This window comes from Mus caroli, unplaced genomic scaffold (assembly GCF_978045245.1).
Source record: "Mus caroli unplaced genomic scaffold, Mus_caroli_1 scaffold_8, whole genome shotgun sequence".
NCBI classification, from domain to species: Eukaryota; Metazoa; Chordata; class Mammalia; order Rodentia; family Muridae; genus Mus; species Mus caroli.
The window spans coordinates 133,811,362-133,882,773 of NW_028227263.1; the positions used below are offsets into that span (position 1 = coordinate 133,811,362).

At 43.3% G+C, this 71,412-nt stretch overlaps 2 protein-coding genes, 1 long non-coding RNA gene and 1 pseudogene across 3 annotated transcripts; 3 read left to right on the forward strand and 1 right to left on the reverse strand.

Annotated features, from left to right (window-relative positions):
* Nucleotides 1-5,203: 5,203 nt before the first annotated feature.
* On the reverse strand, nt 5,204-7,264 carry LOC147003616 (uncharacterized). The gene is made up of 3 exons (XR_015048020.1): nt 7,070-7,264; nt 6,234-6,596; nt 5,204-5,265 (listed from the first exon to the last, which is right to left on the reverse strand). It is a non-coding gene; the product is annotated as an uncharacterized LOC147003616 (long non-coding RNA).
* Nucleotides 7,158-20,660, forward strand: LOC147003617 (uncharacterized; annotated as a pseudogene).
* A 2,817-nt stretch (nt 20,661-23,477) lies between these two features.
* On the forward strand, nt 23,478-30,362 carry LOC147003618 (aurora kinase C). Its single transcript, XM_085841048.1, has 6 exons — nt 23,478-23,511; nt 23,729-23,920; nt 24,873-25,011; nt 27,321-27,469; nt 29,820-29,994; nt 30,191-30,362. Exons 1-6 carry the CDS (start codon nt 23,489-23,491, stop codon nt 30,359-30,361), a joined length of 849 nt encoding a protein of 282 aa, XP_085697174.1. The 5' UTR covers nt 23,478-23,488; the 3' UTR covers nt 30,362.
* A 27,488-nt stretch (nt 30,363-57,850) lies between these two features.
* LOC147003619 (vomeronasal type-2 receptor 116-like) lies at nt 57,851-63,774 on the forward strand. The gene is given in 4 exon segments (XM_085842481.1): nt 57,851-58,047; nt 60,882-61,089; nt 61,091-61,178; nt 62,918-63,774. Coding segments are annotated over 4 exon segments (1,350 nt in total).
* The last annotated feature ends 7,638 nt before the right edge of the window (nt 63,775-71,412 follow it).

Below are 71,412 nucleotides of genomic sequence, written 5' to 3' on the forward strand. Positions count from 1 at the left end.
TATACATAAATAAATTTTAAAAACCAAAACAACAACAACAACAAAAAACCAGAAAAACAAAATCTGGAAACCAATTGGTTTTGGATACATTTGGTTTACTGGCATCTCTTCAGTCACGTTTGTCAAAAGGCACTGTATAAATATTTGCTGAATGGCAGGCATAGTGTCGTGTATTTGAAGCCCCAGATACTAAGGAGGCTGAGACAAGAGGATCACCTGAGCCCAGAAGTTCAAATCCAGACTAGGTAATATAAGATTCCATTTCAAAAACATCAAACCAGGGGCTGAAGAGATGGCATAAGAGCTAAGAGCATTGTCTGCTCTTCCAGAGGACTTAGGTTCAATTCCCAGCATCCACGTGGCCATCCACAGGTGGAGATCTGATACCTTCTGCTGGCTTCCATGTGTACCAGACACACATGTGGCACAGACATACATACATGCAAGCAAAACACAAACACACACACACATATAAAATACATACATAAATTTAAAAAAAATAGCAAACCAGGGGCTGAAAAGATGGCTTAGCATTTAGGAGCACTTGCTGCTCTTCCAGAAGAATAAAGTCAAGTCACACCACCCAATTTAGGCCACTCACAATCACTTGTAACTTACTGGCACCTGATGTCATCTGGCTTCCCCAGGCACCTGCACACACATGGCACACATATATACACATACACTTAAAAAAGACAAAACAAGCATTTATGAATAAATGGGTTAAACCTATCCTTAAAAAGATAGTCACTGTGAGCTTAAGCACTCTGTGTTCTCTGTGATAGACTCCGTGATGGACAAAATGCTAGAACATTTTGCAGTCAATGTTCGGGAGGAGTATTCCATGCTATCCTATAACGGGACAGTTTCCTGTATTTTTTTGAAGTGCTCAAAGTCCCTATGGGTGTGAATTCTTTTTTTGGTGTCCGCCAAGATATGACTTGTCAGCAAAGGCCTTTCCATACATAGAGCGTTTATAAGGTTTTCTGCCCAGTACGGAGCTTTTTATGGAGATCCAGCTGAAGAATTTCCCATATTCATTACACTCGTAGGCTCTCTCCACTGTGAATTTTCTGATGCAAGTGGAGGTTTGACTTCAGAGTGAAGGCTTTCCCACATATACTACAGTCATAGGATTTTTTTCCCCAGTGTGGAGTTTTTCATGTTGAGTAATTTTTTTCTTCTGCACAAAAGCCCTGTCACAGAGGTGATACTTGTAAGCCTTCACCCCAGCATGCATTCTCTCATGAACATTTGCTTTCTGGGCAAAAGCCTTCTCACACAGCCCACATTGTAAGGTTTCTCTCCTGTGTGTGTTCTCTGGTGTTTCATAAGAGCAGACTTGCAAATGAACGACTTTGTACAGTCTTTGCACTGGTACGACTTCTGCTTCTTGTGAGTGATTTTATGTGGGCTGAAGGTTGAGTTCTGTTTGAAGGACTTGCCACACACTCACTCATAGGCTTTCTCCTCCTGTGGATCTTCTTATGCTTACTGTAAGATGACACCCGGGAGGAGGCTTTCCCACAAGCTTCACACTTACAGGCTTTCTCTTTAGTACGGGTTTTCCGAGGCTGAACAAGACTGGTCCTCTGCCTGTAGGTGACTTTCCTCTTTGAATGAGTTTTCTGATGTTCAGTCAGGTCCCACAGTGTTTTGAACGTTTGTACACATTCAGTGCATTTAAAGGATCTCTCCCCAATATGGATCTTCATATGCCTCTGAAGGCGTGGCTTTGAGTTGAGTAACTTTCCACAGGCATCACATTCAAATTGTATTTCCAGAGATTTGCATGAATTAGGGCCAAGTGATTTTCTATATTCCTGAGAATTGCTTTTTACACAGCACTTACTATCAAAAATGATGTCTAAAATGACTTCCAAGTATACTGTACACTGAGATCCTGATTCCGTGTACAGTATGATGGTTGAAGGAACATCATCGTTGCTTGGGAGAAACATTTTCTCATGTGTGGTACCTTTTTTGTTTAGTAAACATTGTCTTGTGGCCTGATACAACTCCTCTTTTTAGACTCGCCCCATACTCATGGACATTCCAACCTGCCTTCAACATCGTGGTCTTTTGGATTACAGAGAATGTTCCGTGAGAAACTCTCCACTCTTGTTATTTGAAATACATATGTTACAAATCACTGAGTGGGGCCATTCTGGTCTTAGGGAATTAGACCAGTGAGAGAGTGGCTGATCAGCTATGTGCCACCAAGCAGGTGGGCACTCAGGGACAACTGCCACTAGTACTAGTCAAGAGATTTTGACAGAAGCTAAACAGATATCCTTTTCTGTACTCACATGAATAATTAAAAATAAAATAAATCAAGACTAGAGAGATGGTTCAGCAGTTAATAACACTTGTTGGTCTTCCAGAGGATCCCAGGTTAGCTCCAAGTACTCACCTCAGGTGGCTTACAATGCCTATAAGCCCAGATCCAGGGGATCTGATGCCCCTCTTATAGCTTTCACATGCAACTGGATACACATGGCATACACACACACACACACACACACACACACACACACACACATTTCAGAAAAATTATCTTTAAATAAAAAACAATAGCAATGGGCTGGAGAGATGGCTCAGCGGTTAAGAGCACTGACTGCTCTTCCAAAGGTCCTAAGTTCAAATCCCAGTAACCATATGGTGACTCACAACCATCCGTCATGAGATCTGACGCCCCCTTCTGGTATGTCTGAAGACAACTATAGTGTACTTAGATATAATAATAATAAATAAATCTAAAAGAAAAAAAAATAGCAAAAGGGCTGTGGAGATGGCTGTACAAGGGTTAGGACCTGAGTCTGGGTCTGTAGAACTCAGGTAAAAATAGACATGGTAGGGACACGTCTGTAATGTCAGCAGAGCAGAGACAGGAGAAACCTGGAAGGCTCTGCTGTACTTGGTAGTGAACAAGAGACACTGTCTTAAGTAAGGTGGAAGGATAAAATGAGGCTTGACTTCCAAGGTTGTCAAGCTCTGACTTCCACCTGGTATATACCATGATGTGAACAAGCCCCCAGGCACACACACATGGATATACAAGTCAGGCTGACAGACAGACAGACAGACAGACACACACACACACACACATGAAAATACGGGAAAAACAATAAAACAACAACAAAACCTGGTACCACACTCCTTTCCTGCTTCATCCTAATCCTGGCTCACGTAGGATACCCCAAAAGTTAAAAGCGGTCTGGAAGCTAATCTGCTCACCCTCAAGCAGGTGCTTGTGTATTTCAGACTTCAGGCAGTCATCTCTGTCACTCACAGAGGCCAGAGTGCTGAAGTTCTCCAACATCACATCCTTATACACGTTTCTCTGCTCAGTGTTCAGCCCCTGCCACTCCTCTGGGGTGAAGCTCACAGTGACGTCCTCTAAGGTCACTCTCCCCTGTAATAGCAAATTCCCCTTCTGTAGAAACTTGCCACTGTACCATAAGAAAACCCAGAGAATCAACCAACCTGGGCTCACTGAGACTGAACCGACAACCATGGAGCCTACACGAATCTGACCTAGGCCCTCTGCATAGATATTATGGTTGTGTAGCTTGGTGTTCTTATGGGAAGCCTAACAATGGGAATGGGGCTGTCCCTGACTCTTTTGCTTGCTTTTGGGACCCTTTTCCTCCTCTGGGTTGCCTTGACCACCCTTGATATGAGGGAGGACGTGGGGCATTGGGCTATGCACAGACAGGCTGGTCTCCAGTTAACTGAGGTCTGAACCCCGGAAATGGTGATAATTCACCTACATGACACGGTAGGCATCCCCTTATGCTCCTGGAACTCTGGCCCCTGCCTAAGTTACCGCCCCACCCCCAGCCCCCACAAGAGAAGTGCGGCTAAAAGTCACGTAGACAATAGCCCAAGCTTCTGACCTTCAGGCTAAACTCCTCCTCAGTTACCTAGCAACAGTAAAGACCATAAAAAAAGGGCTGTTCAGCCCCTGCTTGCTCTCTTGCTCTCTTACTTCTTTCTCTTGCCTCTTACCCCTCACTCTCACCCTCTCTCTCCCCTCTCTTTGTCTCCTCTCCTCTCCTCTCCTCTCCTCTCCTCTCCTCTCCTCTCCTCTCCTCTCCTCTCCTCTCCTCTCCTCTCCTCTCCTCTCCTCTCCTCCCCTCCCCTCCCCTCCCCTCCCCTCCCCTCCCCTTCCCTCCCCTCCCCTCTCCTCTCCCCTCCCCTCCCCCCTCTCTCTTTTCTCCCTGCTTTTCTATAATAAAGCTCTAAAACCATAGAATGTCTGCTCATCAAGGGCCACTGCGCTTGGAGGATGGGACAGGCTTTCTCCTAATGAGCCGTTTCTAATCTCCTGTTAGAAGGCGTTCCTGTGCTCCAGTCAAGATCCGTTGAGAACCTCTTCCCTCATCCCTCTCTCCTATAACCCTGGTGGCTTTAACAAAGTAGCTCCAGGATTCCCAGGTAGGGCTGCCCCTTGGCCACCTCCTGAAGAGTGGGTCAGAGGCTTGAATGCCCACCCAGGGCTGAGTGGAAAGTGTATGGCAGCCCTCCCACACCTGACAGACCAGAGAATAGGTAAAACTCTGGCAGGGTGTGGGTTTCTCCTCCCCCTCTTCCCCTGGTGAAACCAGGGTGAGACTAAATGGCAAGTAACGCAGGACCTGTGCCTGGGAATTGGCATACTAGCAAAGTCGGATTAGAATAGATGACTATCTGCCCAGTCATTGTGCTTAAAGAATGTTAATAAATTTAATATGTCTCTGTGTCAATTACTTGGGAGCTAGAACAGGAATAGAATAAAGCTACTACCATTAAAATTATTTCCTATACAGGGTCTCACATAGCCCAGAATGGCATTGAACTTACTACATAGTCAAAGATGGTCTTCACTATCTGTCTCTACCCAACAAGTACCTGAAATACAAAGTGTGTATCACCACTCCAGCTGATTTCCAAGGGTTTCTTTTGTTTATTTGTTTCTCAGATTTATTTCATTTTATGTGTGTGAATACTTTGGCTAAATATATGCCTGTGCCCCACATGCTTACCTGGTGTCTGCAGAGGTTACAGGCAGATACTGAACTCCCTAGAACTGCAGTTATGGATGGTTGTGAATCACCAGGTGAATGCTGGGAATTGACCGCAGGTCCTCTGCAACAAGTGCTCTTAATCTCTGAGCCGTCTCTCCAGCCCCACCCGATTTCAAGATTTAGTAAAACTTACTGGTGGGGCTGGGGATATAACTTGGCAGTAAAATGCTATTTGCCAGATACTAAATTCAAGGTCCTGTACAAAAAATAAAGTAAAATAAAATAAAAATTCTCACCTGGAAAGCATCCATTTCTTGTTTTTTTTTTTTTTTTTCAAGCCAAGATAACCCTGGGGAGGAAGATTTGCTTGGAACTGAAAAAAAAAAAAAAAAAACAAAAAAACAAAACCAAAAAACCAAAACCAAAACCAAAACCAAAAAAACCCCCACAAAGATCAGAATTTCTTACATAGTTTCCCAAATTACTGCCCTGTATTTGTTTCCATGGTGGTTTAAATAGAGTGGGCCACCCATAGATGTATGTGTTTGGATGCTTGGCCATAGGGAATGCCACTATTTGGAGTGTTGCCTTACTGGTGTGGGTGTGACCTTGTTAGAGGAAGTGTGTCACTGTGGAGGTGGGGCTTTGAGTTCAAGCTCTGCTCAAAGGGAAGAAAAATAAAACCCAGCATTCCCACTTCTGGTTGTATATCCAGGGGAAATAGCTGAATGGTGCAATCCTGTAATCCAAGCACAGAAGATGAGATGTGTTTGAGGCCCAGCTGAGCCATGTAACAAAACACTGACTCCAACAAACAAAATAAACAAACAGAAAACTCATTGCTACCACCACCAGCAGCACCAAAAATACCTTAGGAAATAAAATCAAGATGGTGAAGAAGTATCTGCCCTTGTAGGTTTGTTGCAGCACTGTTCAGAATGGCCAAGAAATTGAATCAACCTATATGTTCATGCCTAAAGAAAATGTGGTATGCATGTATAATGGAACACTAGTCAGCCATATAAAATAATTAAATCTTGCCAATTGTAACAGCATGGAAAGAGACAGAGGCCATTATGTTAAGTGACTTAGACCAGGCACCCAAACTAGGCATCACATTCATATGCAGAACTAAAGAAAGTCATTTCAGGGAAGTTTTTTATTGTTGGTTTTGGTCTTTTTTGAGACAAGGTCACATGTAATTCAGGCTGGCCTCATACTTACTATAGGGCTGGGATGACCTCAAACTCCTGATCTTTCGATCTCCACTTCACAAGTACTGAAATCATAGGCAAGTACCGCCATGCCTGGCTGGAAGTTGAGAATATAGAGTTTATATATCTCAGAAAGAAGAGGGAAGCTAGGGAGAGGATAAACTGGGAAGGCCTCTATACCACCTTCCCTTTACCACCTAGCCTTCGCAGATCAGGAGTCGTGCATCTGTCGAGGCTGTTCTTGTCACACAAGCCCTAGGTCAGTAAGGGTGATGGAACAAATATGTTGAGATGAGGCTTCCGACGTCTTCCTCATGAAGAATATTAAGCTACATTTTCTGTTGTCTTAGAAGACGATCTTCGTAGGAATTGTCTAAAAGGGACAAATCATGAGATCCGCTGAGTGCTGGGATCCACACCTTTGCACTGACCCTAAGACGGGCAAAAATCCCTTTGCTTCCCAAGCTTTATTTCACTGGCTGAAGAATGAGTCTCACCCCTATCTGCGAGTCCCTTCCCACAAACTGCATCTTCTAGATGCCCCCGCATTTGAAAGAAACTGGGACTTTTAACGTCTTCCACACTGGGCGAGACTTAAGCACTGTTAGTCTTGTCGGACACCGTGAGAAAAACCTATGAAAACCACATTACCCAGACTACGCTGTGCGTGAGCCCAATAATCTAACAAGCCGTGGTTCAGTTCCGGGTTACTCGCACGCCATGGCCGCAGCACTTTGGTGCCAGGGGACTGGAGTGCGGGGGGGAGCCAAGGGACACTTTCCAAGATTGTAGCAGGATTTGAAAAGGACCGGAAGATAAAAATTCTCTCCGGAAGTCCATGCACACCTGTGTGGTGTGTTCCTCCTGCGGGCCGCGATCTCTAAGCCCTCTTCCTTTAGTCTGCAGCAGCCAAGGGTAGTGGTTTACCATCTCCATGGAAAGTCCCGCGGTCTCGAGTCCAGCCAGTTTCCATGTCACCAAGCCAAGGCCGGACGGGCGTGGGGAGGTTTTCCTGAGGTCTGCCAGGCGCTCCATCCATCTCACCCCGCCCACGGAAAGTCCGACTATGGTGGCCGGGAAGGACCACACACAGGTGAGTGGACTCTTTTAAATCCCTGCTTGTCGAAAGGTCTAGGGAGCCGATACAGCCCCTTGGATTGAGCTCTACCGTTGTCATTGGGGTGGGGGTGGGGGCACAGTGAGGCCACCAAATTTGTCAGTGGTCCTACCAAATTTGTCAGTGTTCCTAGATGTTTCCTAAAGATGCTCAGTTTGAACTATAGTTTCTGGAAAGATGCTGCACCTGACAGCAGATTTATTAGAATGCCAGTAACTGTGGAGTGATTGGAATGTTGCAGGTCAGAACCTGGTTATTAATTATCTTGGGCTATTTTTAGCCCCCTTATAGCTGACTATTCCTTGCCCATCACAGCGTCTAACTTAAAGTCATTGTGAAACACAGATGAAACATTTTGGATGTGTCAAAGTAGCCATAGCCGACTGCTAGCTTCCACCAACCTGAAAGCTAAAAGAATATCTTCAGATAGCATCTGAGGCCTGTAGCAGAAGCTTCTCCACTGGCCTCTAACCTGCCTGCCCGATGTTAGGTAGATACACGCAGTTAGTATAACAAACGTTACATTTCATTATGCTGAGGGTTGTCACACAAGGTTCACACTGTAAATTCTTAATTATGGTCCCACTTGCACAACAGAGGTCTGATTACTAAGTGTCAGGATCCTAGGAGAGGCTCTTGAGCTGCATAGCAGATCAAGAGGGCATATCTCAAGAGCTCAGAGCATAAGAGCACAGTGGGCACCATGGGGTTCTAGGACTGTGTCTGGCTATCCTGAGTGAGTGATGTCACTGGGTTCTGGTTATAAGGTGCAGTTTTGGCTGTAGTGGGGTTCCTGGTTTCATCTTTACATACCTAAAGGCATTTTTTTTTTTTTTTACTATGCTCATTACATGAGTGTGTTTGAAAAGTATCTTGATATGTGGTCCTTTTTTGTTCTGTATCTTAAAACTTTTGGAACATGGCATTTGGGTTAACCTAAATCTGAGTTCCAGGGTCATGTTCCTGCCTTGAGCTGCGAGCTGTGTTTTTTACATTGTCATTGGTAAGCTGTTGCAAGGGTAAATGGTGCTTCCTCTGAGGCCCATCATCCTAATACACGCTACTGTGCTTGCAAGGGTCCACCCAGACTGACCAGGCCTCTAGGAACAGTGCTGAATTGAGAAAGGCAGGGGAGGCTAAGGCATTCCAGGCAGAAAGAAATACTGGGAGGAGTATAAGGTATATTGGCCATCTAAAGAGGCCTATATGAGGCTAATGTAGCATTCTCCAGATACCATCAGCCTCTGATCACCTATAGCCAGTGAAGGGACCTGATTCTGAGAGCCACACAGCTGCTGTGATTGATCCTTGGCCACATGTGTTCCCTGGTTTTATTTTTGTTTCTGTTTTTCTTCTTCTTCTTCTTCTGTTTTTTTTTTTTTATTTTTAGTATTGTAGCATCAGAGACAAGGGCTGTCAGAATCCAGCAGGGGAAAGGCAATTGTCTCATTGTGGAATTGCTCTGGCAGCACTTGGGAGGCAGAGGCAGGCGAATTTCTGAGTTTGAGGCAACCTGGTCTACAGAGTGAGTTCCAGGACAGACAGGTCTACACAGAGAAACCCTGTCTCGGAAAACCAAAGGGGGGGGGGAAACAACCAAAAAAACAAAAAAAGAGAGGTCTAGGCCACTTGTGAAGCTGGTCAGGACCTTGTCTCAAGTAAATTCTAGTAACTTAATTATTGTTCTTTTATTCAGACAAGTTTTTACTCTGTAACCCAGGCTGGCTTCAAATTCCCTAATTCAAATTCCCTAATGCTGGGATTACCGGTGTGAGCCAGCACCATGAACACATTTCTTGTGAAGCCAGCTATAAACTCTGTCTAGCTGTATCAGAAAGGTATTTTTTAGAGTGGATTTGGCAACAAAAAGGAGTGGAAATGCTACACAAATTCACTAATTTTTTTTTTTTTTCCAGACAGGGTTTCTCTGTGTAGCCCTGGCTGTCCTGGAACTCACTTTGTAGACCAGGCTGGCCTGGAACTCAGAAATCCGCCTGCCTCTGCCTCCCAAGTGCTGGGATTAAAGGCGTGTGCTAATTTTTTTAAAAAGATTTATTTATTTTATGTACATGAGTACACTGTCGCTGTCTTCAGACACACCAGAAGAAGACATCAGACCCATTACAGCTGGTTGTGAGCCACCATGTGGTTGATGGGAATTGAACTCAGCACCTCTGGAAGAAAAACCAGTGTTCTTAACCTCTGAGCCATCTCTCCAGCCCACTAATGTTTTTAAGAACTAGAAATTAAAATCTTTTTTGTTCCTGGAGTTTCTGTTTTTGTTTTCTGTTTGTTGGTTTTTGAGACAGGGTTTCCTCTGTGTAAAGGCCCTAGCTGTCTTGAAACTTGATTTGTAGACCATGCTGGCCTCACACTCACAGAGATCTGCCTCTCAAGTACTGAGACTAAAGGTGTGCATCACCATGCTCAGCTCAAAAATAGCTTTCTTAAAAGATATGTTTGCATAAGGGCGGGTGCACGTGAGTACAAGTGCCCTCACAGGCCAGAAGAGGGTGCACTATACCTGGAGCTGGAGATCATTCATGTTGTGGGTGCTGGGAGCTGAGGCAGAGCCACTGTTCTGAGCCAGCGCTCCAACTATGTAGCTCCTTTTTGGAATAAGCTTGTTACTTTAGACTCTCCTTGCTGTTAGTGTCAGGAATACTATGACAGCTTCAAACCCGTGCAAATCCTGCCAGCAGTAATAAGATGTGTGACTCCAGGTGAGTCGGTGAAGCTCTTTAGCCTCCAGTTACTCACTGCTACGTGAAGACCTGATGATGGTGACCTCAGAGACTGTGGGAAATTAAGAAAATCTTCATAGTGAGTGTTGGAGAATGTCTCTGTTTAAGATCCCTACTGTCGGATAGAACGACCGTTTGTACATTTGTTTAGTGTGCATGCGTCAGGGGAACCAGAGGCCTCTCTAAGGGAGTTGCCTTTCACCTTTTACTATGTGGGTTTCAGGGATCATTTATCCGGAGACTTCTTGACAGCCCTAGGCAACTATTGTAAACCATCCTGAAGAGGCTCTGCTTGGTATCTGTATTGGTACCACCTTCTGATTTCCTAGAATTCTTACTGTCTGCATCTCACAGCCACATGTTTTTTGTTGTTGTTGTCTGTCCTTCTGGTTTTGTTTGGGGTGGTTATCTTTTTCTCATTCATTCATTCATTCATTCATTCATTTATTGTGGATTTTTTTTTTTACTTTATTTATTTATGTGTTATGTGTTTGTATGCATGTAGCAGCCTGATGGTAGAGGTCAGAGGACAACTGGAGGGAATCAGTTCTCCTTCCATCTTATGAGGGTTCCAGGTATTGAACTTGGGTGGTCAGGATTAGTGACTTTAGCCATCTTGCCAGCCCAGTTGTTTTGTTTCTTTTTCTTTCTTTCTTTCTTTCTTTCTTTCTTTCTTTCTTTCTTTCTTTCTTTTTTTTTTTGTTTGTTTTAGAGACAGACTCTCACATAGCTCACTTTGGCTTTGAAATGACAGCAGTCTTCCAGCCATTACCAGTGAAGTTCCGTGACTATAGGCATGAGCTGCCAGACTCTGGTGACTCTTGCACACCTTTGTGTACCCCAAGTGTCATCCCCCTTACCCTGAATCCCAGAATGAAACCTGGGCCTGAAGACACACTATGTAGTTTGGACCTTCATTTCTCTTAACCTCCTTCAGTAAGGCATGGGCCAGCTGTTCTCATTGAACCCCAAGGCTAACACTGATGCCGCTGTTTGACTTTGCAAGGTATCTCTGACCTTTGAAGATGTGGCCGTGGCTTTCACCCAAGAGGAGTGGGGACAGCTGGACCCTGCTCAAAAAACTCTGTACCAGGAGATGATGCTGGAAATCTATGGGCTTCTGGTCTCTCTGGGTAAGGCTTTCTATTCTACTTTTAAGAGTATTTTAGAAATATATTTTATTTAGTTTGTATACATGTGTTGGTACACACGTGTTGTGTATGGAGGTTAAAAGGCAACTTGTAGTAACTCGGTTCTCTTCTTCCACCACATGAGTCCTAGGAATAAACTCTGGTTGTCAGGCTTGGTGGCAAGCGACTTTATAAACTGTACCATCTTGACATCCACCACCCCATTTTTTTCAATTTTTTATTAGATATGTTCTTCATTTACATTTCAAATGCTATCCCAAAAGTCCCCTATACCCTCCCCGGTCCCTGCTCCCCTACCCACCCACTCCCACTTCTTGGCTCTGGCGTTCCCCTGTACTGGGGCATATAAAATTTGCAAGACCAAGGGGCCTCTCTTCCCAATGATGGCTGACTAAGCCATCTCCTGCTACATATGCAGCTAGAGACACGAACTCCGGGGTACTGGTTAGTTCATATTGTTGTTCCTGTTGCAGACCCCTTTAGCTCCTTGGGTACTTTCTCTAGCTCCTCCATTGGGGGCCCTGTGATCCATCTAATAGCTGACTGTGAGCATCCACTTCTGTATTTTCCAGGCACTGGCATAGCCTCACACGAGACAGCTATATCAGGGTCCTTTCAGCAAACTCTTGCTAACATGTGCAATAGTGTCTGTGTTTGGTGGCTAATTATGGGATGGATCCCTGGGCCCCACCCCCATTTTTTAAAAGCAGGTCTCTCATTCTGCAACTCAGGGTGACCTGTGTGGTGGTTTGACTATGCTTGGCCCAGGGAGTAGCACTATTAAGAGGTGTGGCCTTGTTGGAGTATGTTTGGCATTGTTGGAGGAAGTGTGTCACTTTGTGTGTGGGCTTTGAGACCCTTCCTCTAACTCCCTGGAAGTCAGTCTGTTCCTGGCTTCCTTTGGATTAAGATGTAGAATTCTCACCTCTTCCAGCACCATGACTGCCTGGACACTGCCATGCTTCCTGCCTTGATGATAATGGACTGAATCTCAGAATCTGTAAGCCAGCCCCATCTAAATGTCCTTTATAAGAGTTGTGTCTGTTCACAGCAATGGAAACCCTAAGACAAACCTGGAATCACATGTAGCCCAGGTTGGCCTCAAATGCATAGGGAGTCCTTTTGGGGTTGCATACACATTTGCACATATGCTTGCTCATGCACGTGCGCGCGCGTGCACACACACACACACACACACACACACAGTGGTTTAAATGAGAAATGTTCCCATAGACTCAGGCATTTGGACACTTGGTCTTTTGTTGGTGATGCTGTTCAGAGAGGTTATGGGGAGGTGTAGTCTTGCTAGAGGTAGCACATCACTGGGTGTGAGCTTTGAGTGTTACAGCCTCACCCTATTTCCAGTTCCCTCTGCTTCCTGCTTGTGATTAGTGATACTGTTTTCCACCTTCCTGTTCCTACTGCCATGCCTGCCTGCTACCATGACTTTCCTACTACTGTGAACTCCTATCCCGCTTAGACCCAAGTGAACTCTGCCGTCTCTAAATTACGTCATTGTATTTTATGACAGCAAAAGAAAAGTGTGTGTGTGTGTGTGTGTGTGTGTGTGTGTGTGTGTGTGAGGGTGTGAGAGAGAGAGAGAGACCCTTCTGATCTTGCTTCACATGCTCCTTTCAGCCCGAGACGAACACTGCCACAGTCTCTCTGCAGGCTGCCTGCCCTGTTCTCTATCTGGAAGGTGGTTGGTCTTTCCCTTTGCTTGAGTGTTCTCAACAAAATGTGGTGCTTCATGTGGCTGCTGCTTCCCAGCACGACCCACCTCCTCTCACAAGGTCTTTCCCCACTGTTAACATCCACTCATGACGTGGCTCCATGCTAAAGGTGCTTGCCACCAAGCCTGATGACCTGATTTTGATTCCCAGGCCCCACATGGTGGAAAGAGACAACTGAACCTCACAAATTGTCTTCTAATCTCCATCCATGCATACACCATGGCAACCATGATATACCACCCTGATAGACACACAGTATTTTTTTTTTTTGATGTATATATTTTTTTTTCTTAGAGAGGTGTTGCAGTATAATCCCTGAGTGTGCCCTTGCGTGACCTCTGCTCTCTGAAGATAATTGATCTTCCTGCACAAGGCCCTGCCGCATCATTACCCAACGCTCAGTTTCTGCTGCTGACTCCTCTGGTGTTTGCGGCTTTTTTCATTTTGTGGCACTTGAGAGTCCAGAGTCCAGGTCCCTGGTGTCCAATCCCAGAGTTGCTCCTTTTCCCCCCCTTTCAATGGTTTTTTAAATTGTTGTGCATGTGTACATGACTGCTTGTCTACACGTGAACCACATGTATGCAGTGCCATGGAGGCCAGAAGAGGGTGCTGGATCCATTGAAACTGGAGTTACAGGTAGCCGTGAGCTGCCTGTGTGGGTGCTGGGAACCAACCTGCAGTTCTCTGCAAAAGCAGTGAGTGCTTTTAACTGCTGACATATTTCTCCAGCCCCTAGCTTTGTTCTTAAAACTTCTTAGCTCTGGACCTCTTATCCAATCCCACTCTGTCCCAGCATCGTCTGCTTAGATGTGGACATACCGGATATCTATTCCCACTGGCCTTGTCAGTGTACATAGGTTGTTACAGGAAAGGGGTTCAGAACAACCTTGCACTGCTGTCTCTGTGTGTCAGCCATTGGATGGATCCCCAGTTATCATGACTAGGATGCTCATGACTAGCATCCCAGTTGTGCCTGCACTCCACACCTTCTGCATGATCATGATTTCGTGGTTAAATAGCATATAGGTCTCTCTCTCTCTCTCTCTCACACACACACACACACACACACACACACACACATAGTGATGAAGCCCTGAGCCTTGGTTTGTCCATGTATAAAATGGTCCTGATCATGGTTATGGACTTTGAATCTGGGGATGCTGTGAGGAAATTCCAAAATAGACCCCTTATAGAGTCTTTGACTTATAGACTACCAGGAAGAACACTGTAAAACTTGGTTAGTTTTATTGTTTTGATTTTCCTATTTTTGATAGGTAGCCCAGGCTAGCCCTCATACTCTCAGTGCTCTTCCTGCCTCACCCTTCCAAGTTCTGGGCTTATAGGCCTATGTCACCATGCACATCTCAAACCTCTGCATTACGTCTAACTAAAAACTTCAGTAAAGATGCATACTGCTGCATTCTGGCTTTGTCTCCCAGGCTTTTATGAGGGTGGATTGTTCTTCTGAGGGTGTTTCGATGGGGGGACTTTTGAGAGGTGGGACTTAGGAATGGATATGCAGCTCATTATGTTTAAGGACTGCTGCCTAGGGATCAATTGTCCCCACACTGAGCTGAGTCTTCCCATATCAGTTAACATAATTAAGACAGTCCTGTAGCACACATGCTCATAGGCTAATCCAGTGTAGATAGTACCTCATTAAGATTCTCTTCCTAGGTAATAAAGTTGATAAAGCTAAGCATCACACTAGTGATGAATATATTCTTCCATCCACTGTTGTTCTTCTGATACCTCTGCGAGTGTGCAGTTATAGAAGAGTGTGACTATTCCTAGCTTGGCATGGCAAACCTACCTCATCCATCTGTACCTGCTTGCCCTCCATCATGGGAGCAAAGCACTGGAGTTACTGAAGTAGACTATTAGTCTTCAGAAGTGAGTTAAGTAAGCCTGTTATCTTACTATATTGTTCATTATATTATGCGTTTTGTGGTTTTGGTTTTGGTTTTTTGAGACGGGGCTTCTCTGTCTGCCTTGTCTGTCCTAGAACTTGCTTCATAGACCAGGTTGGCCTCAAGAGTTTGAGATCCACCTGCCTTGGCCTAGTAAGTATTAAAGGTGTGTGCCACCACCTACTGGCTTACTATCTCTTTTGTTACAGCAGAAAGATCAGACTAATACAGATAACTTATTTGCATTTTGTTTGTTTTGTTTTGTTTTTGAGGCAGATTTTTCTCATGTAGACAAGCTGTCTTTCTCAGCTTTTCTCAATTGCTGAGATTACAGATTAGTGCCACCCTACCTAATATGACATGTTTCACTTAAAATGTTTGCCTCTATTGTCTGTATATATCAAACAAGTATTATTTTCTTTAAATAAAAAGGTCAATACAGCTAGGTATAGTGATTACACGCCTTTAATCCCAGCACTCCAGAGGCAGAGACACTTGGATCTCTTGTGAGGTTGAGGCCAGCCTGATCTACATACAGACTGAGTTCCAGGACAGCCAGAGTTATATGGTAAGACCCTCCCTTGAAAAAAAATTACTACATTCTTTTTTTTTTTTTGGTTTTTCGAGACAGGGTTTCTTTTTATATCTCTGGCTGTCCTGTAGCTCACTTTGTAGACCAGGCTGGCCTCGAACTCAGAAATCCACCTGCCTCTGCCTCTCGAGTGCTGGGATTAAAGGCGTGCGCCACCACGCCCGGCTACATTCTTAAAGTTCTGTCTGACGTATGTACACACTTGTCAGAGTGTGTGTCTGAGCTCAGAGAACACGTTCTAGGAGCTGGTTACAGGAGAACAAGGTCTGTCTGACGTGTGTACATACTTGTCAGAGTGTGTGTCTGAGCTCAGAGAACACATTCCAGGAGCTGGTTCTCTCTCCTACCACGTGAGTCGTCGGAATCACTTTGCTCCTCAGTTTTGGCAGCAGGAGCTTTGAACTTACCCAGCAGGCTTGCCAACCAAGTATTATTTTCTAATGGAGTGTTTAGTATGGCACAGAAACCCTTTTTAGTTGGTTGGAGCAATTTCATTCCAAGGTGTGGGCCAGATCCTGCAAAATTGAGGGTCTTTTTCTTGTTTTACCAAAATCCCCAAGTATGCTTTTTTGTTCTCCCTCCTGTCCCCAGCCTGGGGCTGCTGTGCCAGCTGGAGCAAGTGCAGGAGCCATGGACAGTGGTCAAGTCCCCCTGCGGAAGCACCTGCTTAGGTAAGAGTCTGGACCAATGGAAGGAAGGGCTTGGAGGTTTGGACCAGGCATCTACTGGAAAGCCTCTTTTTTTTTCCCCCTAAAGATTTATATTTATTTATATGTCTGTGAGTATATGCCACACCTGGGTGGCCTCTCAGAGCCAGAAGAGAGCATCAGATCCGCTGCAGCCAAAGTTACAAGCTACCATGAGTCACCTGATGATGAGCGATGATCTGAAACTCAGATCCTTTGAAAGAGCAGTGAGGATTGTTAACTACTGAGTCATCTCTGCAGTCTCTTGGATGCTCCTTAGTGGATAGTTTCTTGATTAGTAGCTGTGGAAGCCTGTGATCTGTGGCTCCTCTGATTCTCCCTGCCCCATCCCATTTGTCATGGCTCCTGGGAAGGAGTCAGGTTCATAACTACTGTTTCAGTACCTCCTCTCCATGCACGGGCTTGCTACCTGGCTTCCTTGCCACCAGCTCTGTGGCTCTAGTGATGCGCTGAACCACCAGTTGTCGTTTTAAGTGTGTTCCTTACTTTTCTGTTGCTGTGATAAAACACTATGACCAAGGCAGCTGATAGAAGGTAGGGTTTATTTGGCTTGTGATTCATGAGGGGTAAGAGTCCGTCATTGTGGGGAAGTGAGATGACATGCAGCAGGATTGTTAGCTGGAGAAGCTCATGTCTTGAACCACAGTCAGGAAGCAGAGACACTGGGAATGGCATAAGGCTTTTGAATCCTCAAAGCCTGTCCCCAGTGATGTGCATCTTCCTGCACTCTTACACCTCTTAAGGCTCCCCAGACAGAGCCACCAGCTGGAGACATGTGTTCAAAGGCCTGTGGGGGGTGCTGTCATTCACACCACCATGATTAGTGTGACTCAGCATTAACTGCCTTGTCAAGTTCCAGGCTCAGTGGTGCAGCATAGAACCTTGTCTCCCCCATTCCAGAGTCCGTATGGACAGCTGAGAGCTCTGTGTCACACAGCTGTTCAGGGATTCTCACGCTTTCTGTCACCTGCCTGTTGCTGTAAGGTGGTCCTGCCATTTTCAGGCTGTCCAAAGACTCAGAGAGGAAGAGAGATCACACCCATTTCCAGGGACACCAGATCTAGTCAAAGAACAAGGCATTCAGTCTTCCTGGGATCCACAGGGCTGGAATATGTTATGGAGCTATGTGTCCAAAAAGAACAAGTTGGTTTTGTTTGTTTGTTTGTTTTTGATTTTTGTTTTCAATATCTGTTGGTAGCCTGTACCCAGTCTGTCCTTGGAAATTGATGGCAGCCATGAACCGTTGGGTTCTACTGGAGGACACAGAATTAATTACCTGATGTGTTGGTGTTAGCATCAGTGTCTGAGACAGCACACGTTGCAGCTAAAGCTCCGTTGCCTTTGTTCACCAAGTGCCTTGAGAGTTGTAATGCACCTGTGCAACCCATGCTGCAGTGGGGTAGATGTGCCCTTGGTCCCACATTGGTCATATCCAATAAGCATTCCTCACATTTCCCTCCAGATGTTGCAGGAAAAGGTATCCTTTCTCAGTCTCTCAATTTCCATCCATAATTCTCTTCTACCTACTACCCTTTGCAACCTTCTTGTTCATGAGAGTCCTTCAGACATGAAAAGGAATCCCGTGTTTTCATGAATAATCTGCTGTATAAGATCTCAGTGTCACTGTGATCCACCTTGGGGCTGTTAAAGCCAGGCACCATCTGCATGTTGGTTGGTATTTAGGCTTAATGTTTAAACAAAATTATTGGTAATTTATATTTAGGGGTGGGTGGCACATATGCGAAGCCCAGAGAACTATGAAGTTGGTTTTCTCTTTCCTCTACCAAAGATAGTATTAACATTTGTAGTGAACATCCAGCAGTGCCTTCACTTTCAACTGTATCTCCATGTATCCTGTCTGAGCCAAACCTTCCATCTCCCACCTTCCTGTGACAGGGTTTCTCTATTATGTAGCTCTAGCTGTCTTGGAACTCACTGTGTAGACTAGGCTGGCCTCAAACTCCCACAGATCTAGAGAGCTACCTGTCTCTTCTTCCCAAGTGTTGGGATTAAAGGCATCTAACACCATGCTCGCTGTTCAAGCTAAACCTTTTAACCATATAATTTGCTTTTTTGGTGAACTCTTGCTGTTCCCTGAACCATCTCTTCTACGGAACTTGCTTGTGGGTCAGAAATGAAGTACCTATTCTGGGAAAAAAAATACACTGACCAGTTTTAATGATAGGAACTCATAACGAATTTTGAAAGGAGTTCTGAACTCCTCTCATACTTGAAGGCTATTCCGTATGATGCTGAACAACAGCTGAGTCTCCCTGTGTGTGCTTTCTGTCACAGTAGATAGTTTATGTCTTCTATGGGGACAGTGTTAGTTGTATCACCTAGAGGAATTTTACTCCAAGATGCCTGTCTCACTCTTCTCAGCCACAGCCAGCTTGTAATCATTAAAACAGCTCATTGAAAAATCCCTCCCCCAGCTCCCAACCCAGTCTCTCACTTAGCATCTCCTTTTCACAATATTTGGACTCCAACAACCAGGAAAAAAGTTGCTAACCTAGGCTTTGGAAATAGTATAGCCGGCACTTTTTTTTAGTTCCTTGGGTATGTGTTTTCAGTAGCATAATCATTTTGTTTCTTTCTGTATTGTCCTCACTAACAGTCCCTGTTATGTGTTGAATTTATTTTAGGTGGCAGCAGAAAAACCAAGGCCATAGGCACTGCATACACGTGTAAGCCAAACTGTCTGAGGGAACCTCATTCTGGGGAGAATTAACACCAAAGACCCCAGGAAGCTTACAGTGGGTGTAAAGTCCATGACAGTCAGTCAGAAGTTCAGAAAAGACTCTTCAAACAAGAGACAGAGGCCCTGGGGGAGAAGATCCCTGGGAAAACGAGTCCTATACAGGATGGTATAAAGGTAGCTGAAGAAGAGGAAACTATCTTCAGATGCAGTAAATGTGGGAAGGTATTTAATAAGAAACATCTCCTGGCTGGACATGAAAAGATCCACTCTGGTGTGAAGTCCTATGAGTGTACAGAATGCGGACAAGTGCTCTTCCTAAAGAGTACTCATCTCTAGCACCAGATGATCCACACAGGAGAGAGGCTGTACACATGCCTGGAATGTGGGAAGGCCTTCCACCACAAGTCATACCTCACCCAGCACCAGCAGATCCACAGTGGAGAGAGGCCTTACCAGTGCAACGAATGTGGGAATCCTTCACCCACCGCTCCAATTTTGTCCTGCATAGCAGGAGACATACTGGAGAGAAATCTTTTGTGTGTACTGAATGTGGACAAGTCTTTTGACATCGGGGAGGTTTCGTTAGACACTTTGTCATCCATGGTAGAGAGAACCCATACAAGTGCTTTGAGTGTGGACAGATCTTCAAACACAGGTCATACCTCCTGTGGCACCAGCAGACACACACAGGAAAGAAGCCCTATGAGTGCAGTGAGTGTGGGAAGGTCTTCCTTGAGAGTACTGCCCTGATCCACCACTATGTGATCCACACTGGGGAGAAGCCCTTTTGTTGCGGCCCGACCGGCAGTCCGCAAAGTGAACGTTCAACTGAGGATGGCAGTTCGAGCTGAAAAGAGAGGAAGCTAGACAGGGCGGGAGAAAGAACGAGGCCAATACGATTTCATGTTCAAGGCCCCCTTTTACTAGTTTCGACATCCAGTTATAAAGGAAGGGGGAGGGAACCCGATTTCCCGCCAAGTAACTTGGGGTCCAGTAGCAGGATGAACATGTGTGTGTGTGTGTGTGTCTCCAAGCAGCAAAGTGACAGAATCCAGCAGTGGGTGTGGCAGAACAAATGAGCAGGAAACTCCACCCTTGAGCAAGCAGGTTCCAGGCTGGGGGAAGGGAGACCACACCCTTTGAGTGCCTCCAGTGTGGCAAAGCCTTCAAACACTGGTCATACCTCAAGAGGTACCAGAGCATTCACACTGGGGAGAAGCCCTTTGAGTGCATCCAGTGTGGCAAAGCCTTCACCCACTGCTCTACATTTATCTTGCATAAAAAAGGTCCACACCAGAGAGAAGCCCTTTGAGTGCAAAGAGTGTGGGAAAGCCTTCACCAGTCGGAAAGATCTCATCCAGCACTTCAGCATCCACACTGGAGAGAAGCCCTATGAGTGTGTGGCGCGTGGGAAGGCCTTTCCGGACCTGTCAAGTCTTACGAGGTACCAGCGAGTTCATAGTGGGGAACATAATTGAAGTATTGAGTGTGGGAAGACCATGCCATCATCCACACTGGGGAGAAGCCGTGCAAGTGCAGTGAACATGGGAAGGTCACCAGTCTTAGCTCATCCCTCAATCAGCATCAAAAACTGCAATGACAGAAGCCCTAACACTGTGGCAGAGAAGGGAAGACCATTCACAGCCACACAGCTCTCAGTTATCCTCGGTGAACTCCTTCTGAGGAAAGATTTCTTGAGTGGAAACAGTGAGGGGAAACTTTTGTCACAAGAAACATCTTCTTCAGGATCTACACCAAAGGGAAGCTGCACAAGTGTCTTGACTATAAAACAAACAAGCAAGCAAGCAAGCAAGCAAGCAAGCAAGCAAGCAAGCAAGCAAGCAAGCAAGCAAACCCTTCCTATTACAGCACACCCTGTCATCTGAAGAGCAACAGCAGCCACAGACCCAGCCTTATTTCCCTCTGAAAATTCACCCAGGAAGAACTCCAGGGTTTGGGGTGGGTTGTGGTAGGGGTGGGATCTTGTTTTAAGTTCACACAGGAAAACTTCAGCCCCATCTCCCTACAAATTTACATCGTAGTATTATCTCAGGGATTGTTTACAAAGCAGATGCCAACAAAAATAAAATCACAGATCTCTTCAGACCTCCCAGAAAAACCTATGGCACTGTGATATCGACCCCTCAGCTTATTTGGAGTGAGGTGGGTGTTTTATTAGTCAAAGCCTTTGGCCCTTTCTTGTGCCTTGTGTATTCACATGGTGTTGGGGAGTTAGCTGAGACCAAGCCTGTAAACATGTATTGCATATCTTTGTGTCCCCAATACTTTTGTGTCCTAAGATACTATTCTTGAGACCAGTAACCTTTGTGATGAACGAGGGACACTTGAGCCATGAAATACTTCATATGTAAGGCAATATGGATCCACATTTTTCCTAAGTATCTGTATTCTTGCAAATTCCAACAGCCTTTTTCTGTTTTCCTTTAGCAGTCTCTCTCTCTCTTTTTTCTCTCTCTCTGCATGTGTAAGCTCTCTTCACTGCTGAGCCATTGCTCCACCTCTTTAATCATATAAATATACACCCTTCTTCATACTACACAGCTGAAAATTTTGCCTGTCTTTGTAGGGTGAAAATGATAAACCTTGTGTTTTCAGCTGTTTCAAATTTTTCTCAGATTAAAAAAAATGTAGTGGAGCTGGGTGGTGGACTCCTTCTTTAGGAGGCACCTCAGATTAGAATGCAGAGTCACTGGAGGTGGTAAACTCGGATGGGATAACTCAGTGGTCCAGAGCATAACATCTTCTAGAAGACCTGAATTCAGTTACCTGCACCCATGCCGAACAGTTAACAATTGCCTGCAATTCTAGCTTCATGGGATCCTATACCCTCTTGCCATTTTGCTGAGACATTAGCTATACCTTCTCCTCCCCTTCTAGACTCATGCTCTCTCCGATTATCATGGAGTCATTAACGTTAAGAGGAGGACATTCCTCGAAATAGGAATGTAAAAATAAGTAGTGTTATACAAACAAGCATTACTGACACTTGTGGAGGCCCATGCCTGCTAGTCCTGTCTCAGAGGCAGAAACAATGCATGTCATGCCGGATCTGGCAAATCCTGATGGGTGGGAATATGTAACTGTAACTTGAAGCAGATGTTGATGGTTTCAGGCTTAAAATTTTTCTGGGATATTCTGGCTTGGAGTCGCTTTTCAGCTCCCAAGTTCTGTGGTCTGATCAGTAGCAGCCTGAGTACAATAATAGACTTTTGTCATCTACTTGTGGATGGACGTCCCAAGAAGCAGTCAGCTGCCAAGTCTGTGTTGCTATCTCCTACTGGTCAGTTTTTGCTGCCTAATTCAGTATCTTGCTTTGTATCTTGCTTTGCTTGGGTTGTTTTGGATTTTCAGCCCCCAATACTTTGTTTTTCAAGACAGGATTTCTCTGTGCAGCTTTGGCTGTCCTGGAACTTGCTCTTTTAGATCAGGCTGGTCTCAAACTCAGAGATGCCCCGTGCCTCCTGAGTGCTGGGATTAAAGGTGTGTGCAGGATTTGTAAAGATTTTAATTCCCTATTCTAATAAACATAAATTTCATCGCATTTGACAGAGGAGACACATATTTGCTGTTTCTTACTACGGGGTCCTCGAGGTTGATTGCCGGTCCTCTGTACCTACACAAACACCTAGTGCCCCTCCTGCTGACCTCTGCAGATGGTACTTTCCTTGCTAGTGATTTTAGGCACTTTCTGGACCCGCCCCCACCATCCTATAGGGCAAGCAGCCTGGCTTCTCAGGCGCGCCTATTGGGCATGCTTATGACCTCAGAAAGATAACCAATGGTTATCAGCTGGGATCTACTAGACTCTATCAAAGCGCGATCTGGAAACCTCTTGAGTGCGGCTGTGCTAGTGGATTACCAGTGTGTGTGTCCCGTGTGTCCCAGAGTGGGTGAGACATTCCGGGCGGTTGGGGAGGCTGGAGTCAGAGCGTTACCTGCCTACCTTTTTCCAGGATCTAAGCAACTAGCAGGACTTCAACTTGCCCTCACCTCTTTAGAGTTCAGGGAAGAGTCACCTCCTTCCGGCTGGGCTTCACACACAAGTAAGAGGTAGGAGAACCCGGACCGACTCCAAAGTGGTGGCAGGTATGTGAAAGATCCCTGCAAGCAGGAGGACGAGGCAGCAGGATGGGGACAGTTAGAGGTCACTGGGGTCCGCAGCCAGGGGTGCGTTATGTGTGTGTGTGCATTGGCAGTGAAGGCTTCAGCCTTCTCTCTCTGCGTCATCCTTCCTCTCCCTCACTCCCTCTCCTCCCTCTCTTTCCTCCCCCCCCTCCTTTCCTGGGTTCACTCTCCATCTCTCCTTTTCCTGCAGTCCTTCTTTTTCTCCTTCTCCCTTTTTCCTTTCCCTTCCATGCCCTCCCCTACAACTTTCTTGATGCCCCTTCCCCTCTCCTATACCCTTTCCCCTCCCACCCTCCCCCAGTCTCTGATAGGGTGATTCTCCTGTGTACTAAGTGGGCCTCAAAGTTGCTATGGAGTGGAGGGTGACTTTGAACTCCTGCCTCCTTGTCTACCTCCCACAGACTAGGGTTGCTATTGAGCATCACCAGGCCCATTTTTCCTCTCTTTCCTTAGCTACTGGCCAGATGGAGCCCAGCACCTCAACAAGGTGAGTGCTTTGCCAAAGTTTCTAGAAGAAAGAAAGTGGGACTCAGGTGACTAGTAAGCAGGGCAAGAGGAGCATTGGCTCATGGATCTAAAATGCTATTTTCCCTATGGAAGACCACTGCTGAGGTTGTGAGCTCAGTGAATGAGGAAGGGGAGCGGTTGGGGACCCCGAACTCTTCCTAGTCTCTGAGATGAGGCCATCTCTTCCATCTATTCAGGAAGCATTTCACCATCAGTGACTTTGAAATCGGGCGTCCTCTGGGCAGGGGGAAATTTGGGCGTGTGTACTTGGCTCGGCTCAAGGAAAATCATTTCATCGTGGCCCTGAAGGTCCTCTTCAAGTCTGAGATAGAGAAGGAGGGATTGGAGCACCAACTTCGCAGGGAAGTGGAGATCCAGGCACACCTACAGTAAGCCTGATCTATGTGGAACTCAGAGCTGGTTCCCTCTTGCTGCCCTCGACCTCTGAACTCCGTCTTCATGACTCCCAAATAAGCATTTTGTTTTCTACCTGAAGACTTTTCTCTGTAACTCATTCCGGTTAGGACAATTCTCTCCTGGTATTGGACACACCAGTTTCAAGTGTACACACATGTGCAGATCAGAGGTCAACCCCCAGTGTTACTCCTCAGGTGATGCACATCTTTTTTTTTTTTTTTTTTTTTGGTTTTTCGAGACAGGGTTTCTCTGTGTAGCCTTGACTGTCCTGGAACTCACTTTGTAGACCAGGCTGGCCTCGAACTCAGAAATCCGCCTGCCTCTGCCTCCCGAGTGCTGGGATTAAAGGCGTGCACCACCACGCCCGGCGATGCACATCTTTTTTAAAAATGTATTCCTTTGTCCGGAGCCCCTGAGAAGCAGAGGCATGTGGATCACTGGGTGTGAGGCCAGCCTGATGGTTCCCAGTGAGTTCCAGGTCAACCAGAGTTACACAGTGAAACTCTGTCCACAGCAATCGGTTTTGTCTTATACCTACTTATTTGTTTGTTTATTTTAGTTTTGGTTTTGGTTACTTGGAGACAGGGTTTCTCTGTGTAGCCATAGCTGTCCTGGTATTTGCTCTGTAGATCTAGTAGGCTGCTCTTGAACTCGAGATTTGCCTGCACCTGCCTTTGGAGTGCTGAGATTAAAGTCTTGCACTACTCAGCAATTTTATTTTATTTTGTTTTGTTTTACGGGGAGTGGTGGCACATGGGCTACATGTGAGTCACAGGACACATGTGGAGGACAACTTGCAGGAATTAGTTCCTCTCTTCCACATACAGATTCTGGGAGTGGTACTCGGGTTAGCACACTTGGCAACAATGTCTCTGTTTGCTATGCATCTTGCCTGCCTTGACTCTTCCTTCCTTCCTCCTTCAGACACCCGAACATCCTTCGCCTGTACAACTACTTCTACGATGACACTCGGATATACTTAATTCTGGAGTATGCTCCAGGAGGTGAGCTCTATAAGGAGCTTCAGAGAAATCAGAAGTTGGACCAGCAGCGTACAGCCACGGTGAGGGGAGTTCTGGGACCAAGGATGCACGCAGTGATGACAGTTACTGTTTGTAGCTGCCAATATCCCTTCCCAACTCTTCTTAACTTACTCTTTTGTGTGTTAGTGTGGGATGTGGGGTGGGGGAGCATACAGGCCGTAGTGGGCACATATAGAAGTCATGAGACAACTTGGGGAGGAGTCTGTTTTCTCCTTTCACTTTTATGTGTCTTCCAGGGTTGAAACTCAGGTCACCAGGCGTGTACAGCAAGCTCTCTTACCTACTGAGACATCTTGCTGGCCTTCATCTCTTGTTGTTCTGAGTTGCAGGAAATCTTGCTAGATAGCCCAGGCTAGCCCAGGCTTCCCTGAAATCTCCAGGATGAAACCTGGCTCACGGTGCTGTATTTCCTTCCTTGGGCAGAGTCTTTTCTAAGCAGCTCAGAATGACTTGGAACTCCTGTATAGCCCAGGTTAACCTTGAGTTTGCAACCTTGTAACTCCTAGGATGATAGGCCACCCAGCTTTGGACTCTTTGTTTCCATGAGGGTTGTTTGTTTGTTTATTTGTTTGTGTGGTTTTGGTTTTTAGGTGTGCTTAGATGTAACTTGTTGGTCTAGTTCTTCTCTAGTGTGTTTATGGCCTTGGGTTGATCCCAATGTAGCCACAGAATATTATTATTGATAGATTTTTTTTTTTAGAGATAGGTTCTTTCACTTCCTGTCTAACCTGGAACAATATAGACAGGCTGGCCTCAAATTCACAGAAATCCTCTTGCCTCTGCTTCCCTAGTGCTGGCTACCACACCTGGTATCGTTCTTATCAAGCATTTGATTGTAACTGGGGCTGAAGAAACAGCTCATTGGGTAAGGATGCTTGCTGCTGAGGCTGAACACCAGCATCCTGGGACCCGCATGGTCGAAGGCGAGATAAAACCCAGAAGGTTGTCCTTGTACCTCTCCATGCACTTATTCACATATTTAGGCACAGAAAAACAAATAAATGCAATGAAAATAGTATATAAAAAGTCCAACTCTATTAGATAGAAAATGAAACCATAAACATATATTGGAAAGCTAGCTGGGCATAGTGTTGCTGGCCTATAATTCCAGAACTTTGAAGGCTGGAGCAGAAGGCTCAGGAGTTCAAGGTCAGCTTGGTCTACATATCAAGTTTCAGGCCATAAGGTTACATAGTGCAACCTTATCTCATAAAAGGAAAAAAGAAAAGGTACCTTGAAATTGTAGGGTACTTTAAGAAAAGCCCTAGAACTCTATCCCTGCACCATCAGTTGGCTTTGCTGGACAATAAAATCTCTGACTCCTGTAGCCTTCCCTCTGATCCTTTAGGGGGAATGTTCTGACTGGCTCAGCTGTAGCCTCCCCCAGCCTTGAGTAGGCTGGCTCAGACCTTGCTGCCACTGTGAATGAGACCACCTGGGGTGGACCTTCCCACCTAGATAGCTCTATTGTTCTTGTCACCTGCTGCTGCTCTTTTCCAAGAAGCAGCTACAGCTGAGAGGCTGAACCTGTCTTCCTGAGAGAGCCAACAACCTGTGCACTTGGGGACCTAATGCTAATAGCTCTGACAGACTAGTGTTAACAACTTAGCAACAAAGCATCAAGAAGCCTGGCATGGCGGGGGATGGGCCATCCCGCTTTATAAGCACAGACTCTTAGTAAACATTGGGCCTTGAGCAGAAATCTGTCTTGGTCTCTTTACTTCTTTGATGTTCTATACAGCTCTGGCCTCCCACTCAGGAACTCAGTTAGTGTGGCTGCAGGGGGCTACAGGGTCTGAAGGCTCCATCTCAGGTGGTCTCATTCACAATGGCAGCAAGGTCTGAGCCAGCCTACTCAAGGCTGGGGGAGGCTACACTCAGCACAGCTTCTGTGTCTGGCTCCTGTTCTGCTAAGTCTATAGTGGAGGGGTGGGGGCTGGCTAGTTTATAACCATCATGCTATTTAAAGACAGGCAGATCTCATGAGTTTAAGGCTGACCTGGGCCAGACAGTGAAGGCCCTCTTTTAAAAAGAACAAAGAGGCAAGCGGTGGTGACTGAGGCCTTTACTCCCTGAGCTACAGAGAGAGTTCCAGGGTAGTAAGAGCTACAGAGAGAAACCCTGCTGAAAAACAAGGTCGATAGTAAGGCACCACTCTAAAGATTGTCCTCTATGCTCCGCATTGCTATGTATATACACACAAAGAGACAATAGAATTATTGTCAAAAAATGAGATTCCTTGGCAATGATAAAATTCGTAATGTCTGTTCTACCTCACAGGGAAGCCGAGAAAGTCTTCCCCCCCATCAGACTGCTTTTGTTCACACAGATAATACAGGAGTTGTCAGATGCCCTGACCTACTGCCATGAGAAGAAGGTGATTCACAGGGACATCAAGCCAGAGAATCTCCTGCTGGGCCTCAATGGTGAGGTGAAGATCTCAGACTTTGGGTGGTCTGTGCATACCCCCTCCCTCAGGTAGGTTGGATGGGATGGGGGTGGGACGCTCACACTAGTGAGGCATTTCCCAAGTGAATTCATCTCACATGGAAGGCCCAGATACAAACTGGGCCTTGTGGTTAACAAGCACCTTTTCCAAATACACACTTTTAAAATGTACTTGCAAATTGAAAGAATAGGTGGGTGGGGTGATGGACTCAGTAGATAAGAACAGTTCCTTTGTGATCAGGAAACCTGACTTTAAATGAAAAGAACCTGTAAATACCTGGCTGTGGCTATGGATTACTTTAACCCCTGCCTTGAGTGATGGAGGCAGGCAGATCCTATAAGCTGGCTAGCCACTGGCAGAAATGACTGGGTTAGGTCCAATGAGAGACCTTGCGTTAAAGGAATACAGTGGGGAGCTTAATAAAGACACTGAATGTCGTCCTCTGTCTTTGTTAGTGTGTGTCTGTAGACATGTACACACACACACACACACACACACACACCACAAATAGAGCTTTGCTTTCCTAGTCTTTATCAGTGTTTGCCTTTGCCAGTAAGATTCCATGTAAAATTAGCAAGCATCCCAGGAAGGAATTTCTCCATGTCGATGAGCTACATTTCCTTGGTTCCTCTTGAGACATACACCATCATTATGTACATCATAAATCTTCCTCAGACGAAAGGATGGACCATCTGGAGATTGCCATACCCAAGGATCCACCCCATAATCAGCCTCCAAATGCTGACACCATTGCATACACCAGCAAGATTTTGCTGAAAGGACCCTGATATAGCTGTCTCTTGTGACACTATGCCTAGGCCTGGTAAACATAGAAGTGGATGCTCACAGTCAGCTATAGGATGGAATACAAGGCCCCAATGGAGGAGCTAGAGAAAGTACCCAAGAGCTGAAGGGGTCTGCAACCCTATAGGTGGAACAACAATATGACTAACCAGTACCCCCAGAGCTCGTGTCTCTAGCTGCATATGTATTAGAAGATGGCCTAGTCTGCCATCATTGGGAAGAGAGGCCCCTTGGTCTTGCAAACTTTATATACCCCAGTACAGGGGAACACCAGGGCCAAGAAGTGGGAGGGGGTGGGAAGGGGAGTAGGGGGGGTATGGGGGACTTTTGGGATAGCATTTGAGATGTAAATGAAGAAAATACCTAATTAAAAAAAATAAATATAAAAAAAATCTTCCTCAGTCACTGACTCTGACCACCAGGCTGGCCTCAGACTTACAGCAATCCTGTGATGTTATGCTACAGGTGATATGCTACACCATGTTTTAAAACATGAGATTAGTGTTTCTTCCCTTATAGTATTTACTTTTTCTGAGTTGGTTTAGTTTTTTTAATTTTTATCTTCTATGTATGGATGTTTTGCCTGCATCTAGGACTTGTGCACCGTTTTTCATGCCTGTTCTCTTGGAAGCCAGAAGAGGGCATCAGTTGTTTTTAAGCAGCCACATGGATGCTGCAAAATCTGTCCAGGGTCTTTTAGAAGAGCAGCCAGTGCTCTTAACCACTGAGTCATCTCTCCAGCCCTGCCTTGTCTGACTGGTTGTGGATTCATTCTAGCTTCAAACACAATGCTCTTCCTGTTGCAACCTTCCCAAATGCCAGAATTAAGAGATGTGAGCTATTACTATATGCATCTGCTTTCCCTGAACGTTAAACAAAAAGAAACCTGTGTTTATTCTCATATGTGCATGTAGGCACACATGTGCCATGTTGTGTCTGGGAGGAGGGTGGGCGTGTAAGAGGACACCTTCAAGATAGTCCCTCACCTTCCACCTTATTTGAGACAAGGTCTTTTGTTTGCTCTTTCATAGTTGCCTAGCTGGTCTACAGACTTTCTATGATTCTCCTCTGCCTCCCATCTCACTATAGAAGTTCTAGGACAATAGTCATGGACCCGGCTTTATGTGGGTTCTGGGGGATAGAACTCAGGTCCTCAGGAATTCCCCTTGCAAGTGCTTTGCCCCCTGACTCACCTCCTATAGCCCCTCTGAATCTTGATCCATATTAACAGTTGGTGTTTATGAACAGTTCTCCTTGCCTCAGGCATGCACAGGAGTGGACCCTTTAGGATGTCCCTGTGTCTCCCATTTCCTTGGAAGCTGAACAGGGAAGATTTCCCTTCTTCTGTTTTTTGTTTTTGCTTTATGGAGACAGGGTTTCTCTGAGTAGCTCTGGCTGTCCTGGAACTCACTTTGTAGACCAGGCTGGCCTCAAACTCAGAAATCCGACTGCCTCTGCCTCCCAAGTGCAGGGATTAAAGTTGTGCGCCACCACTGCCCGGTTTTGTTTTTGTTTTTTGGTGTTTTCCCTTCTTCTGAGCCTACGCACAGCCCAATCTTCTGTGTCTTGTTCTAGGAGAAAGACAATGTGTGGGACTCTGGACTACTTGCCCCCGGAAATGATAGAGCAGAAACCGTACAATGAGATGGTTGATCTGTGGTGCATTGGCGTGCTCTGCTATGAGCTGCTGGTGGGGAAGCCACCCTTTGAGAGCAGCACCTCCAGTGAGACATATAGACGCATCCGCAAGGTATGGCCAGCGCACGCACACATGACATTCACCAGGAAGCCAGACAGTGATGGGTCCTGGGTGGGCCTTTGGGGACTGAGTGTATACAAAAGATTATCTGCTAATAGCCAAAAGGGTGCCATGAGGAGACTTATAGCACAGGGATATTACGAAATGCGAATAACTAGATTCTATTCTTCTTCCCCTGGCTCATTAGGTAGATTTTAAGTTTCCTTCATCAGTGCCTGCAGGAGCCCAGGACTTGATCTCCAAGCTTCTTAGGTACCATCCTTCAGAGCGGCTGAGCCTGGCCCAGGTCCTGAAGCACCCCTGGGTCAGGGAACACTCTCGAAGGGTGCTGCCTCCCTGTGTTCAGATGTCTTCCTGAGTCCTGCCCATCTCTATCCCTATGGATTTCTTCAGGAAGCTCTCCAGGCTCTTTTGTTAGTGTGTGTGGTTTGCTTGTTTTCTCTTTTATGAAATGATGTTAATTAAAACTGATTATTTTCACATCAATCTTCTTGCTTGAGTGAGTTAGTGTGTAGATTGAATTGAAAAGTTTGTCTTACATGAGTGATAGAGGTGGAGGCCAGAAGCCCACACCAGGTGGCTCCCTCTAGTGCTCTCCATCTCATATTCTGAGAGGATAAATCTCTGAACTGAACATGAAATCACCAAGTGGGCTTGACTGGCTGGTAAATAAAACACAGTGATCCTTCTATGTCCAGCTCCCTAGTGCCAAGATCACAGAAGCACTAAAGTATGCCCAGCTTGTACCAGGGTGCTGGGGATCAAACTCAGTCCCTGTGCTTCTGCACATGGACAGAGGCACACCCATGCTTACACACACATAAAATAACAACTAAGTGAAAGGAAGTTGGTGTATAAGGAGAGATGATGTATGTGTAGAACTTGGGGTCCTCTCTAGAGCACTCAGTTTATCAGCTTTACATTTGCCCTGATTTTGGGCAAATGTTCCAGACATACAACACTCCAATCTACATTCTATACAGAAAGAATGTCAGTCTCACCCAGGCCCAGAATCCTCCTGCGCTGTGTGATTGTTACTTGATGGATCTGAAGCCAGGCCTGGTGACCCATGCCTACAATCTTAAGTATTCAGGAGGCTCAAGCAGAAGTTCAGTTCAAGGCCAACCCGGACAATTTAGCGAGATTGTCTCAAATTAAAACAATTTTAAGTAATAAGAACACCACTCCTGGGCATATACCCAGAAGATGCTCCAACATATAATGACACATGCTACACTGTTCATAGCAGCCTTATTTATAATAGCCTGAAGCTGGAAAGAACCTAGATGTCCCTCAATGGAAGCATGGATATAGAAAATGTGGTACATGTACATACTACAGTACTACTCAGCTATTAAAAATGATGACTTTGTGAGAATTTTAGGCAAATGGATAAAACTAGAAAGGATCCTGTGTGAGGTAACCCAATCAGAAAAGAACACACATGGTATGTACTCACTGATATGTGGATATTAGCCCAGAAGCTCAGAATACCTAAGGTACAATTCACAAACCACATGAAACTCAAAAAAGAAGACCAAAGTGTGGATACTTCCATCCTTCTTAGAAGGGGGAACAAAATACCCATGGGAGGAGTTACAAAGTGTGGAGCAGAGACTGAAGGAATGGCCAACTAGAGACTGCCCCACCTGGGGATCCATAAACCCCGCCACTATTGTGGATGCCAACAAGTGCTTGCTGACAGAAGCCTGTTATAGCTGTCTCCTGAGAGACTCTACCAGTGCTTGACAACTACAGAGGTGGAGGCTCACAGCCAACCATTGGACTGTGCACAGGGTACCCAATGGAGGAGCTAGAGAAAGGACCCAAGGAGCTGAAGGGGTCTGCAGCCCCATTGGACAACAACAATATGAACTAACCAGTACCCCCAGAGCTCCCAGGGTGTAAACCACCAATCAAAGAGTACATTTGGTGGGACTCATGGCTCCAGCTGCATATGTAGGAGAGGATGGCTTTGTAGGTCATCAGTGGGAGGAGAGGTTCTTGATCCTAGGAAGGCTCTATGCCCCAGTGTAGGGGAATGCCAGGGCCAGGAAGTGGGAGTGGGTGGGTTGGTGAGCAGGGGGAGGGGGAAGAGGATAGATGGTTTTCAGAGGGGAAACAAAGAAAGGGGATAACATTTGAAATGTAAATAAAATATCCAATAAAACAAAAGAAAAAAATAACAACTACAGTAATAATAAATAGTAATAGGTATGTCTAAGCCATGATGCTAGGTCTGGGACCTTATTTTAGATAAAGAGTAAGAAAACCTCTTCTCTTTGGGGAGGGAGTGATCTGTTTGTAAGCAGGGAAAGAACTATGTTTCCCAGAAGGTATAGAGCACAAGAGTCTTGTGGCTTGCTCTGCAAATAAAATGCTAATGCCTGCGGCTCTACTGGCTCCATGCCATGACGTCATCCTTGCGCTACTCTTCAGTTCACATCCTGTGTGGGAATCTTAGCTGCATTCCTGTTTAGCCTGTAGTAAGGAGGAAAACCTAAACACTGCAGTGAACCCAGCTGTGCTCTGTGACCTGGGCCTGACAGCCAGCAGCCAAAGTCACCTGCCCCGGGTAAGGAGATACAGGTTTCTATGGAGCTCACGGGATTCCTGGCTCTGCTGCCTGCATGGTAGCAGGATGGCGTCCGTGCTAGTGGGCACCGGGCTTGTGGGTTTTCGGAGACGTTTGATGCTTCCTTAAGTTTTGGAGAGCCTGTCAATCAAGAGAGCCTCTAGGATAGTCTTTATAATTGTGTTTGCTTAGGAAAAGTGGATCCGCATGGCCACCCAGTTCATCCCTAGTCTTTTTTGTTTGTTTGTTTGTTTGTTTTGTTTTTCGAGATAGGGTTTCTCTGTGTAGCCCTGGCTGTCCCGGAACTCACTTTGTAGACCAGGCTGGCCTCGAACTCAGAAATCCAACTGCCTCTGCCTCCCGAGAGTGCAGGGATTAAAGGTGTGCGCCACCACGCCCTGCTCATCCCTAGTTTTAGGCTTAGGTTCAAAGCTGGGACAAAAAGCTTAATGTCTACTAAACAGAACAAAGCACACCCGCCGCTGGGGTGTTTAAGCAACTTTATCCTTACAGGTCACCAAGAGTTCTTGGCTGGCATAGTTAGCCCCCTCCCCCCCTCCCTTAAACTCCCCAAGCTCTGGAGCTGGGTTGCTCTGTCCCCAGCTGCCCTTCCCTTTACAATCTAACCAGTTTGGTTATCCCTGCTCTTTTGGGCCTCTTGGCTGCTGCACCTTTCCCCTCCCCCTCCTCTCTCTCTCTCCTGCTGTTCCTCTTCTCATATGGCTCAGGGTCATGTCCAATCTGGACTCTCCCAGGTGTTTCTGTCTCTAGCTGTGCTCTCCCACTTATCTATGGTAAACTTTCTCTTCCACCATACCTACAAGCAGTCTTGGCCTTTCCCTTTATTTCTTACTTTTCCCCTTCATGTTGTACCTGAGAGGGTCGTTTATGCACTGGAGGCCATACCTAAGAAAGTTGGAGCTCACTCCCTAATATGTGCCAACCTGCCTCCTTTTCTATAACTAACATTTTGGAATTGTGCCTGCTCTAAGTCGATCTAAAGGAACCCAGATGACTCTTTCCTAGTACTAATCTAGAAGCCCAAAGATAACTTCTGTGACAATGGGCAACAGTGGTCTAGGGTTTGGTTTAATAACTGGGTCCTGTTTGTTGCCATTTCTGCTTCTAATAAAGGACTCACATAGCCCTCACTTTCCAGCATTGCAGCTCTGCTAGTTAGCTCTCCTACAGCTTCCTCATGCCAGAAAGTCAGGCCTCTGGTAGGTATTTAAGAGATTGAAGACTGAAATGAAGCTCCAGGCTAAGGACTTTCATCACTTCATATCAGACACGATCTGTTAAGTATCGAATTCTTCCTGGCTGACTTCTTAGGATCTTGATTCCCTGTCTGACTCACTGCTACTCAGGTGTACCAATCTGACCCAACATTTCCTTTGCTTTTCCAGCTTTTATCTTTGAGGTTTACTCCGACTCAGTCTTCAGATCTCTGGAAGACCATTCTATGTCACATTTCTACTCAGATGCCACTTTTAGAAAGCTTTTTTAAAGTTTGGGCTGGAGAGATGGCTCAGTGGTCAGAAGCACTGGGTGTTCTTTCAGAGGACCCAAGTTTTAATTCCCAACACCCATAGGGCAGCTGATAACTGGAACTCCAGTGTCAAGAGATCTGACACCCTCACAAAGACACATATGCAGACAACACACCAATGCACATAAAATGAAAGCATTTAAAATATTAAAAACTTAACAATTTATGTATGTCAAGTGTTTGTGGGTCTACTCACATGCAAGCAATGGCTCAAGTGTGGAAGTTGTGGGACAGCTTTCAGGAATTGGTCCTGTCCTACTTTTTTTTGTTTGTTTGTTAAAGATTTATTATTATATGTAAGTAGACTGTAGCTGTCTTTAGATACACCTGACGAGGGCATCAGGTCTCATTACGGATGGTTGTGAGCCACCATGTGATTGCTGGGATTTGAACTCAGGACCTTTGGAAGAGCATCTTACCCACTCAGCCATCTCACCAGCCCCTCTCCTACTTTCATATGGGTTTTGGGGATCAAACTCAGGTGGTCTGGCTTGAGGGAAGTTCTTTTACTCTCTGAACCATCTCACTTGCCCAAGTAGCACTCCTTTTATTTATTTCTGTAATCCCAGTACTGGAGAGGCAGAGGCAGGAAGCTCAGGAGTTCAAGGTCAGCCCTGGCTACTTAGCAAGTTTGAGACCAGCTTGGACTACTTATGACCTTAACAAAAATAAGCAACTTGCGGACATCTTCTAGCCTCAAGTCACTGACCTGTACATAGGTACCAGCCATATTTACCATAGACTGTATTAATTAGCAGAAACCAGACAAGTTAAATGTGATGTAATTTATCTTTCACAAAGCTCATCTCTATTCTATGGGTATTTTTATACCCATGGTTACCTTTTTCTGTTTGTTTTGTTTTGTTTTCCGTCCTCATAGCTGTTGCCCAAGACGTGAGAATTACTGTGTTTCTCTGGAAATGGAGGCTCAGAGATGAAGTGAGGTACCTAATGTTACACAGCTGTTGAGTGGTAGTTTCAGGAGCTTGGATTGAAACTCTAGGCTTCTTGACTTCAGAACCGAGGCGTTTGGCAGCATTCAGCAAGGGCAGGAAACTAGCTGGACCAGTGAAGCTGAAGAAATGATGTTTGTAAGGTTGTTGGTTTTGGTCCCATCATCATTATTTTGTCTTGCCTGTGACATCCGCAGCAGACCCTCTCTCACAGCCCACGGTTTGACTTTGCTGTTAGTTACTTTCTAAGAGCTCCTGCTTAGGAGGCATCTGCCTTTCACACTGATATATTATGCCCTGCCTTAGCTTTGTTTCCTATGTGATAAGATTCCCTGACAGAAGCATTGAGGGAAAAAGGGGTCTGCTTGGCTCACAAATCCAGATCCATCACATCAGGGAAGTCATTGTGGCAGGAGCCTATGAGAGGTGGTTACAGCATGTTTGGGGTCAGAACCACCAAGAACAATAATTGCATGCGTGCATGCTTATGCTCCCCTAGTTTTCTGTTTGCTTGTTTGGTTTGAGGCAGGGTCTCACCAAGTAGCCCTCTCAGGCCTGAAACTCACAGAGACCCATCTAGCTCTGTTTCTGGAAGTGCTGGGGTTAAAGGTGTAAGCTGCCACACCCAGGACTTTCATTCATTCTAAGTTTACATGCATTCTTATTAGTGAGTGTAAGTATGGGTTTGCATTTGGAGTCCCGAAGACAACTTTGGGAGTTGAGTTCTTGCCTTTCCCTTGGTAAAGTCCCCGAGTAGAGATCAAGTTGTAAAGCTTGGTCTCAAGTGCCTTTGCCCTCTGAGCCAACTCAGTGACTCCACTTTTCCCTTTTTATACATTCTGATACTCAAACCTAGGAATGGTGTCAACACTTTTAGGTTGGGTCTTCCAACTTAACAGAATAAAGATTATCAACATAATCTCACTGATGTGCCCACAGGTCAACCTGTTCTAGGCAGTCCCTCACCAGGACTATCTTCCTAGGTGATTCTAGGTTGTGTCACGTCGTCAATTAAAACTAGCCATTAATGCTCCAAACAGCCTGTCTCATCCCTTGTGGCCCATGAAGCAGCATAGCGTTCAGGATGTGCTGTGCAGTTTGGGCATTAATCTCTGTATTTTTAGGCAAAACCTGAGGCCAGTGCTAATATGTTTAGTGACTTTTCAGGTGGCTTTCACCTTTGAAGATGTGGCTCTTACCCAAGAGGAGTCGAGGCAGCCGGCTGTAGCTCAGGGGACCCTGTACCGGGAGGTGATACTGGAAACCCTTGGGCTTCTGGTCTCTCTGGGTAGTCTTGCTAGCTTCCCAGTTCAGGGAGTGGGTCATTGGCTGCTCTCATTTCACCCTCTGACTCCAGGCCTTGATGCTTAAGAGGTCCTCTGAGCTAATCTTCTTTTCTTCCCACTGCTTCAAGCACTTTCTAGAGTCATCTCTTCCTGTGTTATTTATCTTTCGGCTCCCAGGATAATGTAGAGAAGACGACCATGGAAGAAGAAGGGTGTTTTGTAGAACCCAGAGGTAAGATTTCCAGATTCTTTAGCTAGTCTTCCCCTCTGCCCAACCCCGCCCCCAATATATTTTTATTCTTTTAGTCATGTCTATGTGTGCAGGGTTATGTGCAAACTCCATGGCCCGAAGGGTTTAGACAAATTATTTTTGGTGAGACTTAATTCTGTATGCACAATAAAGCCCAAGGCATGACTCCATTGAAACTCTTTGTAAAGTACATGTGACCTCTTCCATAAAGATAGTTTCTATAGCTTAATTGAGAAAGCAGGCTCAGCACAAACAGCTAACTATAAGGGTCTGGGTGAGGGTGGCACTATAGAGGGAGATAAATGCTCAGAGTCTGGGGAGTCAGGTGTGACCATACCAATGGCACCTGCCTGTTAACCAGCTGCACTCCCAGCCTTCTGGGTAGAAAATAGGTTCTGGAACCCTTCCTCGGAAGAGTTAACCCTGCATGTTTAACAATCCTGGTTTCCTTGAAGGCTTACCTGTGATCATGAGGATCTCCCATCTCCTACATCTGTGTGTGTGTCTGTGCATCAGTATGTGTGTGAGTACAGGTGATGGAGAAGGCCAGATGTGCCACATCCCCTGCAGTTGAAATTGCTGGAAGCTGTGAGCCTTGTGGCATGATGCTAGGGATCAAACTCAAGTCCTTTGGAAGAGCAGTCCATAGTCTTCACCACAGAGCCATCTCCCCTGTAGCTAGTAGCGCTTTTACCTACTAAGCCCCCCCTCTTCTCCATCCCCCACATTTATTTTTTTCCAGATGTATTGATACTTTTGTGATAGTCCTTGAGAGGCCGAGGGAGGAGAATTATGAGTGGAAGACCAGTTCCAGTTAAGAGAGATCTTATTTTGTTTGTTTTCTGTTTTTATCATATTTGTAGTAGTAAAAATGAGTTCAGTCCTTACTGTCAGTGGTCTCTGCCTTTTTGCAAGTTTTTGTTTTTCTAGAGAGGCTTATGTGGGGGTTTTCTCTCCTTTTTAAACTGTTTTTGGAAAAACATGATTATATTTATATTTTATGCCAAGGAGGGTGTCATTTGTGCTATGGCATGTGTATATGAGTCTGTTTTCTCTGCCTACTGTGTGGAGCCAGTCTATCTACTTGCTGAGCTATCTTGCTGGTCCTCTGGGGAACTTTTGAGCAGCAAATGCCATCTATGAGCCTGGCCTCTCTAAAGTTTGTTTTCTAGTTTTTCTAATTCTTTTAACAGGTAGTTACTTCTCACAGGTCTAGATGCTGAGAAATCCACGGTCAGGGTTAGGTAGCTTGGGTCTATGTGCTAAGGCCTTCTTCTTTCGAACTCTATGTTTTCGCACTCTATGTTCTATGCTTGTGGGGAGGTGACCTGGGGATGCTGTGAGAACATTCTGAATAGAATCCACATTTAGACTGTGACTTGCAAGGACACTGACAAACTTTGCTTAGGATCTAAACAAACACTTGGGCCAATGAAAATGCATGGTCCTCTGATTTGGATAGTGGTTGTGTGTTGGAAACTTATTCCTCAGCAGGTTGGTATTGAAGGCTTAGGGCTGGCAGACTTGCTTACCATTTTCCTAGGAGGCTGGAGAGATGGCTTAGTTGTTAAAAGCATTGACTGTTCTTCCAGAGGACCCAGGTCCAAATCCAAATACCAACATGGAAGCCAACAACCATCTGTTGCTCTAGTTCCCTGCGATCTGATGCCCTCTTGTAGCCTCTGAGGGCAACAGGCACACAAAAGGGGCACAGACATACATGCAGGCAAAACAGCCATATACATAAAATAAAATAATAAATCTTTTTAAAAGTTATAGAGCTTTACAAAGTAATAGAAACCTGAGTGCTAACTCTAGGTAGGACCCATGTGTATGTGGAAGAAGAGAACAAAGTTATTCAAAGTGCTGTCCTTTCCAGGGGTTAAAGTACTCAACAGCATAGTTCTAGCATAGCCTTAGTTTCAGTGGATTACAGAAAATCAGTACTGACTGAGTGTGCTGATTCACACCTGTCTATAACCTTGAGGCCATCCTAGTAAATTAAGGAAGAGAGTGGGAACAGAGGAAAGGAAAGTGTGTGTGTGTGTGGGGGGGGGGGGTGTCAGTATAGGGGAGTGAGTGAAGGAAAGCCTTGCCTCAGAAGTGAGCTAAATAGAGTTGATTTCTATTTTTTGCAAAGACTTGATTTTCTCTCTCATGACCATCCTTGAACAGTTGAGGGTGACCTTGAGTTCTTTATTATCTTGCTCCCATCTTCCAAGTGCTAGGATTGTAGTGTATGGTTATATTTTTTAAAGATATATTTATTTATTTTATGTATGTAAGTATACTGTAGCTGTACAGATGGTTGTGAGCCTTTGTGTGGTTGTTGGGAATTGAATTTTTAGGACCTCTGCTCCCTCTGGTCAACACTGCTTGCTCTGGTTGGCCCTGCTTGCTCAGTCCCTGACTGCTCTGGCCCAAAGATTTCTTTATTATTATACATAAGTACACTGTAGCTGACTTCAGATGCACCAGAAGAGGGCATCAGATCTCATTATGGGTGGTTGTGAACCACCATGTGGTTGCTGGGATTTGAAGTTGGTTAGTGCTCTTACCCATTGAGCCATCTCACCAGCCCTATAACATGCTTGTGTGTGAGTGTGCACACTTGTGCTGGGATGCATAGAGCTCAGAGGACAGCTTGCAGGAGTCACTTCTCCCTACCTGGGGATCAAGGGCTGGCTTGGAGCCAAGACTGGCTTGTCTACCTGCCCTGTTTTGTTTTTTTTTTTTTTTTTTTTAATTTTTTTTTAGGGGGGGGGTATGTTACTGTTTGTTTTGAAATAGAGACACAGTATTGACTAGGATGACCTTGAACTCAGAGATCCACTTGCCTCTGTTCCTGAGTTCTGGAATTAAAGGAGTATTCCACTACACCAAGTATGGTTTGTTATTGTGCTGTTTGTTTGTTTGTAAATACAAGGTCTAACATTATAGCCCAGGCTGGCTTTGAACTTATGGTGTAACCCACCTTGGCCTCAGACTTGTGGCAGTGCAGCTTATTTGCCTCAGCCTCGCTGATACCAGGTGTCTTAGTTATGGCTTCTATTGCTATGATGGAACACCATGACCTAAGCAACATAGGGAAGAAAGGGTTTATTTGACTTACACTTCCACATCATAGTTCATCATCGAAAGCTGTCAGGACAGGAACTCAAACAGGGCAGGAACCTAGAGGCAGGAGCTGAGGCCATGAAGGGTGCTGCTTACTGGTTTGCTCCTCTTGGCTTGCTCGGCCTAATTCTTATAGAATCAGGACCAGGGTTGACACCACCCATAATCACTAATCATCTGTTGCGGCCTGCCCGAAGTCCACAACAGGAACGGTTCAACTGAGAATGGCAGTTCGCTGAAAAGAGAGGAATCTAGACGGGGCGGAAGAAAGAATGGAGCTAAGACAAATCCTGATCAAAGCTCAATTTTACTAATTCCAGACACTCAGTTATAAAGGAAGGGGGAGGGAACCCAATATCCCGCCAAGTAACTCAGGGTCCAGTAGCAGGACGAACACGTGTGTGCCTCCAGGCAGCAAAGGCAGGTTCCAGCAGTAGGTAGGCGTGGCAGGACGAATGAGCCGGTAGCTCCACCTTGAGCAAGCAGGTTCCAGGCTGGGGGAAGGGAGGCCACAATCATCCATCAGTCACTAATTAGGAAAATGCACTATAAGCTTGTCTGCCTTCAGCCCAGTCTTACGGAGGCATTTTCTCAGTTAAGATTCCCTTCAGTGCAAAGGTTCTAGCTCAAAGGTTTTCTCAACCTGTGGGTCGGACCCTTTTGGGGTTGAACAACACTTTCACAAGGGTTGCCGAAGACCATCAGAAAACACAGAGACTTAATTATGATTTATAAGAGTAGCAAAATTACAGTAATGAAGTAGCAATAAAAATAATTTTATGGCTGGGGGTGGGGTCACTAAACATGAGGAACTGTATTAAAGGGTGACAACATTAGAGGTTGAGAGCCACTGCTCTAGCTTGTGTCAAGTTGGTATAAACTAGCCAGCACACTGATGTTATAGGGGCTAGCTGGCCTGTTTCTTTGGTATGTTTGGTTTTGTAACTTTGGCTGGCCTAGAACTCACTATGCAGACCAGACCGGCCTTGATCTGATAGATATCTACCTGTCTCTGCCTCCTGAGCCCTGGGATCAAAAGTGTGTGTCAATAAGCCAGACTCTGAATTTTTATTATTATTATGTTACCCAGCCTTAAGTCTTTCTTCATAGCACAGGAACATGAAGTAATACTCATTCCTTGTTTGAATGGAAATCTTTGATGTTTTAAATATGCAAGTTTTACTCCTAGATTCTCCCTTAAATGTTCTTCAGCCATAAAATGACCTAAAATACAGATACTTTTTTTTGCCCCTTAGATGTCCTATAAATACAGGTTATAAATGTATCGTAGTTAGGGTTTCTATTACTGTGATAGAATACCATGACCAGGAAAGCATTTTTCTTCTAGGTAGGAAACAGTCTGTCATCAGAGGAAGCCAAGGTGGGAACTCAAGACAAGAATCTGGAAGCAGGAACTGAAGCAGAGGCCATGAAGGAAAGTTGATTGCTGGCTTGTTCCTATTGCTTGTTCAACCTGCTTATACAACACAGAACCACCTGCTCAGAGGTGGAGGCAGCACCACCCAGAGTGGGCTGGAACCTCATCACTAGTTAAAAGTACCCCACTGGGGTGGAGGCGAAGCATGCCTTTAACCCCAGGGAGGCAGAGGCAGGTAGATCTCTAAGTTCAAGGTCAGCCTGGTCTATAGAGAGAGTTCCAGGACAGGCAAGGCTACACAGAGAAATCATGCCTCAAAAAATCATAAATAAAGCCTCACTGACTTGCCTACAGGCCAACTTGCTAGGGTTTCTTTTTTTTTTTCTCTGTTGATGTTCCTCTTCCAAAATATGTCTAGGTCTGTGTCAAGTTGACAAATATTAAGCAGCATTAAAATACTGTTTCCCTCCTCACTCCAGTACAAGGGGTGGAACCTTTGTACAGGGTAGACAAACCCTCTAGCCCTGAGCTGTGTCCCGGTCCCTCTCTCTCTCTCTCTCTCTCTCTCTCTCTCTCTCTCTCTCTCTCTCTCTCTCTCTCTCTCTCTCTTTTTTAAAGATGTATGTATGTATGTATGTATGTATGTATGTATGTATTTGAGTACACTGTACCTGTATAGATGGATGTGAGCCCTCATGTGGTTGTTGGAAATGGAATTTTTAGGACCTCTGCTCGCTCTAGTTGGGCCCTTCTCACTCAGGCCCAAAGATTTCTTTATTATTATACATAAGTTCACTATAGCTGATTTCAGAAGCACCAGAAGAGGGCGTCAGATCTCAGTAAAGGAATATGTCAGCACTCCAGTCAGGATTTTTTTTTTAGTTAAAAACAGATTGGTTACACTATTGCATATGCCAGAAAGATTTTGCTGAAGGGACCCTGTTATAGCTGTCTTGTATGAGGCTATGCCAGTGCCTGGCAAATACAGAAGTGGATGCTCACAGTCATCTACACGATGGAACACAGGGCCCCCAATGGAGAAGCTAGAGAAAGCACCCAAGGAGCTGAAGGGGTCTGCAACCCTATAGGTGGAACAACAATATGAACTAACCAGTACTCCCCCCCAACCTCAACCCCCAGAGCTCGTATCTCTAGCTGCTTATGTAGCAGAAGATGGCCTAGACTGGGAAGAGAGGTCCCTTGGTATTGCAAACTTTATATGCCCTATTACAGGGGAATGCCAGGGCCAAGAAGTGGGAGTGGATGGGTAGGGGAGCAGGGCGGAGGGAGGGTATAGGGAACTTTCGGGATAGCATTTGAAATGTATATAAAGAAAATATCTAATAAAAAAGAACAGATTTGTTGATTGCATATAGGTGTTTCCCTGCATGTATGTATGTATTTCAAGACCAGAATTTGATCTTGGATGTTGTGAGGCACCATGTGGTTGCTGGGATTTGAACTCAGGACCTTCAGAAGAGCAGTCAGTGCTCTTACCTGCTGAGCCATCTCACCAGCCCTCAGTCCCTTTTTTTTTTATTTCAAAGCAAGATCTCACTACATCTCTCAGTCAGCCTTGGCCTTGCTGTCTTCCTGCCTCAGCCTCTAGTAGCTAGATTATAGTCTTGTCCCACCAGGCACACCTTTTACCGTTTTTGACATACTCTTAAGAAAAAGTTACGTAAGTTTCCAAGTCACATGTTCATTTGTGTGTGTTGTTTAGAGCAGCTTCATTCCAAGATCAAATTCTGGTCTTGAAATACATACATACATGCAGGGAAATACCCATATGCAATCAACCAATCTGTTTTTAACTAAAAAATCTTGACTGGAGTGTTGACACACTCTTTTAATTCCAGCACTTGAGAGGGAAAGGCAGGTGGATTGCTGTGAGTTCTAGGCCAGCCTAGCCTACATAGTAAGTTCCAAGACAGCCAGGTCTATGTACAGAGACCCTGTCTCACAAAACCAAAAAAATAGAACCAAAAAAAAAATCTTTAAAGAAAAATTCAACTTGTCTTTGTTGTCATAAATTGATATATGGCAGGGGCTTGTCCCTATTTTATGCTCAGATCTAAAGAGTAACATCATGGCAAGCTCAAATTAATGCAAACAACTTTATTCATTTCTACCTATCTGTTGAGTCCAGTCCTGTGAATACACACAAGCACACACACATGCGCAACACACACACACACACACACACACACACACACACACACAGAGAGAGAGAGAGAGAGAGAGAGAGAGAGAGAGAGAGAGAGGTCTTGCTTTCTCTATTTAACAGAAGATTGTGAAAACAAAACTCAGGTAAAGAATATGTTGATGCCTTTGTGTCTATTTTCACTCAATATTACTTGCCAATTTTTAAACAGAATTCATACTGTGTATGTGTTCTGTGTAAGTTACAATTTGACTTGTAGAGAATTTGGATCGTGTCTCTTTACTAGATTTTTTTATAGGCCAGGTATTTCCAGAGACAAATACTCCTTGATTAACAATTTGTGCAGGCTAGGTTTATTTTATGTCAACTTGACAAGCGCTAAAGTCATCTGAAAGGAGGGAACCTCAATTCAGAAAATGTCTCCAGAAGACCTAATACCAGGCTATCAGGCATTTTTAAAAGTGGGGTTTAAAAAAAAAAGTGGGGTCTGACGGAGAAGGTCCAGCCCATTGTGGGTGGTCCTATCCCTGAACTGGTGGTCCTGGGTTCTATAGAAAAGCAGGCTGAGCAAACCGGGAGGAGCAAGCTAATAAGCAGCAAGCCAGTAAGCAGCACCCTCCATGGCCTCTGCATCAGCGCCTGCCTCCAGGTTCCTGCCCTGTGTGAGTTCCTGTCCTGACCTCCTTGGATATGGAAGTGAGAGCCAAATACATCCATTCCTCCCCAAGTTGCTTTTGGTCATGGTGTTTCATCAGAGCAGTAGAAACATTCATGTCAGCTCCATGTTTCATTTTATTTAGACTATTTTGAAGCCTCATACTGATACTTTTTTTTATTGTTATTTTACTTTTAAGACACAGGTTAAACTTACTTAAATGAATAATGCCACTAAAAATATTAAATCTATAAGCTAGTTTTTTATTGGCAAGCTCTGACCCAAATTTTGGTTTTGATACTATGTCACAAATCATAAAGTCTTGTTAACATTTGGCCTTGACTTAGTCATCTAACTTCCAAAAGGTAAATTGTGGGTGCACCCATAGTGGTTAAGAGCACTTGCTGCTGTTCTGAAGTCTTGGGTTCCATTCCCAGCAACATGAAAGTTCACAACCATCTAGAGCTTCAGTTCCAGGGTATCTAATGCCCTCTCTGGCCCTTGAAAGTACCAGGCACAAACATGATGTACATGGATGAAGGCAAAACCACTTATACAAGTAAGTCCTTTTTAAAGAAAAAACAAGTGATATTGCCATAGACAACATCAATAGTATTAAGGAATTCTTGGAAATGTTAATGATATAGTTATTGATCCTTAGGAAATTCAATCTTAATGAATATTTGCATGACATAACCATTTTAATGCTTTTGTGCATAACTTTTTTGATGTTCTGTGCAATGGAACTTGATTAAGCATGTGCTTTGGATGCCTTGGATGCCACTCACATTATTTTCTATACACTTTACAAGTCTCTGTTTTCTATCTACCATCAACAGGGCGCTGTTAGTAACTATGCCAGATATGATGACAACCGACAAAGAAAAACACTTGAACATTTTTCTGATATATATATATACACATATATGTGGGGAGCAGGTGTGGCAGCAGTCCCAAGAAGGCACCAGGGACTGCAGCTAAGTCTTATGACTTGCACCTGACTTCCTCATACATCTGAATATAAGCCACAAACATCGTGAGAGCTGTGCAGGTGTACCAGGTTACTGGCGAAGCCATTTTGGTGGAGATATGCCCCTGCTGCCCTGATTAGCTGAAGCTGCGTACCTGGTGAGGTGATGTGGCCTGCTGTGAGTGGATGGGAACTGATAGTATATATATAAGAGTGAGAGGCCCAGGGCTCGGGGTCTTTCGCCTATACAGTCAATGCTCTCCCAATAAACGTGTGCAGAAGGATCCTATTGTGGTGTCTTTCTTGCTGGCGAGTCAGGCGTCCCACACATATATATCCATTTACAAATATTTTTTAGATTTATTTTATTTTGTGTTTATGAGTGCTTTGCTTGCAGGAATGTCTGTGCCACATGCATACCTGGTACTTAAGGAAATGATGAGCCTCCATGTGGATGCTGGGTATCAAATTGTGGTCCTTTGCAAAAGCAAGTGTTCTTCGCTATTGAGCCAATTCACCTGCGCGGATAAATCCTTCAATTTAGTTGTGCCTTTTAATGGCAACAAAGTAATTTCTTCAGTCAAACTATTTTGCCTAATAAGGCTCAATTAGCATTCATAGTGTTCTGCCTGTCTGCTGAGATTAAAGTCATGTTCCAGCATACCTAGCTTTCAAGATGTATGCTTATTTTAAATTCTGTGTATCTGTGTGTAGGCTTGTACATGTCAGTGCAATGCCTTCAGATGCCAGAAGAAGGCATCAGGATCCCCTGGATTGAGGTTTTCAGGTGGTTGAGAGCAACCTAATGTTGTGGGTGGTGGGAACTCAATTTGGGTCTTCACTAAAAGCAGCAAGTGCTCTTGGCTACCAAACTCTCCCCATGCCTCAGAACTGAAATAAGCAACATGTCATGATGCTTGCTGTCAACTGAGATGCCCACACTTGGCACTCATGAACTACAGGGTCATTTCACTCTGATACACAGCGGGACTTCAAGTGGAGGCCTTTCGGTTATGAAGAACTAAAACCTCCATTGCCAAGACTGGTAGATGCGAAGCAGCTCTCTCTGGACCTCAGAAGTAGGAAGTTAAAAGAATAAGTCATGTGCTGGAGATCCCCAACACTTGCCATTAACCCAAATGGCCAGAGAATTCAGAGGAATTCCATATAATGTGAGGGTGGTGGGCCAAATTACTGTTTTTTTTTTCTTTTTTCTCCCCCCTCCACCCCCCCTTGACCTCAGACATTGGCCATAAGGAGTCACTAGCTGATAAATACTTGTCTGGATAACTGGGAAGAAACTACATTACCCACAATCCTATCCCTACGGCACCACTGAATTATGGGGGGTGAGGTGGGGGTGATGATTTCTGGGCTGGTGCAGGCTCTGGTTTAGGAGTGTGCAGCCAGATCCAGGTTCCCTTCCTACCTGCATACCACAGCAAGGAAGAAAGACCGATCTCCACGTTCCTGTGATAGCTATCCTCTATATCAGGTATAGATATCTACATATCAGATATAGAGGTGTGTCCTTGATGCCTTGCCTTCCTTGCTTTGTCTTCCTACATAAAAGCACCCAGTGGCTGGTCACTGGAGCAACAGGTCCTGCTTCTTAGCTTAGGGGTGGCAGAATGTGGAAGGGTTTCAAGGCAACAGTGCTTGGATGTAACTGAGTTAGGAGAGTTGCAGAAAGCTCAAGTGCTTGTGCCTGATCAGAACTGAGAGCAGGGGATCAGGCTTCAATTGAGAACCACAACCCGAGGAAGTGAGTTTCTGTCCTGTGGGTGATTGGAGACTGGGAAATTTAGTGCACAGATGGAGGGCTATGGCACAGGTTTTCAGAGCAGTCATCTAGCTTCAGAGTGCAAATGTGTGTGTGTGTGTGTGTGTGTGTATGTTGAATCCTCCTGGACCTAGAGTTACAGATGATTGTGAGCTGCCTGTTGTGGATGCTAAACTCAGGCCCTTTACACAAACAATAACACAGTCTTAACCAGTAAGCCATCTCTCCAGCTCTGACAATCTAAAAATTATTATGTATACATGTAAGTATGCGTGTACCAAGACCTGGTTGGAGTAGGTGGTCACTGTGGGTGTGGGCTTAAGACTCTCACCCAGTTGCCTGGAAGTCAGTCACAGAAGTTGATGCCAGGGAGTGGGGTTTTGCTGTGATAGGCCTGACCATGCTTTTATTTGAAAGAATGTAGATTTTTGGACTTTGGATTTGGAACTCAGTGGAATGCTTTAAATGGGGTTTAATGGGTCATACTAGAAGGAATATGGAAGACTTTGTTGCTGGGAGTAATTTGAACTGTGTTGACCTGACCCAAGAGATTTCAAAGGAGAAGAATTTCAGTATGTGGTATGAAAACTGGTTTTTGTGGTATTTTGGTGAAGAATGTGACTATTTTTGACCTTGTCTGAAAAGTCTGCCTGAAGCTAAGGTGAAGAGACTTGGATTCATTGCATTAATTGCATTGACAAAGGAAGTTTCAAAAAAGCCCAGCAGAGACTTAGTTCTCTGGTTAAGTCTCACAAAGAGAAGTTTGATCAAGCATAGCAAGCTTAGAAAGGCAAAATATAAAATATATGGTTCGAGAATTAAAGGCATACCAGGTAGTGAAATGGAGCAAAATCCTGTGTTCTAGGAAATAACAGATTAATGGATTGGAACCTTGGGGCAAGATCCTACCCAAATGAATTTAGATCCAGGAATGATGGTACACACCTTTAATCCCAGGAGACAAGCATGCTGATCTCTGCATTCAAGGTCAATCTACAGAGCAGGAACCAGGATGTCACGCTTAGGCAGTGAAAGATTTAGAAAACATAAAGCCAGTGATAATGTAATAGTACATGGGGATCATGTTCTAGTTCCTGTAAGCAGCAGAACTCTGCAGCATCAGCCATGTGGCTCTGGCTCTAGTGTTAAGAATGAAAGGAACTACTTGGACAATTGAGGCTGGTTAGCTGGAGCTAAGTTATTACAAATGATTAAGAAGAGACAAGCATAAATGGGTTGACATCTGGGAGTTGTTTTCTGGGAGCACAAAGAAGCTGTGTTCCAGAGATCCAAGTTTGTACCTTGTGCTGCAGCTGGACTTGGTAATGTGTAAGAGTCACCCAGGTGGTACTGGTTTTGAAGGCATAAAGGTGTAATGAAGAACAGCTGAGGCTTGGCACTGTGAGAGGTCACAAAAGGCCATAGGAGACGGTGTAGCCTCAGCTCTACCTGATGGCCCAGGATTGAAGGTGTCAGGCAAAGGATTTGATGCTTGGCACCATGAAGCTAGCCTATGGGAAACTATTGGTGAAGCCTAGTTGGAGTGGAAAACCCCAGTGTATTGGAGATGTCAGTACCATGGGATGGTCACCAAGAATAGCAGCCATAGTGGAGTGGATCAACCTGTGCTTAGAGTGCTACAGAGGGCAGAGCTGGAGAAGTGACACCAACCCTTAGGAGGAATCGAAAAGACCAAGTTGAATACCAGACACTGAAACAAGAAGCTGTAACATTTAAATTGCCTTGGAGACTCAAAGATGTTAAAGATGCCAGAGCCATTGGATACATGCTGAGGAAAGCTGCTATCAGGGAGTGGAACTAGCCCAGGAGAAAGCAGTTTGTTGCAGGCAACAAAGATGAAAAAGGAATGGAGATCCAAAGACTGCTTCTACAACAGCCATGGAGATGCAGTTTGGAGTTTGCCCAGCTGCTTTCCTGCCTTGCTTTGGAGATTACAGTTAATTAGTTGGATGAATCTCAGAAGAGCCCTTGAACTTTGGACTTTTAACATTGTTGAGACTGCTATAGACTATGAGGATTTTGAAAGTTGGACTAAATGCATTTGCATTATGTTATGTTTAAGGTTGGCCCTCATAACCTCATGTTTTTGAACAAGTCTATGAGGGCCAGGGAGTGGAATGTGATGGTTTGTATATTCTTGGACAAGGGAGAGGCATTTTTTGGAGGTGTGGCCTTGATGGAATAGGTATGACCTGGTTGGAGTAGGTGTGTCACTGTGGATGTGGGCTTAAGACTCTCACCCCAGTTGCCCAGAAGTCAGTCTTCCACTAGCAGCCTTTGGATGAAGATACAGAACTCTCAGTTCTGCCTGTGCCATGCCTGCCTGGATGCTGCCATGTTCCCACCTTGATGATAATGGACTGAACCTCTGAACCTGTAAGCCAGCCCCAATTATATTTTGTTTTTTATAAGACTTACCTTGGTCATGGTGTCTGTTCACAGAAGTAAAACCCTAACTAAGACCGTTGCCCTCAATTTATTTCCTAACTTTGAAACATCTATCCTGCCCCAATTTAAAATACTCATCAAAGGAACATACTACTACATGTCAGAATTAATTTCTATTGAATTAGGAGTAAAAAGAAAAACTTGTTGTCACGTGAAGCAGTAGAAATCATTAGAGCACTTAGTATAATCTAGTAAAAAAATTCATAATAATAACATGAAAATATTCTGGGAAAATATTTTCCTTTGTAACTTGTTTAATTTTAAGAAAAACGTTTTACTTTTAAGATTTAAATATAGTTTTATCAGTTCCCCCTTTCATTCAACACTTCAATCATTCCCATGCACACTCCTCAAACACTTTCATATTCATGGTATACGTTTATGAATGTTCTGAATATATTAATAAAAATTACTTAGTACATAACTTGTATGTATAAATACTTCAGGGCTGAACTCTTTGTGTTGCATTACCAACTGAATATCTCTTCTCTTGGGTAGATTACATCTCCCAATTTCAGCATTCCTTGGTTGTCAGTAGTTCTCTGCATATTGTTGAGTTTTCATGAAGTTAAACACTTCCATGTTCCCATGTCAATCAGCATCACCTTTTCCATTTTTGTTTAGGTACCACATTAGTGAGACATCATTGATATGTTTCTACCATTTGTTGGAGATGCATTCTCACAGCAAACGTCCTTTTCTCAGGCTCTTGCCATATTTTCAACCTGCCCTCCCCTTTGTTTTATTATTATTGGTTATTTTATTTATTTGCATTTCAAATGTTACACCATTCCCTGAATTCCCCTCCAGAAACCCCTATCCCATTCTCCCTCCCCCTGCTTCTATGAGGGTGCTCAAACACCCAAGCACCCACTCCCACTTCCCTCCCTGGCATTCCCCTACACTGGAGCAAGAAACCTACCCAGGACAAAGGATCTCTCCTACCATTGATGTCCAACAAGTCCATCTTCTGCTACATATGTGTTTGGAGCCATGGGACCCTATAAGTGTACTCATTAGTTGGTGGCTTAGTTCCTGGGTGCTCTGTAGTGTCCTCCACTTTGATCTCAGAGCTTTATGAGCTATTGTCCTGTGGATGAAACAGATAGGGATAGGTACCACATGAACTCCTATTCTCTGGATTTTGTTCAGTTTGTTTCCCAGTAACTGAACTGATCTGTTTCAAGCCATACGTCTCTTGAGAGTTGTGACAGCAATAGTTTTTTGCGAGTATGAGGATAAATCTTTACCATGTAGTGAGGAATAATGCTGGTTTAGTAAATTGTCAGCAGCAGATTCTCCGCTAAGATTCATGACCTCCCTAGTTCTGAAGAGGTACCTAGGTTTCCACCAAAGCTTTGATTTTCTCCAGGAAGCAGAAATTTTTCCTAATACATATTATTCAGCCATAATTGACCAAAATTAAAACAAGGTAGAAATCCCCCAAAAAATGATATACATGTATATACATGTATTCTAGCACTTTGTTTACAAATACTACCAGGATAAAGTTATGTTTCATGAAGAACAAATGGATACCAAGAGAAAATTGTCTAATCAACTAAAGCCGGGCATACAAAAAAACAGTTTCCCTACAAAATTGTTGGCAAACATCATTAATCCCAGAAATAAATAGGTAAGGAAAAAGAGTTTGTGCCCAAGACCAGCCTAATTTAGATAGTGTGTACCAGTACAGCCATTTCTAGGAATAAGTAATGATGGCATGTAAAACAGTGTGAGGGTTCAAAACTAAGGTCCATATGATTATATAGCAAACCTTCATCCACTGAGAGGACATTCAATCCCACAACTGCATTTTCTTCACTTTTTCTTTAAAAAAATAAAAATAAATAAATAAAATAAACTGAGGGAGGATATTTCCATGCCACATTCAAAACTCTGACCCATAATTGTTCCTGATGAAAGAACTGCAGGAATGGAAATGGAGAGGACCCTGTCTAAAATGACATCCAGCCACAGGCCCAGTGTTGGATCCAGCTCAAGGGGAGGTCCTAAGGCCTGACACTATTACTGAGGCTATGGAGCACTCAAAAAAAAGGGGCATATCGTGACTGCTCTCTGAAAGATCCAACAAGCAGCTGAAAGAGTCAGATATAGATATTTGCCCCCAACCAGCAGACTGAAACTGCTGACCACTGAGTTTCAATTATGGAAATTCGGGAAGATGAGGAGGAGAGCAACCTTGTAGGAATCCCAGTAGACTCAATTAACCTGAACCTCCAAGATCTCTCAGACACCAGAATACCAACCAGCCTGCATACACCAGCTGATATGAATCCACCAACACAAATACAGCAGAAGACTGCAGGGTCAGGGTTCATTCAGAAAACATGCACAGAACCCTCAAGAGACTGGAGGCCCCAGAGAGTTTAGAGGTCTGGGGGGTGGGTACTGGGGCAGGGAGGAGGTACGGGATGTGGAAGAGTCAGAGGGTGGGACAGGAGGAAAATAAAATCTGGAATGTAAATAAAAAAATAAAAAATTAAAGTTTTTAAAAAGTAAGTGTGCCATTATTTATTTGATCTGAGTATTTTGCTTTCCTAAAGGTGAATAATAGGCTAGCCTTCAGTTCTAAATTTCCTGTAGCCTAATTCTGAAAAAGTTGGCTTGCTTTATCTGCATTCAGAGACAGCTGTATCCTGGTAGAAGTCATTTAAGATTACAAACACTGTCCATTGTTGCTCCTATTCTCACATACGGATTTTCTCCAGTATTCTAAATGATTCTCCACTATAAGTTATGGGTGCCTATGGAAACCTTACTTCTCAGTGACTACGTTGATGGAGTCCAGATTGCCAAACATATTACATTTCAGTTTCCATTGTGGTCTTCATAATATCTTAGAGTTTGAATACCACTTAGACAAAATTCCAAAATCTGAAAGTTTTTGCTTTATATCTGTTCAAGTTTCTGTTTTTTCTAGTATATATATTTTCAATTTTTTAATATTTATTGGTTATTTTATTTATTTCTGTTTCAAATGTTAAAGCCCTTCCCAGATTCCCCCAGAAAACCCATATTTCACCTCCCTTCTAAGTGATATCTATTGAGAATATTAATTATTTCTCTTGGATTTTCCAATTTAATTGAGTATAAAATTTCAATGAATGCCCTTATGATTCTTAGTGATAATTGATGCCCTCTTTTCAGTCCAGATTTTGTTAATTTGGATTTTGTCTCATGGATTTCTTCTTAGACTGGCTAAGTGTTTGACTGTCTTAATTTTTTTGTAACAACAAACACTTACTTTATTTAATTCTTTGTGTTCTTTCCTTTGTTTGTATCTTATTTATTTCCCCTCATCTTGATTATTTCTTATACTTTACTCTGATTCTCCTTCCTGAGCATGAGAAGTTAGACTCCAGAGAACCAAATAACTCTATAAAAACAAAAGTGGGGTAAAGAACTAAATAAAGAATTCTTTACTGAGGAATTTTGAATGGGCAGGAAGCACCTAAAGAAATGTTCATCATCTTCAGTCATCAAGAATATACAAATCAAATTGACCCTGTGATTCTACCTCATACCAGACAGAATGGCTAAGATCAAAAACTCAGGTGACAGCAGGCACTAGTGAGGATGTGCAGAATGAGGAAAACTCTTCCATTTCACGAAGATTGTAAGCAGGTTCAACCACTCTGGAAATCATTCTGATGTTTCCTCAGAGAATTGGAAATAGTCCTACTTGAGGACCCTGCCATAGCAACCTGGACATATAACCAAAAGATGTTCTTCATATAACAAGGACACATCAAATACATATAACCAGGACAAATCCTCCACTATGTTCATAGCAGCCTTATTTATAATACCCTGAAGCTGGAAACAAACAAGTTGTCCCTCAAAAGAAGAATAGATACAGAAAATGTGGTACATTTACAGAGTGAAGTACTACACAGCTACTAAAAACAATGACTTCATGAAATTAACAGGCAAATGGATGGAACTAGAAAATGTCATCCTGAGTGAGGTAACACAGTCACAAAAGAAAACACATGGTATATAGTCACTGATAAGTGGGTATTAGTTAAAAATGATGGAATACCCATGATATAACTTACAGACCATACAAAGCTGAAAAAGTAGGAAGACCAAGTGTGGATGCTTCAGTCCTATTTAGTAGTGGGAGCAAAATAATCACAGGAGGTAGAGGATGAAAAGGATTTGGGAGAAAGAGAGAAGGTGAGAAGAAAAAAGGGGCAGGATCAAGTGTGAGGGGAGATGAGGAAGATATACAATGGGTCAATAAATTAAAGAGAGGTGTCTAGCAATGGGAGGTGGAAAACTGGGGGTAGCCAACAGAAAGTCCCTGATGCCAGGAAAGCAAACGGCTCTCAGGACAAAACTGGGATGACATTAGCTGACATGCCCAACCAAGGGGAGAGAGCAGTACAAACCATATCCAGATGTTAGGAATGGCCACCAGTTGAGGGTTGGATTCACCCCACCCCTTCTCAGAATTTTAACCCAGAATTTCTCCTGTCTAAAGGAAACACAGGGAAAAAGAGTAGAGCAGAAACTGAAGGAAAGGCCATCCAGAGACTGTCCGACCTGGGGATCCATTCCATATGCAGTCAACAATCCCAGTCACTATTGCTGATATCAACAAGTGCTTGCTTACAGGAAACTGTTATGGATGTCTCCTGAAAGACACTATGAGAACCTGACAGATACAGATACAAATGTTTGCAGGCAACCACTGAATGTGCACAGGAACTCCAGTGGAGGAGTTAAAGAAATACTAAAGGACCTGAAGCGGTTTGCAAACCCATAGGAAGAGTAATGATGTCAACCAACCAGACACCCCAGAACTCCCAGGAACTAAAACACCAACCAAAGAATACACATGGAGAGACCCATGGCTCCAGCTGCATATATAACCGAAGGGGGGCTTATCTGGCATCAATGGGAGGGGAGGAACTAAGTCTTGTGAAGGCTTGATGCTATTTCTGAAGAAAGAGTTAGAGCAGTAAGGTGGGAGTGGGTGGATGGGTGGGCATACACCCTCATAAAATCAGAAGGGAGGGGATTGTGCTGTGGGGGTTGAAATGGGAAACTTGGAATGAGGATAACATTTGAAATGCAAAGAAATAAAATAACCAGTAATTATTAATAAAATATGCATATACATAAAAATAAAATAAAAGAATAGACCTAGAAGTAAAAAACTGAAGAAAGTGAGAAATTATTTGTCTAAAAAGGCATAAAGGAATTGGGAAGGCATAAAGGAATAAAGGAAATGTGAAGCCTATAGTTAGAAAATTTAAAGAAATATATCATTCTTGAGTTGCAAATTGAGCATGACACAGAATGTCTTGAAGGGAGAAGAGGTGGATTGAATGGAGGAATGAGTCAGCAGCAAGATGGGCAACAGACATGGGTCATGGAGGTACAGATACCAGCAAAGTACATGCTACAAATGTGTCAATGTGCCACAATGACACAATAATGCATGGTAATAATAAACACTAATGTATGGTAATTTCCTGGAAATAATAATTGTTTTTATTTTCAATAAATCGTTTTTATTTAAAATTCTATAGCTATTATAACTTGTTTCCACAAAGCTTCATTAATTATTCTCAAGGTTATTTTATTATAATACAATAGATGATTCTAAACTAGAAAAGTTCCATTAAAATGACACATACTGAATGTTTATTACATATACAGTTTTAAAGAGATATGCAAGTTAATTATATAAACTCTATAACTAAATATCCCCAGTTACTATAAATATTCATTTATTTTTATTTTTATTAATTTTAATTAGGTACTTATTTCATTTACATTTCCAATGCTAGACCAAAAGTTCCCCACAGGATACCCCAACAACTCCCACACTCATCCACTCCCACTTCTTGCCCCTGGCATTCCCCTGTACAGAGGCATATAAAGTTTGCACGACCAATGGGCCTGTCATTCCGCTGATGGCCGACTAGGCCATCTTCTGGTACATATGCAACTAGAGACATGATCTCTGGGGTGTACTGGTCAGTTCATATTGTTGTTCCACCTATAGGGTTGCAGATCCCCCCAGCTCCTTGGGTACTTTCTCTAGCTCCTCCATTCAGAGCCCTGTGATCCATCCAATAGGTGACTGTGAGCATCCACTTCTGTGTTTGCTAGACCCCGGCATAGTCTCACAAGACACAGCTATATCTGGGTCCTTTCAGCAAAATCTTGCTAGTCTATGCAATGGTGTCAGCATTTCGAAGCAGAGTATGGGATGGATGCCAGGATATGGCAATCTCTAGATGGTCCAGACTTTCATCTCAGCTCCAAACTGTGTATCTGTAACTCCTTCTCTTGGTGGTTTTTTTCCCAATTCTAAGAAGGGGCAAAGTGTACACACTTTGATCTTCATTCTTTTTGAGTTTCAAAGCTTCACAAATTAAAAAAATGGGGCTCAGAGCTAAACAAAGAATTCTCACCTCAGGAATACCGAATGGTTGAGGAGCACTTAAAAAATGTTCAGCACCCTTAATCATCAGGGAAATGTAAATCAAAACAACCCTGAGATTCCACCTCACACTAGTCAGAATGGCTAAGATTAAAAATTCAGGTGACAGCAGATGCTGGCAAGGATGTGGAGGAAAGAGGAACACTCTTCCATTGTTGGTGACATTGCAAGTTTGTACAACCCTCTGGAATCAGTCTGGCGGTTCCTCAGAATATTGGACATAGTACTAACAGAGGATCCTGCAATATCTCTCCTGAGCATATATCCAGAAGATGTTCCAACTGGTAATAAGGACACATGCTCCACTATGTTCATAGCAGCCTTATTTATAATAGCCAGAAGCTAGAAAGAACCCACATGCCCCTCAACAGAGGAATGGATACAGAAAATGTGGTACCTTTACACATTGGGGTACTACTCTGCTATTAAAAGAATGAATTTATGAAATTCCTAGGCAGATGGATGGACCTGGAGGGCATCATTCTGAGTGAGGTAACCCAATCACAAAAGAACTCACACAATATGTAGTCACTGATAAGTGGATATTATCCCAGAAACTTTGAACACCCGATATATAAGATACAATTTGGGAAATAATAATTATTAAACAAAAAACATTACCAAATCTGAACTACTGAAAATTTCATTTGCACACTTGAAAATGAAATTTCCTCTGTTTGTTTTTTTTGTTGTTTTTCCAGACAGGGCTTCTCTGTATAGCCTTGGCTGTCCTGGAACTCACTTTGTAGACCAGGCTGTCCTCAAACTCAGAAACTGCCTGACTCTGCCTCCTGACTGCTGGGATTAAAGGTGTGTACCACCACGCCCAGCCCTCCTCAGTATTCTCATGAAGGAGTGCTTCATTATAATTAATTCCTCTAGATACAACTCTGTACTCTAAATTTATTAGAAATTCAGAAGTCATACACAGGAAAAACAGTGACTTTTACATAATGCAAAAATATACAATGCAAAACACTAAACTTGTTTGTGTCATTCAGACATAAAACGGGGCATATCATCGCCCAAACTGATGAACTCCCTATATAAACTCTGCCTGTTTCCAGTCCAAATCCAATGAAACAGGTTCATGAGTGTACAATATTCAGTAAACGCTAAGATTGTCACTGTTGACTCTAGACTACAACCAAATATACATGGGTAGAAAGAATGTATAGGATAAGTTTACACATTGAACCACAGTGTCCCGTCAAGTCACTATTTGTTTCTAAGATATTTAAAACCTATTTTTAAATAAGATTCCTTAACAGCCACTACCTCAATGTAAACTGACAAAAAACAATGTAGGAAAAGAAAACAAACATTTATATATAATACATGGGTCAGCATAAGCTATTTAGTCGTGAAAAAATGGAGCACATGGGAGGGAGATAATGGCTTGGAATTCAAATATTAACGTGATTTTTTCATTACTAATTAATTTTTGGAAGGTAGGGTGACTTTTTGTTTTATTGGAAATAAAGAACAAAGCATGGCATATTTTCCGGGTCTTGCTGAGCCTTTAAAACTCAATGTTTACCATGTAAATTAACTGTGGATATGGGAAGAATGTATGATTTCAGATAGAGCTGGATTACCTATACTTGGGATTTGATCTGTTTATAGATTCTCAAGATAATGGAAGCACAGGTCTTGTTTAGATATTCTTATCTACCACTTCTGTGACATAGTCCACATTCTACATGGTCTGTGGATCTCAGTGACTATAAACATGAGACTGCATCTGCATGACTTGGACTGTGTAATACAGTGTCCCCTATGTCCTCAGTAGCTCCAGTTGTGCTAGTACTGGATGTGTCACTATGAATCTGATTCAATCCAATGACATCATTTCTAACTGTGGTCACATAATCAGATTGTTGAAACTTTTCAAGGACCAAATTTGAACACAGGGGCTTCCTTCCACAGATTCACAAACATGAATGATATCATGGAGACTGAGAATGAATTATCCTCCTAAGTATTTACCTACACGTGTTCATTCCATGAGCTGTGGACACCAGTTGCAGAGCCCCAGGGAAGAAACTATTTAAGTTTCTTCCAGGGCTCAAGAGAAACCTAAAAATAAAATGAATCACGAATATGCAATAAACATCTCCTTTGCCCAAAGAAATAAAAGCTGGTAGAAATATGATGTGCTGATATGCATGGCACTTCACAATCCACACTGCCCAGGTTTAATGCAGGAAAAATATGTTCATTTTCATGGGGGTGTTCTTCCTCCTTAATATTACACTTCTCATGGCCAATTTCACTGATCCCAGGTGCTTTTGGAGAATAAATTTGGATGAAATAAATGATGAATCTGTGGGGAAAACTTGTAGTTTCATCCTGGCAGCAGTTCAGACACCCATTGAAAATGATTATTTCAACAAGACTCTTAATGTTCTGTAAGTAAATTTGTATTTTAAATTGAAATGAGAACATAAATGTTTCTTGAGTGCTGTGAGGATGAGGATTAGGCAAATTCTTGAGTCTTCTGTCCTGGTGCTAAGTCTGAACTCCAAGAAACAACCTTAATTCCTTTACAGATTTAATCCTATTTTCTCCATTTAATTAATCCAGTGGAGGTTTTGGTGTTCTTCCAGGTTGCTTGTGATTTAAAGATTGGAAGCATTGGAATAAAGGAATATCTACATTGATCTTTAACATAAAGCCTGCCTTTTGACAGTTTATATTGCACTCTAGGCGGAGATGACTTATTGAAATTGATCCTGTAATATTTCATTATGTTTTATCCCATGTACATGTAAATAAATGGACATAAATTCTGCTGACAGTCCTTCCATAAGTGTGTTGCTCCTCGAGCATATTCTGGTTCCCATAATATTCATGGCACATAACGTTGTCAAAAACTTTACATACATACAAACTTACTGTCTCAAATTCATTGCATGTAGTCAATTATTGACTTCTAAAGCTTCATCAGGTTTGGAAAGGGAAGATACTTACACTCAAATATTCCTACTTCATATGAATGTCTGGATGGATATCTTTGTATGTATATGAGCAAGTAATATTTACCTCATTAGGGGTGAAGACATCGAAGAGTTTTTAAGATAATATCCAAAAGCACTGTGGCTTTGTACTTCACACTATTTATGTACAATCACTGGCTTTTATGTTTTGCAAAGTTCAACTGGGCACTCTCTCTTTAGAGTAAACCATATTTGGAACATATGTAATCCAATGATATGATTACATTCTTTGAATAGGCAGGCTATCAATAACAGTGGTGACTGCTTATGTCCCTTATCACTGGCATGGGTGACAATTGTATTGTGGGATAGTTTTAACGTTTGAGGACAGTGATACAGGAGCTTTCTATTAGTTTTTTTGGTCATTATTTAAGAAAAATGTCTTCTCCATTCCTGTATGAGTTGGTTAATCTCTGACCCTTTTAAAATATCTAAATCTTGTGGGACTTATTTCAATAATTTTAGTAAATATTAGTGCACATGTTACCAAAGTGGTATCAATACCAATTTTTGTGGATTGCAGATCATTGTTTTAAAACACAGCCCTTTAGACTACTAGGATACACAGACATCTTAAGTAACTGATGTTTCCTAAATTTCAGTTAAAGTAGTAGTTTGAGCATTGTACAACGTCTACTCTCAAATTTATTTTGTATATTAGTAAAACTTTAATTGAGATTTGTGTGTGTGTGTGGTAGTAAAGAATATTCTAAAATGACCTATTTTATAGGGTATAGAATGAAAACACAATAGCTGTATAATTTTTAGTGAAAGACTGATTGTATTTACTTCATTCTAATCATTAAATAAGCAGGCGTACATATAGAGTTTATTGATAAAATTATATGAAATGACAAGGATAAAACAGGAGATATTATTCTTTTCAAAAACATAAAAAAAAACCCAATATGGTATTATTCCACTCCCATGGTCTAGTGGTCCACTTTCATTTAAAAAAAAAAAAAACCAATGAATATATTCCATAAATTTACACAAAAATCTCTTCCATATTATAAGCATATAATATTGACATATACAAATATCACAGATATTTCCTTATTTTCCGAGTTCTAAGTAGGATACTAGTACTGTTTTAGTGTAATGACAAAGGTTGTCAAAGATGTTTCCTAGAAATTAATTTATAATGAATAAAATACTCAGAGTGAATATATATCACATTCCTTTGTAAATAAAATTAGGAGAATGATACATCAGTGGTGGGACAAGCCCTTAATCTCCGCACTAAACACCTGCCACTAATGCCTAACTGTGCATTTGAATTGAGGATAGTCTACAGGAAAGTATCTTATAAAACATTGGGTTGTATTGCAATCTTACAACCTAAATAGTCCTTACTCAAATACATACAAACTTAAATATTGACATGTATCAAATACCAAATTCGTGTTTGATATTTGAATTGATTAAAAATAAATCTTTAGAAAATATTTTATTTCAATAAAAGATTGAAAAAATAACAGCATGAGGTTTGATATGAAGGGATGTGTCAAGAATTTTGGCCACTAATTGTAAGTGATTATATGTACAGGAATCAAATGTTACTAGAGAGAGAGAGAGACAATTATGCATTGATAAATCATGGTTTGTTTTCTTTCTTTCTTTCTTTCTTTCTTTCTTTCTTTCTTTTTTTTTTTTTTTTTTTTTTTTTTTTTTTTTTTTTTTTTGAGACAGGGTTTCTCTGTATAACTCTGGCTGTCCGGGAACTCACTTTGTAGACCAGGCTGACCTCGAACTCAGAAATCCACCTGCCTCTGCATCCCAAGTGCTGGGATTAAAGGCGTGTGACACCACTCCTGGCTATGGTTTCATTTCCTTAAACAATTCAGTTAATTTCACAAGAAAATATCATGAACTCAGTGGCTCTAATAACAAATTTATTTATTGCTCAATAATTTCAAAATGAAGACATGATCAGAATTACTGTTTTGTCAATATCTGTGGTTTTCTCTTTACCTTCTGATCAAGCGCTCAAAAACAAAAATGGAAATTATCTCTGTGGATGAGGTCAATACCATCGCTTATTTATGGGACCAACACTGTCATGAAATTTTAAAGTGCTTTCTATTTTCCAGGTCCATGTGTCAATCCAATCTTATAACAAAAGCCATTTGTTCCCGTCTTTAGATGTCAGATGCAGAAACTTCCAGTATAGCTTAGTGCTTCTACTGAGTACAAATGTGGATGTATAATCATCTGTCCATAATAAACTCTGTACTCTTTTACAGAAAAACAACTAGAAACCACAAATATGCTTTGGCATTGGTGTTTGCAATGGATGAAATCAACAGAAATCCTGATCTTTTACCAAATATGTCTTTGATTATAAGATACAGTTTGGGCCATTGTGATGGAAAAACTTTAACACCTACACCATATTTAATTCATAAAAATAAAGACAGCCCTATCCCTAATTATTTCTGTAATGAAGAGACGTATGTGTTCCTTTCTGCTTTCAGGACCCAATTGGAAGGCATCTTTTAGTTTCTGGAATTACCTGGACAGCTTCTTATCCCCACGTGTGAGTTATCATAGGCCAGGAATTCTTAACATCATGTCTCTTTGGGGTACTTTGATATCTATTAAGAAAGTTAATGGATGTGGTTGGACTTATGCTTATGTCAATCTAGGAAGTTCCAGGATACTTACTATTCAGAAACATGTTAGACCTTCTGCTAAGGGCTACCACCAGAAGTAGAAAGATACCAGCAAGACAGAATAGAAGAGGCCATGGAGAATTGAGTCTGGCATGGTGGAAGAGAGAATCTTACAGCCTTGACTGACTGTCAGTCAGAGTGTTTCATTATTTACACCATTCTCAGCAAGCAGAGATTTGTTCATGCTGTTCCAAAATATAGAGCATGTTATTTCTGTCCCCAGAGAGGTGTTATCTTCATCTTGGTTATAAGCTTAAATTATCATTGGTAAACTATGAAATAATAGAATTATGGTGCTGTTATAAGTTTAGTCATCAGAGAAAAACTGTGATGGAACAGAAATAAATTTTACCAACATTTTCTCTATAACCTAACTTTTAACTATCTGGAGTATTTTTATTTTTGTAAAGGCATGAAATACCCTTCTTAATATGGCAACTCATGACATTTCAGTGGTACTAGAAAGGATGAAAAGCTCCAATCCAGTCTGTGGAGATGGTCATTTGACTACCTGTGAGTGTATGACCAACTATTAAAAGTCAGAATTTAAATTGACATTACATCCCTGGCAATAATTTCACACCCATAGTGCTATACCTGTAATAAGTCATTTTCTTTAATAATATGATGATATTATTAATGGAATTAATTTAAATTATTATATTATTATCAGTATATAATATTGTTATATACTCTGTCTAATTTATTGCTATGTTTTATCTTGTTTTTTTTCCTTTTGCTTCCACATCGTAAGATACAAGATTAGAACTTCACAAGTTAACTTTTCTAAGAAAGAGGAGTTATGGGGTTCCAATACCTCATTTTTCCATATTTTTCCACATGAAGATTTTTAAAACATTATAATCACTTTTGAAGGAGGACAAATACAAGTCAATCTAACTTCATTTCTATATATTTTCCTCAAGATGTACAACTTATGAATCCCAAATATTTTGCACCAGAATTGCCTGGGTATATAGTAAGAAGAGTTTTTCTAATCCAATTTGCTGCTAACACTTTTAGGCTGCAAAATCTAGTTTATATTTTTACAAATACTTTGATCTTATTGTCTGTTTCCCGGGGAGGCACAGAGGCAGACATTGCCAGAGTAATTCAGAACAAAACCTAAAAAGGAGATCTCTGGCCGTTTTATGTGGGTCACAACCTCTAGTGTACAATATTACTGTCAAGTAGGGCAATATAAGAATATCTCTTCCAAATGCTATATCAGTATTATGTACAGGACTCTCCTCTTCAATCTTAGAAGTATTTATGGATTATGGCATAAAAGCCTTTTTAAAAAATATTAATCAAATATCCCCAAATTGTAAAAGTATAAAATCCCTTCAAACATTTGAAACACAAATATCAAGACTAAAACTGGAAGACAGAAAGGCAGTCATTAAAATATGTGAATACATTTGTTACATCTTTGTCAAACAGCTATGCTTGCTGTTCCCATTAGAAGTGGATGTGCCAGGCTTCCATGTTTGCTAATTTGAATCAGAGATGAGAGAAAAAGTCACAGTTAATCAACTGTTTGCAGGTAAATATGATTACAAGTGTTTTCACATGCACAACACCTCATGCTGCTCTTTGTGTTGTAGCTCCTTCAGCTTACTATGGACCTTTCCATTCTATGTTCAGTGATGATGAACAATATCCCTATCTCTATCAGATGGCCCCAAAGGACACATCTCTAGCCTTGGCAATGGTCTCCTTCATACTTTACTTCAAATGGAACTGGATTGGCCGTGTTATCCCAGATGACGATCAAGGAAACCAATTTCTTTTAGAGTTGAAGAAACAGAGTGAAAACAAGGAAATTTGCTTTGCCTTTGTGAAAATGATCTCTGTTGAACCTTATTTACAACAAACAACTGAAATGTTCTACAGCCAAATTGTGATGTCATTAACAAATGTTATTATCATTTATGGAGAAACATTCAATTTCATTAATTTGATCTTCAGAATGTGGGAACCTCCCATTTTACAGAGAATATGGATCACCACAAAACAATGGAATTTCCCTACCAGTAAGACAGACATAAGTCATGGCACATTCTATGGATCACTTACTTTTCTACCCCACCATGGTGAGATTTCTGGATTTAAAAATTTTGTACATACATGGTTCCATCTCAGAAAATCAGATTTATATCTAGTAATGCCAGAGTGGAAATACTTTAACTATGAAGACTCAGCATCTAACTGTAAAATACTGAAGAACAATTCATCTGATGCCTCATTTGATTGGCTAATGGAACAGAAGTTTGACATGACCTTTAGTGAGAGTAGTCATAACATATACAATGCTGTGCATGCCATAGCCCATGCCCTCCATGAGATGAATCTGCAACAGGCTGATAATCAGGCAATAGACAATGGAAAAGGAGCCAGTTCTCACTGCTTGAAGGTAAAAGTTTCTTCTATTGGCCGAGGTTTGGTGGCTTCAATTGCATAGTTGTTTAGTCTTTCAGATGCCCAGACTTAAAGAAGTAAGAAATATTTTCCAAAATAGATAGGTTTCCACACATTTTACCTTAACAAAAGCAAATCTATAGATTGTTATGAATGTGATTGGAAAGAGAATTCACAGATTAGCAATGAAAATGTGTGGTTTTATACAGAGCACCCAAATATCTATTAGCATGCCCCTTCCAATATTGTATATAAACAGTATTTCCTCTTTAATTTTCTCCATGATTAGATGAGGTTTTATTTATATTTGTCAATTATATGGAAATCATTTGGAGGAATTATTTTCATTAGTGTAATCCAGTGATTCTGCCAAGAGTGTAGGCTCTGGAGAACATTCTGGGTTTTCTGAGAGTAACTAAACAAGAAATACTGTTGGTACTCATTTCTGTCTGTAGAAATGTGTTTATATGTGTGAATGTATCCTTCTCACTGAGTATATGTATATTTTCTACTCTTTCTGTGTATCTGTGTTTATATTTGTGTTACTTTCAACATATATGTTTATCTTCCTGTATGGAAGTGGAAGTGAGCAACAATTTTTTCTATGTAGGAATTTCTTTCTATAAGTGTTTGTTTATATATGTGTGTATGTTTCTTTGGGGTTTTGTCAGAGTAGGTTTCATTGTGTACAATGTATGTAATTTGTAAGTGTTTATAAGTACATATACAAATTTGTACCTGCTTTACTAAGTATGTGTCTGTCTATTTCTTTGTACTTGGCAAGGCCTTTGCCTTCCTTTTTGTCTTTAGGTGTGAGTATAAAAATCTCTGTGTGTCAATATAGTTCATGGCTGGTCCTTAAATATTTATACCTCTCCCCGTGTTTTGCTCTCTCTCTCTCTCTCTCTCTCTCTCTCTCTCTCTCTCTCTCCCCCTCTCCCTCTCCCTCTCTCTCTCTCTCTCTCTCTCTCTGTCTCTCTCAGTCTCTATCTCTGTCTCTCTCAGTCTCTCTCTGTTTCTCTCTGTGTCTCTCTCTGTCTCTCTCTGTCTCTCTCTCTGTCTCTCTTTGTCTCTATCTCTGTTGCTCTCAGTCTCTCTCTGTCTCTCTCGGTGTCTCTCTCTGTCTTCTCTGTCTCTCTCTCTGTCTCTCTCAGTCTCTATCTCTGTCGCTCTCAGTCTCTCTCTGTCTCTCTCGGTGTCTCTCTCTGTCTCTCTCTGTCTCTCTGTCTCTATCTCTGTCTCTCTCTGTCTCTCTCTGTGTCTCTCTCTGTATCTCTCTGTCTCTATCTGTCTCTCTTTCTATCTCTGTCTCTCTCTGTCTCTGTCTTTGTTTCTCTCTGTCTCTCTCTGTCTCTCTCTCTGTCTCTCTCAGTCTCTGTCTCTATCTCTCTCTCTGTCTCTCTCTTTGTCTCTGGCTTTCTCTGTCTCCCTCTGTCTCTCTCTGTCTCTATCTCTGTCTCTCTCTGGTTATCACTCTGTCGCTCTGTCTCCCTCTGTGTCTCACTCTGTCTCTCTCTATCTCTCACTGTGTCTCTCTCTGTCTCTCTCTGTATCTCTCTGTCTCTCTTTGTCTCTCTGTCTCTATCTCTGTCTCTCTCTGTTTCTCTCTGTCTCTCTCTCTGTCTCTCTCTGTCTCTCTCTGTCTCTTTCTGTCTCTCTTTCTATCTCTGTCTCTGTCTCTCTCTGTCTCTGTCTCTGTCTCTCTCTGTCTCTCTCTGTATCTATCTCTGTCTCTCTCTGTCTCTCTCTTTGTCTCTGTCTCTCTCTATCTCTATCTCTGTCTCTCTGTCTCTCTCTGTCTCTCATTGACTCTCTCTGTCTCTCTCCGTCTCTCTCTCTATCTCTGTCTCTCTCTGTCTCTGTCTCTCTCTGTCTCTCTCAGTTTATCACTCTGTCGCTCTGTCTCCCTCTGTATCTCTCTCTGTCTCTCTCTATCTCTCACTGTGTCTCTCTCTGTCTCTCTCTGTATCACTCTGTCTCCCTCTGTCTCTCTGTTTCTATCTCTGTCTCTCTCTGTCTCTCTCTGTCTCTCTCTCTGTCTCTCTCTGTCTCTCTCTGTATCTCTCTGTCTATCTCTCTATCTCTGTCTCTCTCACTCTGTCTTTGTCTCTCTCTGTCTCTATCTCTGTCTCTCTCTTTCTCTCTCTGTCTATCATTGTCTTTCTCTGTCTCTCTCCGTCTCTCTCTGTCTCTATCTCTGTCTCTCTCTGTTTATCACTCTGTCGCTCTGTCTCTCTCTCTGTGTCTCTCTCTATCTCTCTCTATCTCTCACTGTGTCTCTCTCTGTCTCTCTCTGTATCTCTCTGTCTCCCTCGTCTCTGTCTCTATCTCTGTCTTTTTCTGTCTCTCTATGTCTCTCTCGGTCTCTCTCTGTTTATCACTCTGTCGCTCTGTCTCCCTCTGTGTCTCTCTCTGTCTCTCTCTATCTCTCACTGTGTCTCTCTGTCTCTCTCTGTATCTCTCTGTCTCTCTCTGTCTCTCTGTCTCTATCTCTGACTCTCTCTGTCTTACTCTGTCTCTCTCTCTGTCTCTCTCTGTTTCTCTCTGTCTCTCTTTCTATCTCTGTCTCTCTCTGTCTCTGTCTTTGTTTCTCTCTGTCTCTCTCTGTCTCTCTCTCTGTCTCTCTCAGTCTCTCTCTGTCTCTATCTCTCTCTCTGTCTCTCTCTTTGTCTCTGGCTTTCTCTGTCTCCCTCTGTCTCTCTCTGTCTCTATCTCTGTCTCTCTCTGTTTATCACTCTGTCGCTCTGTATCCCTCTGTGTCTCACTCTGTCTCTCTCTATCTCTCACTGTGTCTCTCTCTGTCTCTCTCTGTATCTCTCTGTCTCTCTTTGTCTCTCTGTCTCTATCTCTGTCTCTCTCTGTTTCTCTCTGTCTCTCTCTCTGTCTCTCTCTGTCTCTCTCTGTCTCTATTTCTATCTCTGTCTCTCTCTGTCTCTGTCTCTGTCTCTCTCTGTCTCTCTCTGTATCTATCTCTGTCTCTCTCTGTCTCTCTCTTTGTCTCTGTCTCTCTCTATCTCTATCTCTGTCTCTCTGTCTCTCTCTGTCTCTCATTGACTCTCTCTGTCTCTCTCCGTCTCTCTCTCTATCTCTGTCTCTCTCTGTCTCTGTCTCTGTCTCTCTCTGTCTCTCTCAGTTTATCACTCTGTCGCTCTGTCTCCCTCTGTATCTCTCTCTGTCTCTCTCTATCTCTCACTGTGTCTCTCTCTGTCTCTCTCTGTATCTCTCTGTCTCCCTCTGTCTCTCTGTTTCTATCTCTGTCTCTCTCTGTCTCTCTCTGTCTCACTCTCTGTCTCTCTCTGTCTCTCTCTGTCTCTCTCTGTCTCTCTCTGTCTCTCTCTGTCTCTCTCTGTCTATCTCTCTATCTCTGTCTCTCTCACTCTGTCTTTGTCTCTCTCTGTCTATCTCTCTATCTCTGTCTCTCTCTTTCTCTCTCTGTCTATCATTGTCTTTCTCTGTCTCTCTCCGTCTCTCTCTGTCTCTATCTCTGTCTCTCTCTGTTTAGCACTCTGTCGCTCTGTCTCTCTCTGTGTCTCTCTCTGTCTCTCTCTGTATCTCTCTGTCTCCCTCGTCTCTGTCTCTATCTCTGTCTCTTTCTGTCTCTCTATGTCTCTCTCGGTCTCTCTCTGTTTATCACTCTGTCGCTCTGTGTCCCTCTGTGTCTCTCTCTGTCTCTCTCTACCTCTCACTGTGTCTCTCTCTGTCTCTCTCTGTATCTCTCTGTCTCTCTCTGTCTCTCTGTCTCTATCTCTGACTCTCTCTGTCTTACTGTCTCTCTCTCTGTCTCTCTCTGTTTCTCTCTGTCTCTCTTTCTATCTCTGTCTCTCTCTGTCTCTCTCAGTCTCTCTCACTCTGTCTTTGTCTCTCTCTGTCTCTATCTCTGTCTCTCTCTTTCTCTCTCAGTCTCTCATTGTCTCTCTCTGTCTCTCTCTGTCTCTATCTCTGTCTCTCTCTGTTTATCACTCTGTCGCTCTGTCTCTCTCTGTGTCTCTCTCTGTCTCTCTCTATCTCTCACTGTGTCTCTCTCTGTCTCTCTCTGTATCCCTCTGTCTCCCTCTGTCTCTCTGTCTCTATCTCTGTCTCTCTCTGTCTCTCTCTGTCTCTCTCTCTATCTCTGTCTCTCTCAGTCTTTGTTTCTCTCTGTCTCTCTGTCTCTCTCTGTCTCTCTCAGTCTCTCTCTGTCTCTATCTCTCTCTCTCTCTGTCTCTCTCTTTGTCTCTGGCTTTCTCTGTCTCCCTCTGTCTCTCTCTGTCTCTATCTCTGTCTCTCTCTGTTTATCATTCTGTCGCTCTGTCTCCCTCTGTGTCTCACTCTGTCTATCTCTATCTCTCACTGTGTCTCTCTCTGTCTCTCTCTGTATATCTCTGTCTCTCTTTGTCTCTCTGTTTCTATCTCTGTCTCTCTCTGTCTCTCTCTGCCTCTCTGTCTCTCTTTCTATCTCTGTCTCTCTCTGTCTCTGTCTCTGTCTCTGTCTCTCTCTGTCTCTCTCTGTCTCTCTCTGTCTCTATCTCTGTCTCTCTCTGTCTCTCTCTTTGTCTCTGTCTCTCTCTATCTCTATCTCTGTCTCTCTCTGTCTCTCATTGACTCTCTCTGTCTCTCTCTGTCTCTCTCTCTATCTCTGTCTCTCTCTGTCTCTGTCTCTGTCTCTCTCTGTCTCTTCAATTTATCACTCTGTCATTCTGTCTCCCTCTGTGTCTCTCTCTGTCTCTCTCTATCTCTCACTGTGTCTCTCTCTGTCTCTCTCTCTATGTCTCTGTCTCTCTCTGTATATCTGTCTCTATCTCTGTCTCTGTCAATATCTCTCTGTCTCTCTGTCTGTCTCTCTCTGTCATCTCTGTCTCTCTCTGTCTCTCTGTCTCTATCTGTGTCTCTCTCGCTCTCTCTCTGTCTCTCTCTGTCTCTCTCTGTCTCTCTCTGTCTCTCTCTGTCTCTCTCTGTCTCTCTGTCTCTCTCTGTCTCTCTCTTTGTCTCTCTTTGTCTCTCTGTCTGTCTCTGTCTCTATCTGTCTCTCTCTGTCTCTGTCAGTCTCTCTCACTCTGTCTTTGTCTCTCTCTTTCTTTCTCTGTCTCTCATTGTCTCTCTCTGTCTCTCTCCGTCTCTCTCTGTCTCTCTCTCTATCTCTGTCTCTCTCTGTCTCAGTCTCTGTCTCTCTCTGTCTCTCTCTGTTTATCACTCTGTCGCTCTATCTCTCTGTGTCTCTCTCTGTCTTTCTCTATCTCTCACTGTGTCTCTCTCTGTCTCTCTCTGTCTCTCTCTGTATCTCTCTGTCTCTCATTGACTCTCTCTATCTCTCTCCGTCTCTTTCTGTCTCTATCTATATCTCTCTCTGTTTATCTCTTTGTCTCTCTTTCTCTCTCTCTGTGTCTCTCTATGACTCTATCTCCTTCTCTCTGTCTCTCTCCCTTTCTCTCTCTGTCTCTCTCTGTCTCTGTCTCTGTCTATCTCTGTCTCTCTCAGTTTATCACTCTGTCGCTCTGTCTTCCTCTGTATCTCTCTCTGTCTCTCTCTATCTCTCACTGTGTCTCTCTCTGTCTCTCTCTGTATCTCTCTGTCTTCCTCTGTCTCTCTGTTTCTATCTCTGTCTCTCTCTGTCTCTCTCTGTCTCTCTCTCTGTCTCTCTCTGTCTCTCTCTGTATCTCTCTGTCTCTCTCTGTCTATCTCTCTATCTCTGTCTCTCTCACTCTGTCTTTGTCTCTCTCTGTCTCTCTCTGTCTCTATATCTGTCTCTCTCTTTGTCTCTGTCTCTCTCTATCTCTATCTCTGTCTCTCTGTCTCTCTCTGTCTCTCACTGACTCTCTCTGTCTCTCTCCGTCTCTCTCTCTATCTCTGTCTCTCTCTGTCTCTGTCTCTCTCTGTCTCTCTCAGTTTATCACTCTGTTGCTCTATCTCTCTCTGTGTCTCTCTCTGTCTCTCTCTATCTCTCACTGTGTCTCTCTCTGTCTCTCTCTGTATCTCTCTGTCTCTCTCTCTATCTCTGTCTCTCACTGTCTCTGTCTCTGTCTCTCTCTGTCTCTCTCTGTTTATCACTCTGTTGCTCTGTCTCCCTTTGTGTCTCTCTATGTCTCTCTCTGTCTCTCTGTCTCTCTCTGTCTCTCATTGACTCTCTCTGTCTCTCTCCGTCTTTTTCTGTCTCTATCTATGTCTCTCTCTGTTTATCTCTTTGTCTCTCTCTGTCTCTCTCTGTGTCTCTCTATGTCTCTATCTCCTTCTCTCTGTCTCTCTCAGTCTCTATCTCTGTCTCTCTCAGTCTCTCTCTGTTTCTCTCTGTGTCTCTCTCTGTCTCTCTCTGTCTCTCTCTGTCTCTCTTTTTTTCTCTCTTTGTCTCTCTCTGTCTCCCTCTCTCTCTGTCTTTCTCTGTCTCTCTCAGTCTTTATCTCTGTCTCTCTCAGTCTCTCTCTGTCTCTCTATATGTCTCACTCTGTCTTCTCTGTCTCTCTCTCTGTCTCTCTCAGTCTCTATCTCTGTCGCTCTCAGTCTCTCTCTGTCTCTCTCGGTGTCTCTCTCTGTCTCTCTCTGTCTCTCTGTCTCTATCTCTGTCTCTCTCTGTCTCTCTCTGTCTCTCTCTCTGTATCTCTCTGTCTCTATCTGTCTCTCTTTCTATCTCTGTCTCTCTCGGTCTCTGTCTTTGTTTCTCTCTGTCTCTCTCTGTCTCTCTCTGTCTCTCTCTGTCTCACTCTGTTTATCACTCTGTCGCTCTATCTCTCTCTGTGTCTCTCTCTGTCTTTCTCTATCTCTCACTGTGTCTCTCTCTGTCTCTCTCTGTATCTCTCTGTCTCTCATTAACTCTCTCTGTCTCTCTCTGTCTCTTTCTGTCTCTATCTATGTCTCTCTCTGTTTATCTCGTTGTCTCTCTCTGTCTCTCTCTGTGTCTCTCTATGACTCTATTTCCTTCTCTCTGCCTCTCTCCCTGTCTCTCTCTGTCTCTGTCTCTGTCTCTCTCTGTCTCTCACTGTGTCTCTCTCTGTCTCTCTCTGTATCTCTCTGTCTCTCTTTGTCTCTCTGTCTCTATCTCTGTCTCTCTCTGTTTCTCTCTGTCTCTCTCTCTGTCTCTCTCTGTCTCTCTCTGTCTCTCTCTGTCTCTCTTTCTATCTCTGTCTCTCTCTGTCTCTGTCTCTCTCTGTCTCTCTCTGTCTCTATCTCTGTCTCTATCTCTGTCTCTCTCTGTCTCTCTCTTTGTCTCTGTCTCTCTCTAACTCTATCTCTGTCTCTCTGTCTCTGTCTCTCATTGACTCTCTCTGTCTCTCTCCGTCTCTCTCTCTATCTCTGTCTCTCTCTGTCTCTGTCTCTCTCTGTCTCTTCAGTTTATCACTCTGTCGCTCTGTCTCCCTCTGTGTCTCTCTCTGTCTCTCTCTATCTCTCAATGTGTCTCTCTCTGTCTCTCTCTCTCTATGTCTCTGTCTCTCTCTGTATCTCTGTCTCTCTCTGTATCTCTCTGTCTCTCTGTCTGTCTCTCTCTGTCATCTCTGTCTCTCTCTGTCTCTCTGTCTCTATCTCTGTCTCTCTCGCTCTCTCTCTGTCTCTCTCTGTCTCACTCTGTCTCTCTCTGTCTCTCTGTCTCTCTCTGTCTCTCTCTGTTTCTCTCTTTGTCTCTCTTTGTCTCTCTCTGTCTGTCTCTGTCTCTATCTGTCTCTCTCTGTCTCTGTCAGTCTCTCTCACTCTGTCTTTGTCTCTCTCTTTCTTTCTC

Coding starts and splice junctions, on each gene's coding strand:
- LOC147003618 (XM_085841048.1), top strand. CDS start 23,489: ATGGAGCCCAGCACCTCAACAAG. Junction 25,012..27,320: donor ACCAGCAGCGTACAGCCACG/GTGAGGGGAGTT, acceptor TTGTTCACACAG/ATAATACAGGAGTTGTCAGA. Junction 27,470..29,819: donor GTGCATACCCCCTCCCTCAG/GTAGGTTGGATG, acceptor GTCTTGTTCTAG/GAGAAAGACAATGTGTGGGA.